The sequence below is a fragment of the Grampus griseus genome (genome assembly GCF_964374135.1).
Source record: "Grampus griseus genome assembly, chromosome: 13".
NCBI lineage: Eukaryota > Metazoa > Chordata > Mammalia > Artiodactyla > Delphinidae > Grampus > Grampus griseus.
The window spans coordinates 35489526-35561614 of NC_139007.1; the positions used below are offsets into that span (position 1 = coordinate 35489526).

Sequence of the window (72089 nt, forward strand, 5' to 3'; positions counted from 1 at the left end):
GGTATTTTGATACTCGTTATAATCTTTTACCTGTTGTGAGGTTTTTGAGGGACTGTGGCAACAGCAGCTTCCCTTGACCAAGTCAGTCCTTCTAACCATCGCTTTGAGTGGAGGCCTCCTTGTTTACTACTGAAGACCTTGGAGGAAAACTCCAGTTGTTTGGTGTATGTTTTTGGTGGCTGTTTTTATTCCCCCTGGAGAGTTACCTAACTTATTTCTGAAACAAACAGACAAAACAGCACAGATGTGAGTAAAATGCCAGGGTTGAGAATGAACATTTAAGTGGATGCTCACAATTGCCCGATTACGTATGACCTTGAATAATATTAAAAGGCTCCGTGTTTGATGGCGGGCGACTAGCGTGATGAGCCTGGGGTAGGAGGTTCCCAGACCTCTCCTACCAGAGAGCTAGGAGTATTTTATACAATACAGTTCATCTTAGGGGAATTCCCTCATGACTGCTCCTGAAGGGACCTATGTGGGAGATTCAGGATGGACATTCAGTGATGGGGACAGAGGTGCTTCTCAGGTTGGTCCTCAGTTACAGTAGTAAACTGGCTGGGGGCCAGTCATCGTATTGGTCCCTTCAGGTCTCAGTCATGAAAAACATTCATTCTGGTGTCATCCTGGTTCTAGATGTTACGGATCAATTTTGGAAACATTTCCAAGAAGGTACCAATTAGTGGTAATGCTTAACCTTGGCAATAAATATAGTTGTGTATGAGCCTGTTGGTGTAAGCTCAGATAATCAAAACCAGAAAATAGCAAGATTCAAATGAGACACGTTCTGCTGAACAGTTTCTGCTCCCTCCCCGACGTGTCCTGCCGAGGGAGGCTTGTTGTACAGTTGCTGCCGTTTCAGCAAGCAAGCCACGCAGAAGGAGAGCGAGCCTCGGGCTGGGCTGCCAGCCCTTCCCAACTCAGCTTGAGTTGACAGTGTTTGTGAGAATCTCCATGGGACATACTGAAATATCAGTGTGCTGTGATGCAAAGCTTACCTTTGACGATATTGAATGTGATAAATAGCTATAGAGAAGTACTTCCTTGCCTTATGTGAGGATCGTAAGCTTATTTAAATTATGTAGACAAATCAAAGTGGCATTGCTTAATTTTTAGCAGGTATAATAAGCAGGTTAACAGTAAAAATGCAAAACATAAGTCACTTTGAAAATTCAAACCAAAGTTCCTTGACCTTATTAGAAATAGGAAATTATGGACTTGAGAATTGGACATTCCCTGTTTACATATAAAAAGTTCAGAGCTGAGTTCATGGTTTTAAAAAAGACACACAGAAAGAAACATGTTATAACTATGGACCTTATGGGTGCAACTTGAAATCATTTTTCAGCATCTCACCAGACTGAACTAAGCACATACCAAACCTATCTTATGATTAAAAGTTGGGGTTTATTTTTTATATAAGAATATTATCACTATTACATAACACACTCAGGACAAAGAACTTTGCTCAGGGAACATACCATATAATATTTTTGTTTCTTTACAGAATAGTCTACAGTCCTGCTTACTCAAAACAAACCAAATAACTTAGACCTGTACGTAAGTATTATGTACTGATGTTAGTAATAACTACCTCTGAGTTTGACATAGATCAAAATTTCTGAATATCAGATATCGGTTCTCCTATTTTTATTTCATGTGAAAAGTACTCTAAAGGAGACTCCCTCAACTCCTTGCATATGTGAATATCACTGACGTAAGCACAGTGTCCATTTACATGGGTGAAATATTATTCTGTTTACAGCAAAAGGCTACCTCATAGTTGATGCACAGCACACCTCTATGCTGCTCCAGCCTTACAATGGCTGAAAATGCTCTGGTACAGACCTTGTTATCTATAGTATAGATAGCAGTTCACAACTGCACGTTTCTGACAAACACTTGTGAATCATGAAGCATCTCATCTAGTTAGCAAAGTCTCCGAGCATTTCCTTCAAGTTATCATGTATGTTGTTTAAAGACTTATAGGGACTCTTCCACTGAAGCAAAACAGAACACACAAGCAATCTTGGAAATAGCTACTTTGCCCAGAGGTCAGTCGGTTGCAGGAAGAGGTTGGGAAGAGAGGTTGGTTGTGTGAGTGTTTTTGTGCTGGGCAAAACTTGTCAAAGAAAGATGCCAATCTCCTTCGTTTGTGTCTGTGCCGCCCTGAGGCCAAGTGTCTTGCAGCATTATTGCCCAGGCACATAATTAACTAGCACTGGGTGCCAAGGAGTGAACATAGAGTGGACGTGCAATGCCATTTCTAGCTACTGAGGGGTAGGGTCTGTGTGAAGCATCAGTTTACAGGAGTTGCTAATGGGTCGGGCAGGAGGTCAGTGAATTAGTTGCCCCTTGACCTCACCCCCCCATGTCAACACAAATGTAATTCCTTAGAAAGATGCACTACCGGTCTCTTAGCCCTGTGAGCTATTCATTGCTACGTGGCAGATTATAGTAGCAACAGTTTTATGCTTGCATTTCTAGTCTTTACTAGAAGCCTTTGGATGTATTTTTACAGCTGAAAGATTTAGAAAGATTTTTACCTGCTTATAACTTGGAAGTTTGGCGTGCAATGTAGGGGAAAAGATCAAGAAACATCATGTTATTAGCATTGGTCCATCTACAAATAAATATAGGGTGTTTTTATTGCCGGTATTTTTTTCATGTTCTGGCCCAGTTTTATTTTGCACCAATGTGGCCCCAAGTTACTGCTAGTTGTATTTAGTTTGTGAATAGAAGCCCATAAGTGTTAATAGACTTTGTAACATTCACTGTAAGATGAATTATACAGGACATGGGAGATCTCATTAAGTCTTAAAAAGTTAATTTAAATTAATTTATCTGTTTTCTCTAAGAAATGTTTATCATAAAATATATATGTGTATTTCCCCTTTGGTTATAAAATTTGGGGAAGTATGTACAAGTGCAGCTGCACGGACTTTAATTTTCCAGCTGTCTTAATGAGGTTTGTTTGTTTTAGGGAAGAACAACTTGTTAAAAGCATCGAATTCTGTCTTACATTGCTGTCAGCAGCCTCTTTCAGATGTGGTGGTTGTGTGATCTGTGTCATAGTTGTTCAGTTAGAGTGAGAGGTTGACCTCTGAATCGTTGTTAAATTGTCTACTTGGAGCAAAGCTGCAAAGTTATGGTAAAGTGCTGTACTGTGAGAAACTATTAGGACATTTAATACATCTGTGGCTTCACGTGTGTGAGAGTTACCAGCTTGAAAATGATGGTGTTGACTACCTCCTGAATTACAGCTACCAACCACTGGCACCCACCACCAGCTGGCTTTAATTAGTGTGTGTTGCTTCTTGGTATTAACAACTTTAACCATAATAGAGACCAAAGTGAACACTGATTTCTATATGTCTTTAATATGGTGTTTTATCTAGTGCTTTAAAATTATCCTGTGTAGTATTTAGATGACCTCATTGTCCATTTTGGCTCACGTTGTTTACAAGTGAAAATAAAAAAACACTTGAACTGTATGTTTTTAAAGGACGAAAAAGGAGTTAGATGGTCGGAATGGCATTTCACTCATGTACAGTCATCCTGATGGACTAAAAGTACTGTTTGCCTTTCTGCAGACCATGGATTTTATATTCTCATCTCATGCCTAATGTCTTATTCTGTCAATTATGGATATTTTGAGGTTTAAAGAAATTACTTGATTAAAAATAAAACATATAACGTTGGCATTTATGATGAGTTTTGGAGATTTTTCGTGATTTGTGTGATGGCTAAATTAAATGAATGGGTAAAAGGCTACTTGGGCAGTATTTATTACCAATATGAGCATAAATTAAATAGTTTTAACATATCCTCAGATAGCAGTGATTATAAATATAAAACTTACTTATTACAGTACAGATGGTGAATAAATTCCGTCTGAATGAAGAAGGAAAGGTGTGTCCTGTCGTCACTAGGAATCGTTCTGCGTCAGCCAGCACGGACTGTGCAAGCTTGTGAATCAGGACACATACTTCTTGGGGTCAGGAAGAGCAGCCCGAAACAAAAGTGTCCAAACCCTTTTGGAGAAACCAGTTTAGAATTTTCCTACAATTTTTTCCCTAAGAATTTTCAAGTATTTGAAAAGAACAATCAAGGCCAGGTGGCACCAGTACCAAATATCTAAACTGTGAAACAAAAGTGTTCAAACCCTTTTGGAGAAACCAGTTTAGAATTTTCCTACAATTTTTTCCCTAAGAATTTTCAAGTATTTGAAAAGAACAATCAAGGCCAGGTGGCACCAGTACCAAATATCTAAACTGTGTATTCTATGCAACCAACTTGATAAAACCGCTGAGTTCTATAAATTGGCCAGTCCCACAATTACACCGATTTTCATTTCTGCTCTATACCTGGATGATTCACTTTTTTTTTCCTTGTGGTCTACTATGAGAAACAACAACAACAACAACATATAACATCATTTACCATGTTAGCCAGTTTTAAAGTGTACAGTTCAGTAGTGTGAAGTATAGTCACTTTCTTGTGCAGCAGTGAGTGGGTGACGTGAAGGGCTCAATCGTGAATGCTCATGAGAAGCTTATTACGTAAACATTTCAACCATGTTTACTTTCATTGATAATTGCTATTTAAAAGAGTAGCTTTTTGTTGTCAAAGTAGTGCTGTACTTTACTGTAGAGAATATGGAGAACCTTGAAAGAAAATTTAAATGGTACATAGTCCCATCACCTATAAATAACCATTAACATTCATTATTAATTTTCTTCTGGTCTTTTTTCAATACATTATGTATAGATTTTAAAAAATAAAATCCAAATATAATTTCTGTCATCTTCAATGTAGAAATCATCATATATTACTCTTTCTAATCCTTTCTCTCTTTCTCATTCTCTCTTTCTCTCTTTCTCACACACACACATACACACACACACAAACACACACACTTTCTGAAGTGGTCTTAGGTATCCTGGAAAGTGATAAATGTTTCTGAGTCTGCATATCAGGCATGTTTCTTAGCCCAGTATTTCCACTTAAAAAGTTTCCTGACTTTAGGACATATGTATATATACTTTGTTTCTAAAATTAATCAAAGTTTCTTGAAGGTGTGAATTGTTTTTCTCAAGGTCAAGGACCTCAATTTCTAGTTAATTTCTGAGCTGCCTAGCATCTGGAGCTATCTGCCTGTTCCAGTTTGTAAAAATTCTTTAAAGTACCAACTCTGACCTTGGGATTTTTGCTTACACTCAAATGACATGGTTCATTTTACTCTTTTGTCAGGAAAACTGGACTGACACCTAAATGTTATGGCAGCAGCAATACTGCAAAATCTGAGTATAGAGAAAGACAATTTCAAACTTAAGACTCAAACGATATTTACATTTGACTTAGTTCAAATACATGTATTATTGACATGTGGTCCTTTCTTACTGTTTTCCACAGTTTCCTCTAGGAGTGTGGCCTCAGATATTTCTGTCAGATATTTCAATTTCTATTTATAATCACTTTTTTAATTTAGATCGTCATGTCACATATTCAAGCCATTATAGTTATCTCCACATCGGCTCTTCAAATTCTCTCATTTCTTCATGAAATTAATTCTGTACGAATAATTTTCATTAGCTAGTCCAGATATTAGTTTGCCAGTCCTGTGTTAAACTGCTTCTGTCACTCATCCAGAGCAATCCATTCAAAACAATAATAATAAAATCTAATTATGACCATAATAAACTTTCTCATGGCAGAAAAGTTTGAAGAATACAAAGGAGGGACTGAAGTGTGAGCAGCTGTTGTAGAAACATTCTGGAGATGTGCCAGAGCTCACTCTATTTCCTTGGGTTTGTATTTTCGTTTTATTTGTTAATACTGCACAGCATTGTTGGGGAGACAGATCAGATTGCCAGGGAAAATTTAACATAGAACAAAGTGGTTGGAAGAGACAGACACTAGAATGTCATTTGGCCCAATATTCTGTCTTTACCTAGGATCACACTGGATCATCCCAGCTGGTTATTCCCAAAACCTGCCAGAGAAGATTCAGCAAGTCCCATCCAAACCCCAGCACAGTGTCTAAATGTTCCAACGCAATCCCTAACCCCACTCAAAACCAAACCAAAACAAATAGGCAATAAAAAAAACCTCTGGGCCAAGGTCAGATTATTTAAGACATTCCATTTGGAGGTGCCATGTTAACCTACAGTGCTGCTTTTTAATTAAAAATTATTTCTTTTTTAAAAAAAATATTTATTTATTTATTTAGACTGCACCGGGTCATAGTTGCGGCATGAGGACTCTTAGTTGCAGGATGCATACAGGATCTACTTCCCCGACCGGGGATCGAACCCGGACCCCCTGCATTGGGAGCGCAGAGTCTTATGCACTGGACCACCAGGGAAGTTCCTAAAAAGTATTTCTTAATGGAACACTGTCCCAACTAGAATTTTCTTTAGGGCTTCTGTAAAAGATAACCTAAATAATATAACACAATTAAAAATCATGTTCTAATATAGTCCATTGTACACTGGGCCTCTGGAGGTGTAAAAATTCTTTATGGTTAAGGTGAACATCTGACTTTTAAGAAACTGTAGAACTGTAGTTTAATCTGTGATTAAAGACCAAGTGTGATACATTTCAGTTATGCATGATACCACCAGAGGGCACTCTTCGCTCACAATTTTACATCACCTCATAGCTACCACATATTTGAATTTCTAAATATGAATGACAAACTTATCTAGGAAAATTTCTCCCTAGAAAAATGTGTAATTATAAGTAATGGCTTTATAGGCTCTTATGCAGAAGACATAAGAGGCTGTCAATGTGAAGTTCATGATGCTGAAGGGATATTGATAGTCTCAAAGTATTTTATCTATTTCTAGGTTTTCTTGTAATAAGAAACTTCAAAAATATAAACACCTATATAGCATTAAATGCTCATATTGCATCACTACCCCATAAATTCTCATCTACCTTTTAAGCTATAATACAAGACTTTTAAAATTTTTGTTTGGCATTTTATTACATAAAACTTTGGTGGCGTTCTTCTCACTTAGACATCTTAATAAGTCTGTCTACGCTCCTGTTATCTAAGAATCTTCTTAAACTACTCACGCTATCACACCCAGGTGTTCTAGATTTGGGATCTGAACATGTGCACCTAGAAGCGAGGACTAATTAGATACAAGTTCCAAGAGAATTCCCGGGTATAATTTAGTGAAGAGATATTTCTTTCACCTTAAGCTTCCATTTAAGTGTCACTGGTTAATATAATAATAGCTTTCACTTTTCTAGTGTTTTATAGTTTACAAGGGCTTTGACATTTGGTCCTCACGGAGCCCTTCTAAGGGAAAGATGGCAGGTATTACTATACCTATATTACAAAGGAATATACAACTGGGCTCAGGGAGATGACATTAACTGCTCAGGTCACACAACCAGGCTTGGAGCTAGAAAAGACACTTCAGAATTCTGATTCTAAGTATTCTTTTCTCCCAAACACCAAAACCAGGCAGTAAGCTTCTTTCTGACTCTGCCCAGGAAGCTACAGGGAGCCAAAGAAAGTGAGTAAGGGAGTTGAAAGGATCACAATCACACACCAACAGTGGTCAAAAGGTACAAACTTGCAGTTACAAAATAAGTAAGCCATGGGGATGTAATGGACGGCATGGTGTCTCTAGTTAATGATACTGTTTTACACATTTGAAAGTTGCTAAGAGAGTAGATCTTAAAAGTTCTCTCACAAGAAAAAAAAAATTTGTAACTGTGTGTGGTGATGGATGTTAACCTGACATATTTTGATGATCATTTCATAATGTATACAAATATCAAACCATTATGTTGTACATTTGAAATCAATGTTATAGGTTAATTATATCTTAATAAAAAAGAGGAAATGTTCCAAAAATAAATATTGGTATTCACAGAAAAAAATCACACACCAAGACTGCCTACGTTTGCTTTGGTCTAACCATTTCCAGCTCTATCGCCTGCTTCTGCTAGTCACTCTTCAAATCCCAAACTAACACTGTTGTCGTTTCTTGTTTCCTAAAGCAGGAAGCAAGACCAAGAAAAGTCTTCGCCTGCAAAGTCCAGACCAGCCTGCAGCTACAGCCAAATCACCTGGGATGCCTAGACTAGTGAAGGTTTCTGACCTTCCTCCAGCTCAATGCTTCTCAAATTACTACCCATTGGAATCATCTGGGAAGCTTATAAGAACCCTGATGCCCAGATAAATTACTTGAGAATCTGTGACTCCGATGCGCAGCCAGAGTTAAGACTCACCGTTCTAGGTGTGTTGAGTTACTAGAGCCAGATTTTAACTGGTTCCCTAAGTGACTTTTATTAAAAGTTTGGGAACTATTGGCCTAGAGCCAAAACAAAACCAAAACCAACAAAAAACCACACACAAAAAAAGTTGCTTTTTTTTTTTTTTTTTTTTTGCGGTACGCGGGCCTCTCACCGCTGTGGCCCCTCCTGTTGCGGAGCACAGGCTCCAGACGCACAGGCTCCAGACGCGCAGGCTCAGCGGCCATGGCTCACGGGCCCAGCCGCTCCGTGGCACGCGGGATCCTCCCGGGCCAGGGCATGAACCCGTGTCCCCTGCATCGGCAGGCGGACTGCCAACCACTGCGCCACCAGGGAAGCCCAAAAGTTGCTTTTTTAACTGAAAACCATCGGACTATGAATGAGTATGCTTGGGTTCAACTTCCCAGACATACCCTCCTCATCTGCTAGTAAGGGGGTTGGACTAGTTAAGGGGACTTCAAAGTGTGGTCTCGTTAATAGCAGCAGCAACATTATCTGGGAACTTATTAGAAGTGCAGCTTTTGGGCTCTACCCCAACTGTACTGAATCAAACTCTGGGGCGGGGCCCAGAGGGCTGGGTGTTTTTTTTACTTTTTTTTTTTTACGATGTTGGGGGGTAGGAGTTAATTAATTTATTTATTTTTGCTGTGTTGGGTCTTCGTTTCTGTACGAGGGCTTTCTGTAGTTGTGGCAAGCGAGGTCCACTCTTCATCGCGGTGCGCGGGCCTCTCACTATCGCGACCTCTCTTGTTGCGGAGCACAGGCTCCGGATGCGCAGGCTCAGCGGCCATGGCTCACGGGCCCAGCTGCTCCGCGGCATGTGGGATCTTCTCGGACCGGGGCGCGAACCCGCGTACCCTGCATCGGCAGGCGGACTCTCAACCACCAGGGAAGCCCCAACGGGCTGGGTTTTTAAGGAGCCTCCAGGTGATTCTGATGCTGCTCAAGTTTGAGAACTTCTGTGCTAGCTGAAATTTACATACTCTATTTGCTCTAAAATTCTACAATTCTGTCCCCTCCAAAGGAAACCTCAATCCACACCATTCTGGAAGGGCTAGAAGGGGTTTGTCAGCAAGCTGACTGCGTTAAGGACAACTTTGGAGAAACCTTTAAATGATAACACAAGGAAACATTGCTTGATGATGAAAGACGTGGGTGTCGCTCATGATAATGCTATCACAACTTCAAACCGACGCGGCATTCGCGAAGGACAGTCCAAGGACGGAAGTGCCCTGGATAGGAAGACAGCAGCTGAGACTTTGCCTAACCGCCCCCAATCATCCTCAAGCAAAAAAAAAAAAAAAAAAAAAAAAAGGCCTGACTCACTTGGACCACGAGGCTCACGTGAAGCAAGGAGACGCCATGTCAGCGCTTAAGTCCGCACACTGGCCAATTACGGGCACCAGAACTGGAAGATCCCTCACCTGGTCGGACCTCCTTTTACAGACAGAACTGAGGCCCCATCAGGAGATGTGAGCTGCCCAGGGTCCTAGCATTCTATCACAATCAAACTGTGACCGGAATACATGTCTCCTGAGTGATTGAGAGCTACCCCTCCCCCTTACTCTGGGGTCTAGATAAACTTCTCTCCGTCCTTCTATTGTCAAAACGTACTCATCACGTGCTCCAGCCATGTCCATCCCACCTGCTCTTCGCTCTCACGTGGTCCCCGTGGGAGATCAACAAGGATATTGGTTCAAAACAACCACAGATGAAGATGTTCTTTTTACCTCCTGGAGAGCCTCATTTAGCCTAATGCTGGCGTTTTACACCCATAGCCACCTCCACTGAGAGGGGCCTGCAGCCTCCTTTCCCTGCCTAATGCTTCCTGGGGTCACATGTGGGAGACAGGATGGGCGCCTCTCCGCTTCAGTCCGACAGGTCCAGAGAGACTGCAGCCTGGACCCCGGGCCTGCAGACATTTCTGCCGTGAGCGGGAGGGATCTTGGTGACGGACCCCTGCCCGGCCTGCCCCTCAGGTCCTGCTGGTACCAACCCTCTGTCTCTTTACAAGGACTGTGGTTGCTAAGATTCCAGAAGCCTTAAGGATTCAACGTGGCAACCAAAGGAAAAAGAGAAAAGGGGATGAGAATGAATATGTACTTCATGCCAACTACATGTTTGGGAAGGTTCTAGCATACACACAAGGACACAGCAGCTTAAAAGGGTGTAACTACTTGCCAAAGATCACATGGTCAGAGCTGGTGTTCAGAACAAGGTAGATCTGACCTCAAAGTCATGTCCAAGGATAAAGACTTGGCCTCCTTTTTCAGGTCGGTGCTTTGAGCTAAGAGGGAGATCAAGGTGGACAACAGAGATAAAAACCCGTTTGGGGCAAAGTGTAACTAGGACCCCACCCTTTCACATGAACTAATAGATTATTTAAATAAAGGTCAATAGAAATTTTAGCTTTTTTTTCTAAAAATGCCTCTCCCTAAAAAGTACAAATTTTTTGTTGCTCAAACAATTTAAAGCATTATATTTTTTAATTTCAGCATGGAAACTCCTTGATAACCTAAGGTGAGAAGCTGAGAACCAGATTTGTACTGGAGGATGCAGGCTTCCTATCTAAGAGGATTGGAAAAAGCAGCAGAGTGAGCAGGTCCGCAGGCTGAGAGATCTGGGATGAAATCCCCCCCGCTTCTACTAGCTGGTTTGTTTTGGCAAAATCATTCTTTTTGAGCTTCCGTTCGATTGTCTTAACCACCACCTAGGATTTTTGTGAAAATACTAAATCGTGTATTCTCTCACTTTTTCTTTTTTTTTTTTGGCTGGGATCTTAGTTCCCCAACCAGGGATTAGAACCCACCCCACCTGCCTTGGAAGTGCAGTCTTAACCACTGGACTACCAGGGAAGTCCCCTAACTCATGTATTTTAAATGCCTATAACAGTCTTTTGTAAATAGTAGGCACTCAAGAGACAGCTATTATTACTCATCACATTATATTGTAATTATTCTTATAGCAAAATGTATCAATACTAATAAGGAGAAGAGTTAAAAGAGGTCAGATGAGAACAATAAAAATAGTGGGAAGCACAATGAAAAAGGTTAGCCAGGCCTCCATGTAACAGAAACCCTTTAAAGAGAAATGAGTTCGTTCTGTTTTCCGGGCATCACGGCCCCCATGGGAGGCTATGGCCTGAGGCTCGGCCCCTGGTCTGAGCTCTCTGCAGGGGACTCCAGGTTTCACCTCAGTCCGTGTCTGCACAAATAGCCTAATTATACGTAACCACCAGCGAATGGGAGCAGCTCTCAAGTTTTCATCATTTGCAGATAAATATCAAGAGGTAAATGGCGCTAATCATTTTCCTCTGAAGGCTCCCTTCCTCTGTGAGCTGGGATTTGGTTGTGGGACCTCATTTACTCAGCTGTGAGGTAGTTTAGCTTCGTTCAAACCACGTTTGCTTCTGCTGGTCTGTCATGCAAGAAGTCAGAGGGTGAAATCCCCAGCCACAAGGCTTCGTCCCCAGGAGCGGGCCCGGGGCTGGTCCCGCGATGTGGAGTCCTGCCTGTACCGGGCAGCTGGGCCAGGCAAATGCCAGGAAGCCGTGAATTCTCTCAGGACAGGTAATGAAGGAGGCTGGGAGAGCTTGACGGTCAGTGGGGATATGTCTGCCCCTAGTATACAGCCAGGAATTTTTCTTTTTTAATGTAGGACCTTGTTGTTCATCTGTTTTATATATAGTAGTGTGTATCTGCTAATCCCAAACTCCTAATTTATCCCTCCCCCGTCCCCTTTCCCTTTTGCTAACCATAAGTGTGTTTTCTGTCTGTGAGTCTGTTTCTGTTTTGTAAGTAAGTTCATTTGTATCATATTTGAGACTCCACATACAAGGCATATCATACCTTTGTCTTTCTCTGTCTGACTCACTTCACTTAGTGTGGTAATCTCTAGGTCCATCCGTGTTGCTGCGGGGAAATATTGATGTAGTGTGTTCATTCGTATTCATCACACGTACACCTTAGCAGAACATTTTTTACATATTGGTGACGTGGCTCATTGAGAAAGAATTAATTACTTTGCTCGTCATGTAAGATGCCTCTTCTAGTTGGTTCTAGTCTTGGGGCTGATCAGGGCAAGTTTATTAGGTGCCAAGGACCTACCATCAAGGGCCAAGAGATGGGCTGCCCAGTTCCCTTTCCAACACCGAGCACGGGTGATGGGAGGAGAGAAGCGTTTCTCCGTGAATAGAATAGATCCAGGGGAGTGGTTCTGGCTCCTCTATGTGACCCCTTGTGTTGTCGAATCTCATAAAACTAGAAGAGAATGTTCAGATGCAGTGTATTAAAAAGTTGAAATCTATCCTCACAGTGTAACTCTGGAGGCTTCTCAATCGCTCCATCCAGGCAACACTGCCCACTGCCTCGTGGGCCTTTCTTTTCACGGCCAAAGGCAGCAAGATGGCAGGCTTTTGAAACTAAGTGGAACTAACTCAAGAGCATGCCCTCTGCAGGTCTGCTCAGATTACCTAAACCAGAGAAATTCCCATAACCTCTGAAGGTTCTTGAACCTTTGGGCATGGCGTCAGGGCAAATCAGCTACATGTAAGAGACATGAAATTAAAAATACGCACATATTCCAAGTAAGAAATTTATTTGATCAAATGACAATATATGAAGATATTTTAAACTGTAAGGCTCCATTCAGTTGAAATGTAAATTTATTATAAAGTAAAATGGTATCAGTGTAAATGGCACCTAAAAGCAGAAAGAATGCGATCCCTATGAATAATGTGTCTGTAAAAACCATTCACAAAATCCTTGTGTACTTTAAAACTAGATTGCAAGAATATCGGTAAAATCTGTGAATAGTACTTTAAGTGGGTTTCTTAAATTTCCCTTACAATATGTTGTTACATGCAAGGTACTTGGGGTCCTGTGATGATCAGAGCATGGCTACCATGAGTGAGAAGATGTGTCCCGAGTGCATGGCAACCTCGAGTTCCCTGCACAGTGTCCTATCCCTTCACATCCTTGGGAATTTGAATTGAGTGGGTGGGAATTTCTAATCACTCTAGTTGGGGATAATTAGAAAAAGAGGTTGGAAAACCAGGGTTGGAAAGAGGGAAGGGAGGGGAAACGGCGTCAACGGTTTCTGCAGAGCAGCTTTAGAAATGACCAAGAAGGGCTTCCCTGGTGGCGCAGTGGTTGAGTCCGCCTGCTGATGCAGGGGACGCGGGTTCATGCCCCGGTCCGGGAAGATCCCACATGCCGCGGACCGGCTGGGCCCGTGTGCCATGGCCGCTGAGCCTGCGCGTCCGGAGCCTGTGCTCCGCAACGGGAGAGGCCACAGCAGTGAGAGGCCCGCGTACCGCAAAAAAAAAAAAAAAAAAAGAAAAAGAAATGACCAAGAAAATGGATTTTAAAAATAATAATAACAGTGAATCCTTGGAGCTGTACCTCAGGGTCTGCACCAAGCCCCAAGGGTTGGGACTGACCAGCCTTCCCAAGTGCTCGGCCAGGAGCCACCATGCACTAGCATGAAATCTTCACTGGCGGGCAAGGCCATCACCTGGGTACACTGGAGACAGGGCAGAGTATGTAGGTTACACAACTTTCCCTAAATATTTTCTCCAGCATCCAAGTGACTCTGCCTTTGGGGCCATGACAGGACCTGGGAGGCAGGAATCAGCAGCTCCAAGTTACAGAATCAGAAAAGCTTCAGGCATATGGAAGGAGAACCAGACACGAAGAAGGTGGCTTCTCCCAGTGGGCACAGCATTAAAGTTAAATGGACCATAGGGAGAAACGGAAAAGACCCCAGGAAGCTAAGGATGGTAAGTGAAAAATAATTATGTAGCACCCATTATTACTAATTTAAGATCTAGAAACATCATAGGGTTTGTGCTATTAATTTATAAATATAATATTTATGAGGGCTTGCAAAATATCATAACTGACATACATTCTGGTATAAACGTTACAGTCCAGCTTCATACAACGGACTTGATGTTACACTTAAACGTAGTAGATTTGGGGTAATATACAGAATAATTTTTGCAGACCATTTTCTGGACCTTGGTCACACAGCTAAGTGAAGGCCAAAGAACACAGGAAGCATCTCATTGGCAGCAAACATGTTTTTTATCTATGCGTTATACAAAGATACACTTGTTCATTTGTATACATAAATTTATAAAAATTATCCATAGGAGATCTTTTATGTTTTCTTATCTGCTTCTTTGCTGTCAAGTCTAGTGGGAAGACTACTCAATGTCTTCAGCTCCTTTTCTCTGAGACTAACTGTTGTCCTTAGAGGGATGTATTTAAAAATAGTTTCGTGTTTCCCATTCAAGCTAAATGGCTCTTTGAAGATTCCTAATCTTTTTTTTTTTTTTTTTTTGCGGTACACGGGCCTCTCACTGCTGTGGCCTCTCCCGTTGCGGAGCACAGGCTCCGGACGCGCAGGCTCAGCGGCCATGGCTCACGGGCCCAGCCGCTCCGCGGCATGTGGGATCTTCCCGGACCGGGGCACGAACCCATCTCCCCTGCATCGGCAGGCGGACTCTCAACCACTGTGCTACCAGGTAAGCCCAAGATTCCTAATCTTGAAATTATAATCTTCCTTATCAATGGCACTGATGTACACATGTTTTAATAAAACCAGTAAATGATTTCATATCACCTAATTTTAGCAGTGTGCTTTAAAACATGTTTGTTCCCAGCACTATAGAAAATAACCTCCAAACACATCCAGGCTGATCATTAGAGATAACACCCTCTGTTGTCTGTGGTTGACAAAGTGAGACAAACCTGAAGATGGGTCAGGGTAAGAAAATCTCAAGGTTCTGTGGATTCACATAACATTAAAAACATGGCTTTAGCAGCATCTAAAATTACTTTCTACTCAGAGAAGGATGTAATATCTAATTACTCTATAGAGTGATTTTGTAAATTAGGTCTTATGCATGTGTAAACTCAATGGCCTACATAGCTTCCCTCCAATAGTTAAAGGAAAGCAGTATTAACACCATCACCTTATATACTTGATTCGGGCATTGAAAGAAAGAGTTCAACCTATTATATCTTTATAGTCTTAAAGCCAAGGCAAAGTCATTCACCTTTGTTTCATTTCCCCAAATAAATTTCTAATTTAGCAAACAGAAGAGACCACTAGAGTGGGAAAGTGAAATCAGCCTTTCTACTGTGAGGCTAATAGGCCAACATTTGATGACTATGTTAGGAGCTGGATACCCAGTCTGTGGAAGTTTTCTCAGTGAGTGACCAAGCATGTAAATTTGACTCAAGTGAAATTACTAAAATAACTGGCTTTCAAAAATGAGTTTAGGAAAATGAGGTGACCCTGGAGTAGCTTATTTTTATATCTCCTCTCACAGAAATCACCTCTTGGCAAAAGATGCTTTTGGCTCAGCTCACCTGAAACTAATTTCACTTGGAACTTTTCTTAGCTGTTTAACGTAATGGGACTGACTCAGAGTTGGTTCCAGTGGGTGACACAAAATAAAGGTAGTGGGGCATGATGGAGCACAGCCCATCAGGGGGCTTCGCCCAACTAGGTGGCCCGGTGGAGGGCCACAGTCACACTGACCCGCTGGATGATTTAAGCAGACTTCGAATTTCCCAAATACCACCCTGTCTGGAATGCAGGCCCTCACAGCACTATCTAGGCCGGGCGATCATGGCAGAGCTTGTGGTGGACCGTCTGCCCGCACACAGCTGTGTCCTTGTTTGCATCTCCGGTACCTGGTCCCTGGCACACACAGTAAGGAGACATCTGTGGACCTGGAGGAACCATCTGCATGTCGGAATAGCAGATGAAGAGTGCAGCGGCTCCGTCAGCCTCGTCATTCTGCGACACTTGTTTGGCCACTTGACTCTCCGGTCCTCCCACCCCAAGGAAGTGCTTCCCACAGCAGAGTGTGGGGCAAGCTGGGCTGGTTTAGCCAAAGGCCGACCCCAGGCTCAGAACCTCTTCCACTGTTAACATTTCCAGCTTTAGGGCTCAGCCCAACTTCCAAACAGCATAATATAAGGGTAACGTGAGCAAAGTCTGACGAGCTTTGTTCATTATCAAGCTATCCACACAAGGCCCACAAAAGGAAGGCAGTCTAGTAGAATGACGTGTCTGGCCTGAGAGAAAAATATACGTGAATCGCATCACACCTTGCTTTAAAATTTTCCGGCCAAAAAATCAACTGAGCGAAGCCTGAGATTCCCTGCTTTTTAATGTTACCTCAGCCTCAATTTCGAACTTACATTGTTTGTTACAACCATCAAACGGACAGCCCCATTGCCACGGCAGAGAAAAAACTGTCTCTGACGAAAAGGAACAGCTCGGAAAGATAAGTGAAGGCATTTGCAATGACAAAGCGCTAAGATTTTTTTAAGTTAAATGATAACATATCTAGAAAACACTGTGAAAATATATCTCTCAAAAATAGCACTCAGTTTAGTCAGAAGGCTCAGTGGAACAGAAAGCTGACCAGTAAAAAGAGAAGATAACCTTCCCATGTTTTGAATCTCCCTCCCTTTCCTGCCCTCAGACTCTCCCAGGCTGGGAGTATCAATATTAAAGCAGAACAATTGAAAAGCTGTGAAAAAGTGCTGGTATTTTTCAGGATCTCTTCCAGACAGTTTCCCTCTTGGTAACGTGAATCCTCTCTTGGGATCAAGGCCAGCGACGAACTTGAAGCGTATTCGAGGACACAGGCTCAAAGACCTCGTCATCGTTTTCCGCCCCTTCCTCTATTGGGTTCATCTTCGCAGAGGCTCGCTGGTGTAGGGGTGACACATCTGTCAGAGACACAGAAAGAAGAACCACTTAACGGACAGCCTTCCCTGATGCTGGCCTGATAGATCAATGGCAAACTCCAACTGGAAGATAAAACTCTCTGGGCACCTATAGCTGGCACCAGGAATGCAGTTTCCGTAAATACTGTATTTTTTTTAACTTAATTTTTATTTTATATTGGAATACAGTTGATTTACAATGTTGTATTAGTTTCAGGTGTACAGCAAAGTGACTCAGTTATACATATATGTATATCCACTCTTTTTCAGATTCTTTTCCCAGAGAGGTTATTACAGAATATTGAGTAGCGTTCCCTGTGCTCTACAGGAGGACCTTGTTGATTATCTGTTTTATATATAGCAGTGTGTATGTTAATCCCAAACTCCTAATTTATCCCCCCCCACACACACCTTTCCCCTCTGGTAACCATAAGTTTGTTTTCAAAGTCTGTGAGTCTGTTTCTGTTTTGTAAATAAGTTCGTTTGTATTAGTTTTTTAGATTCCACATATGTGATATCACATGATATTTGTGCTTTTCTGGCTTACTTCACTTAGTATGATAATCTCTAGGTCCCTCCATGTTCCTGCAAATGGCGTTATTTCATTTTTGTGGCTAATATTCTATTGTATATATGTATCACATCTTCTTTATTCACTCCTCTGTTGATGGACATTTAGGTGGCTTCCATGTCTTGGCTACTGTAAATAGTGCTGCAGTGAACATTGGGGTGCATGTACATTTTTGAACTATGGTTTTCTCTGGATATACGCCTGGGAGTGGGATTGCAGAATCATACGGTAGCTCTATTTTTAGTTTAAGGAACCTCCATACTGTTTTCCATACTGGCTGCAACAATTTACATTCCCACCAACAGTGTAGGAGGGTTCCCTTTTCTCCACACCCTCTCCAGTATTTATTATTTGTAGGCTTTTTGATGATGGCCATTCTAACTGGTGTGAGATGATACCTCCTAGTTTTGATTTGCATTTCCGTAATAATTAGCAACATTGAGCATCTTGTCATATGGCTTTTGGCCATCTGTATATCTTCTTTGGAGAAGTGTCTATGTAAATCTTCTGCCCATTTTTTTTCTTTTTTTTTTTTGCGGTACGTGGGCCTGTCACTGTTGTGGCCTCTCCCGTTGCGGAGCACAGGCTCCGGACGCTCACGGACCCAGCTGCTCCGCGGCATGTGGGATCTTCCCAGACCGTGGCATGAACCCGTGTCCCCTGCATCGCCAGGTGGACTCTCAACCACTACGCCACCAGGGAAGCCCTGCCCATTTTTTGATTGGATTTTTTTTTTCTTTTTATTGAGCTGCATGAGCTGTTTGTATATTTTGGGGATTAATCCCTTGTTGGTTGTGCCATTTGCAAATATTTTCTTTCATTCTGTAGGTTGGCTTCTGGGTTTTTTTATGGTTTCATTTTCTGTGCAAAAGCTTTTAAATTTAATTAGGTCCCATTTGTTTATTTTTGTTATTATTTCTATTACTCTAGGTGACTGATCCAAAAATATATTGCTGTGATTTATGTCAAAGTGTGTCCAACCTGTGTTCTCCTCTAGGAGTTTTATAGTATCTGGTCTTACATTTAGGTCTTTAATCCATTTTGAGTTTATGTTTGTGCATGGTGTTAGAGAAGGTTCGAATTCCATTCTTTTACATGTAGCTGTCCAGTTTTCCCAGCACCAATTATTGAAGAGACTGTCTTTTCTCCATTGTATAGTCTTGCCTCCTTTGTCATAGGTTAATTGACCATAGGTGCATGGTTTATTGCTGGGATTTCTATCCTGTTCCATTGATCTATATTTCTGTTTTTGTGCCACTACCATACTGTTCTGTTTACCATAGCCTTGTAATAGTATAGTCTGAAGTCAGGGAGCCTGATTCCTCCAGCTCCGTTTTTCTTTCTCAAGATTACTTTGGCTATTTGAGGTCTTTTGTGTTTCCATACAAATTTTAAAATATTTTGTTCTAGTTCTGTGAAAAATGCCATTGGTACTTTGATAGAGATTGCATTGAATCTGTAGATTGCCTTGGGGAGAATAGTCATTTAACCATATTGATTCTTCCAGTCCAAGAACACGGTGTATCTTTCCATCTGTTTGTGTCATCTTTGATTTCTTTCATCAGTGTCTTATAGTTTTCAAAGTACAGGTCTTTTGCCTCCTTAGGTAAGTTTATTCCTAGGTATTTCATTCTTTTTGATGCAATGGTATATGGGAGTTTTCTTTCTTTTTTAAAAAAATAAATTTATTTATTTTATTTATTATTTTTGGCTGTGTTGGGTCTTCGTTTCTGCACGCAGGATTTCTGTAGTTGCGGTGAGTGGGGGCTACTCTTCGTTGTAGTGTGCGGGCTTCTCATTGCAGTGGCTTCTCTTGTTGCAGAGCACGGGCTCTAGGTGCGTGGGCTTCAGTAGATGTGGCTCGTGGGCTTCAGTAGTTATGACTCACAGGCTATAGAACACAGGCTCAGTAGTTGTGGCACACGGGCTTAGTTGCTCCGCGGCATGTGGGATCTTCCCGGACCAAGGCTCGAACCTGTGTCCCCTGCATTGGCAGGCAGATTCTTAACCACTGTGCCACCAGGGAAGCCCCATGGGAGTTTTCTTAATTTCTCTTTCTGATCTTTCTTTGTTAGTGTATAGACATGCAACAGATTTCTGTGTATTAATTTTGTTGTTTTTAAAACATTTTATTATTGTTTTTTTGGCTGCATTGGGTCTTCATTGCTGCATGTGGGCTTTCTTTAGTTGCGGCGAGGAGGGGCTACTCTTCATTGTGGTGCATGGGCTTCTCATTGCGGTGGCTTCTCTTGTCGTGGAGCACGGGCTCTAGGTGCGTGGGCTTCAGTAGTTGCAGCACGCAGGCTCAGTAGTTGTGGCGCATGGGCTTAGTTGCTCCATGGCATGTGGGATCTTCCCGGATCAGGGATTGAACCTGAGTCCCCTGCATTGGCAGGTGGATTCTTAAGCACTGTGCCACCGGGGAAGTCCCTCTGTATATTCATTTTGTATCCTGCAACTTTACCGAATTCATTGATGAGCTCTAGTAGTTTTCTGGTAGCATCTTTAGGATTTTCTATGTATAGTATCATGTCATCTGCAAACAGTGACAGTTTTACTTCTTTTTTTCCAATTTGGATCCCTTTTATTTCTTTTTCTTCTCTGATTGCTGTGCATGCCAAATCATTTTGGATAAGACCAAATATCAAGGGCCTTTTGGCATGGACCAAATGTCTCCATGGACATGCTGGACAGGACCAAATACGACCAAATATCAAGGACCTTGGTGTGGACCAAATGTCTTATGGACCAAATGCAAGGCATGAAAGTCAAGAAGCCATTCTTAGTCCATGAGAACAGATGTGGAGGGGATGCCACTGCAGATGCCTGGATGGTATGAGCTTCTCAAACATATGAAGCTCCCAATGGGTTGCCCCAAGGTCTGCTTAGAACTCAGAATGCACACTCCTACAGTAACATCATACGTGGTGATTCGAGTCCCTTGAAGGCTGGTTTAAGTCCTAATTTCCCTGAAGAATGGTTCTACTCCAAAATCATAGAACCTAACACCATCCTGGAACACCACCTAAAAGAACATTCTTTTTTTTTTTTTTTACGGTACGCGGGCCTCTCACTGCTGTGGCCTCTCCCGTTGCGGGTGGCCATGGCTCATGGGCCCAGCCGCTCTGCGGCATGTGGGATCTTCCCAGACCGGGGCACGAACCCGTGTCCCCTGCATCGGCAGGCGAACTCTCAACCACTGCGCCATCAGAGAAGCCCTAAAAGAACATTTCTTGCCACCACCTGTCCAGTCACTCCCTGGACTGACAGGGGGAGAGGGAGAGAGAGAAGGTGTTGAGAAGGAGAATCCAGGCATGGGAGGGAAGAGCCGGGTGGATGAAATAAATCCCAAATTGCAGCGGATAAGAAACCAAACAATAACTCACACGTTCTGTCCATCCCTCATTCATTCATGCATTCACCAAATGCTAATTGAGCATCTACTGTAATGGACACCATGCTTGATGCAGAAAAAACCATTATCTAACAGTAAGAGTAAAAGATATTATAAACGGGTACATGGGCTTCTCAAGGTGCCTAATATTACAGCAAACTCTCTTCCATACTGTTCCCACGTTCCGTGTCAGGCTCCACTTTGTCAGGGTCTCCCTTGGCCCTACCCATGCCTGTGCCGGATTCTTGCTCTGCCCTCCAGCAGGGCGGGGTCAGTTAGCAATCAATCAACCAGCAAACGCTGAACTCAGGCTGGGGGTGAGGCTGATGATGGAGGAACAATGGGTGAAATCTGCCTCTTCAAATACTTGCTGTACAGCAAAGGACAGTAGCAGGATTCTATGAAGACACAAAGCAGAAAGGCTACAAGAAATTTATCAAGATCAGCTGTTAATCCCTGGCCAGAGTCAGCTGCAGACCAGAGGGTGCAGCAACCCTGAGAGCGTTCAGTGAGGAGGAGGGGTGGGGGCCGGCCGTGTGCTCCACGCACGGATTGGAGTGTGGGAGGCAGGGAACAGTGGTCAGGACCAGAGGCTCAAGGAAACACTTCCAGGGTTCAGATCCTTGATGTGCCGCTTCCTGGCTGTGCGACCTGTCCTCCATTACTAAACCTCTCTAGGCCTGTTTCCCTGTCTGTGGAAAGGAGATGTTCACAGGACCTGCCGCATGGGGTTGTTGGGAGGATTAAACAAAATAATGGAATGTGCTTGGCACGGTGCTGGGCACGTAGGAAACGTCACTGTCATTTTTTTCAAGATATATATATTTTTCATTTCACCTTTATTCATTTGGATGAAAAGTATACTGCATTGCTTACTTTACTGATAGAATTTTGAGATCAGGATAAAGATACCTGGGAAATGGACTTTTGGGGGCCTGATATGTACACATCTTGGGGGGAGGCTCTGTGTGTTCCTTCCATGGACAGCTTCGGAATCAACGTGGCCATTGTTAGGAGAGGACATTAATATCGTATTTAGCAAGAAATGATTCGTTTACATATAACTTATTTTAACTTAAGAAGTCTCTTTGGCATATATGACATTTATCACTGTTTTCCAGTTAAAGATTCACATAACATCATTACATAAACATTAAAAAAACTTTTTGTTAATTTTATCGAAGTATAGTTGAGGTACAGTATTATGTAAGTTACAGGTGTACAATATAGTGATTCACAATGTTTAAAGGGTATATTCCACTTAGTTATTATAAAATATTAGCTATATTCCTGTGCTGTACAATATATACTTGTAGCTTATTTATACAGTTTGTGCCTCTTGCCCTGACCCCCATCCCTATCTTGTTCCTCTCCCTTCCCTCTCCCCATTGGTAACCACTAGTTCTCTATAAGTCTGTTTTTTTTTTTTGTTATATTCACTAGTTTGTCGTATTTTTTAGATTCCACACATAAGTGATCTCACACAGTATTTGTCTTTATCTGACTTATTTCACACAGCATAATACCTTGCAAGTCCACCCATGTTGTTGCAAATGGCAACATTTCATTCTTTTTTATGGTTGAGGTTTTTTTGGGGGGTGGGAGGAAGCAATAAGTTACGTACAATAACTGTCATTTAATTATTAACTCTACAGTCATTGCCACACATCTGGGGAGATGCCCTGATCCACAGCCACATCTTCCAACATGAAAAGATCATAATTACGCAGGGCTGGACTTCGGCAGAGCTAGTGTGTTTGTTGTATATACATGGAAATTGTTCACTTTCCAACATTTACAGTCAATTAAAATACTGAGTTTCCAGAGAGACACAACTACTGACGTAAACGGTAGAAAATCACCCTCGATTAAAATAGTCCAAGAACACAATTCTGCCTCTGAGCACAGCAAGGGAGAATCTCTCAGACACGTTCTTTTTATCCCTTTTTACACAGGTGACAGCAGACACACCAAACATAACCTCAGATTCGCACGTCTACTCAAATGGCAACGTGACCTATCTGTGAGACCTTGGGCAGGTTACTTCACCTCTCTGTGCCTCAATTTCTCTATCTGTAAAATAGAAATCATAATAATACCATCTACTTCACATGGTGGTTAAGAGGATTACATGACTCAACACTTGTTAAGTTCTTACATCTGTGCCTAGGATGTTAAATCCCTTTGTAAATGTAAGTCAGTAAAACGAGTTAATAATAAGGCCTTAGGAGAGCAATGGCCTAAATCATTAGGAAACTTGTTAAAATTCATCGTCACTCATAGGAACAGCACATAAAGGAAATGGGACTTGTGCTCAAATAGGGGTTTGTGTTTCTCAATCTAAGAGTGCAGCAAAATTGTTTTTTGTTTTTTTTTTAAGAAAAAACAATAGCCATGGCTTCCATCATATTTCTAGCCTCAAGTTATGATTGGGTGTCATGAAATATTAACTTAGGCTGAGTATTTGCAGACAGACAAAGCCCTCAGAACAAGCAAGATGGCATGTCTAAGAGCATTATGCCCAATCCGTTACGTAGAGCATTCAGACCTAAGTGTACGACACACATAACACAAACATGCCCAATGCATTTGGGCTGGGGAAGTGGGGGAAATTGGTTTGTAGTTTTTAAGCCCATCTATCAAACCAGGGGTGATGTTCTGTGGTAATGTGAGGGTGCTGTCTACATCGGGGCCAAAATGTTATCTGCCCCCTTAACTACTTCACCAATCACTGCCTTTTTCCATTGAGAGAGGACCCAATCCCACTGGAAATGACCTAGAGAAAGTTTGTGAGAACTTTCAGCTTCTCTGTTGTTGACTGAAAAAAAAATGCACACCCTTAACGTTGAGGATTATGTTTTATTTGGTGGACAAAACTGAGGACTTAAGGCCGGGACACAGCCTCTCAGATAGATCGCTCTGGGAGATGGCTCCAAAGAGGGAAGGGAGAAGCCAGGATATGTAGGAGTTTTGGCAACAAAGACCAGGGAGTCAGAGCATCAAAAGATTACTGTTAATTAAAGGAAACAAGACATCGCAAGTTAAGGAAGTTAGCGTTTTTCTGGGTATGGAAAGAGGCAGGAGTCTGGGCTCACTGAAATCATTCCTTTGCTATGTACCTCAGCTCTCTGGGGCCAGGATCCTGTGCTTTCGCATCCTGAGTCCCCTCAGGGTGCACGGTCAGGGGGTGGTGGCAGCGGCAGACTGCTAGATGGCGGGCATCCTGTTTCTCTCCTGAGCTCCAGGGCTCACCGTCAGGGTGGCTGTAACATCTTTTGTCTACTGATATAGCAGGCAACATTTTTTTTCCACTGATATTGTGAAAGAATTTATTCTGTCCCCACTCTATTTACCTGGGAAGGGAAGAGCTGTAGTGCTTATGACGTAGTCAAGCAAGAGTCATCCACAGTCCTGGGGTGACATCCAGGGGCCTCCTTCCCTTCTGGTCCAAGCTCTAGCAAACTCACTGCTCCCCAAATCCAGCCCATCCTTTTCCTTTTCTCTCCTTGCTTTTCTCTCCCTCCGACTGGTTTCTCCATTCTCCCCTCTACCCACCAAATTCCTATCCACTCCTCAAAGTGCGGTTCAAGCCCCACCTCCTTCCTTTGTAATCTTCCCTAATTCCTTCTGTGGGGAGATTCTGTTCTCCACCGGACGACAAATACTTGCATCTCTCCCTTACTGGAGAACAAGCATTTTGAGGGCAGTCATCACTGCCTCTTCTCTCCTGCAGCCTCTCTGAAGCACCCACACGTAGCCAGGTCCTTGATAATTACTGAGTCCATGAGAAAAATCTCTCCTCCGAAACTCTGCACGGGGCCTTCAGAAGCCGATCCTGAGGACTTGGGAACATCACGTGGCCGTCAAACTGGATCTCTGATGGGTCAGGTCCCTGCCCTGGCAGTGGGGTGCCACCCGTGGCCCTCAAGCGCATGCAGGTCTCGGGTTACGGTGAAACCTCACTATGAAAGGTGACTGTTAGCGCTGTATTCTTTATCACGTCCCCTGAGGGACATCGCTTTCGTACCACTGATGATTCGACAGGGCTTATAGCACAGGCAGGAGGACCGTCCCCTCAAGTCAGCATCAGTGAAGTCTGTCAGTATCGTCACCTGCTACAAAGTTTCCATCCAATCAGCAAAGAGAATCCCCAAGTGACTACAAGGCTGAGAGGCTGGGTTAAATGTTGGGGAAATAAAAACGAATCAAACATAGTCTCTGCCCCTGTAGCATTTTACGTCTCAGGAACTACATTGTACTTTTGGGAGCAATTCATTCTCACCATATCCATGTCATTATTTCTAATTTATACTCAGAGGCTAAATAAAGCAAGGACAACCAGGACACCTGTAAAGGAAATAGAGCTGGGGAGATGCTGTAGATGAACGCCTTTCCCACCAGGGCGGGACCCACTCGGAAACACATTTGGCCAGGGTAAACCAGGAGGCCCCGATGGCCCGGCGAGACTCAGCCCTTGTGCTCTTTCCACACAGAGAAGAGAGATGCCCTTTCAGCCTTTGTGCCTGCGTTAGGGCCCACCAGCCCCCCAACACCCCAGTTCCCACCACAGCGCCTGTTGCTCTTTCTCCATCGGCAGATGTACTGGAAGGTGATGGGGACACTGTCTGACTTGTAGCCGCCGGAAGCCGCCAGAGCCAGCCAGCTGCCTGACCCCTCGACAGGAATCAGAGTCGCAGAGAGAGTCCACTCTCTGTCTCAACCTCAGGGAGCCTGGCTTCTGCACCACTAAGGGCCAAGTATGAGGTTCACCTGGCCCAACCCGGGAACTGGCCACCGTCACGGCCAGGAGAAAGGCAGACTTCCCAGAGAAGGAGCTCACTCACCCTGGTGAACACCCGGTGTTCTCCGCCCTCCACAGGACACCTGCTGGTTCAAGTGGAAAGACTCAGAGGTCATCACTGTGCTGCCAGAAATCATTTCTTTGTCCGCTAATAAATCCAAACCCAATTTGGAGTATGAACAACAACGAAAAAAGAATTCTGCTTTAAGGGGACTGTCTTACATTTCACAAGTTGAACATTAGTAAATTCTTTCTACAAGTTTGCCCAGTTCTTCATTAATCTTAGGCATTGATGCATCCTCAGAACTTGGCCCAGAAGGCCCAATACCATCCCTAAGTAGGAGAACATAAGGAGAGAACAGAGGAAGAAATTGAGCTTATCTTTAGCCAAATGCTTTTTCAAGTCACTTTTGCCCCTCGAGGACGTTACTGTGAGGTTCATGACCTCTGTATAATGCTTTACTTTTCATTTATCCCAAATTCTAGAGGGACAAATCATTCCGTATCCACAAATTTTCCAGAAAACTGATTTTTATCCTTTTTCTATTAAAACCGCTTTCAGAGTTGGGAGACAGAAGTGGTTAACTATATCCTTTGGTGTTTATTATAATCAAGAAGAGATAATTAGCATTACTTGGGGCTGTCAGCTATCAACACCTTCCAATTGGCTCGGGCTGCCAATTAACACAGTTTATTCTAAAAGGATGTAAAACAAATGTCTTAGACTGAACTTCAATCCAGACTTATCAGGTGTGAAATTGTTAAACGGTTCCATCGAGTTACTTTTGCTTGGGGGATGTTTCATATTATACCACGTGACAAAAACAAAAAAACCCAAAAACCATCCTGCCAAGAAGACGTACACATCCCTTCCACAGACAGCAAGGCCTGGAAAAGGCACAGCCAGCGGAGCAGAATTTACTCTGAGCTGTGTACCACGTTCGGTGTGTTCAGGTGGGAAAGAGAACGGGAACACCAGGCAGCCCTCCTAAGGGTAAGAGGAAAACTCAAAACTCAGAAACACGGGCTCTGAGCAAATGCAGAAGACAGACTTAGAGGTAAGAGCCCTGAACCAAACAGCAGACACCTCCACACACGCCAGACCACAGGGGATGACAACACTGGGGACACCCACGGGGGGCTTTGGATCTGGGAAAAGAGTCTCTTCTCAGCAGACCTGTTCAGGCAGTGGCTCGTGCTGGATCCTAGTTGAGAAGAAAAGGAGCTGGTGATTAAGACCCACTGTGCGTCCTTGAGGGTCATTGCCTGCAGGTGCAAACCAGCCAGGGGCCTCCACGGAGGATGGGCTCAGGCTGCCCTGCCAGGCCTTTTCCTGTCTTCCTAAAGTCCCGAGTTACAGAACCCCAGGAAGCCTTTTTCTACACAGACCATGGCGACCTTACATAAGAATCCATCGAAACTCTGCTATCCGAGTGGTAAAAAGTTAGGTAAGAGAAATTCCCTTTGATAGAGCCCTATCCTTATTAAGCTTATTTCTGTTTCAGGTGCTTATGATTACATGAGGGCCCGAGGGCCTCTCCTCACAGGAAAAAGTAAACAGACATATTTGTTGTTCTTAAATCCAGAGTGAAGGTCACATGTGTTCCAGAGAATGAATAAGCGACCTCAAGTTTGATCTTCAAGTAAGTACAGGACCATGATATGAAGTTGGTCGAATGACTTCTCGCTGTGCTTCAGAAATACACTTTTTAACAAGGAGTGACACCTTTGTAAACTATCCGATATAATGTGGTAAGATTTTTCCCCCTTTTTTCTGTTAACTTTGATGACATTTACTTCATTCCTTTCAAAGTGTTCCTACTTTTATTATGTTGAACCATCTGGCCAACTGCTTTAGCAAGTAATTAAAAACCTTACAGGGGATTAGAATTTTAATTAGATTATACATTTTTTGATGAATGGGGATGGGGAAAAAATTTTTTTTTTTTTTAGGCTGGGAAATGTCATTTGTTTTTGTTTTTTTTAACATCTTTATTGGAGTATAATTGCTTTACAATGGTGTGTTAGTTTCTGCTTTATAACAAAGTGAATCAGGTATACATATACATATGTTCCCATATGTCTTCCCTCTTGTGTCTCCCTCCCTCCCAAGGGGAAAAATTTAATGGCTTCTTTGCTAGAAAGGATTATCATCCCCTTTCCTGCCTTTACCTACTTACATCATAAAACTTTTTTAAATTAAAAAGAGGTTCTTTTCATTGAGGTCATAAGATTGTTTTAAATTGTAGAAACTGAATTTGGACTGAAGCTTTCTGAAGAAGGGTAGGTTTGGCCTTTGTACCTAATTTCCCTTGGAGGGACTCAAGCAAGGAAGTATACAGATTATCGCAATTACGGGAGGAAGAGGAGGTTAGTGGCTCCTATGGGAGGTTCTCAGATCAGTTCCCGACTCCTGAGATGGGCGGTCGGGGCCCTGAGCTGCATGGCAACAGGTGTGAGTAGCCACGGAACAGCGAGAGTCCTGCAGCCCTTTTCTGCCCCACAGAGAAAGCTTTAGGGCTGCAGAGCTGGTGGATAAACTCCGGGGAACAGGGAAGGCGGTTCCGGGATGGCAGCTGTGCAACAGACCCAGAGAATCACCAGTCCGGGGTGAGGTACGAGGGTGGGAAGCTCTGTGAGGAAGGTCTGAGAAAAAGGGGACACGGAATTGATGGCCTGAGAGAGCGGGGATGTGAGACCAAAAAGGCAAGGATAAGGAAAAAGAGAGGCCACTGGAGATGCCCGTAAAAACAGAAAGCAGTATGAAAGGCATGGCTCAAAGGTGAAATAACTAGTCAGAGTTTAAGGAGAAATGAAATGGATTCACCCGAAAGAAAAAGCAGCTTTAAGATACGGGGCATCTGGTGACTAAGACAGCCCTAAGAGCAAAGCGACAAAAAACTTCAGGGGAGAAAAAGGAGAGGCAAAGCATGAAGTAAACTGTAGTGTTATGTTTGTGTTTGACAAAAGGAGAATCCATTTGAACGTATTAGAAACGGTCTGCTTTGAAGAGATCAGGAATCATGACACTGGAACCTAAAGAAAGGGGTAGTCATAGCCCACTATTGGGTTCTGAATAAACCATAATGTCAACACTATTTACTTGTTTTAAACTTTACAAAACAACCCACAGACAAAGCAAGGAAGACCTAACTGCAAAGAGAACAGACGTATTTAATACCTCTGAACCATAATTTAAAAATGGATAAGAGGGTAATTTGCATAGTGTGTGTATTTTACCACATTAAAAACAATTTGAAAACAGAAGAGGGAACAGAAATGTATATGTTATCAACCTTGATTGTTTGAAAGTTAAAGAAGAGACAACAGTTTGAAGGTAGCAGGGGGAAAGAGTAAGTAAGGGTAGGGATGCTAAGGGTAGAGGTGCTAATGTCCTCACCTTTAAACAATGTTTCAAAGAGAAAAAAGAAATGGAGGTTTAAGTGTATGATTTAATGTTACAAAGGTAAACAATAAAGGAATAAAAACTAGTAATATCATACTGAGCAGAAGGGGGAAGGGAAGTTAAAAGCGAGCTAAGTTAGGTTAGAAGATAAAGGTTAAGAGGATAAATCAAATAACAGCACATTATTCATCATTTTGGACAAAAATTGTTCCAATGTGATTGCTCTTAGGGAGCAGTTAGGTTGGAGGGGGTCAGTTCTTTTCACTGAGATATTTTTTTTACTACTTGATATCTATGTGTGTATATTAACTTGATAATTAAGAAAAATTTTTGTTTAAAAGACTAAAAATAGATAACCAGTAAAATCCTTTTACAGTCATTTTACAGATGAGAAAATGCTGGATGAGGATAGAGGCCATTTAAAGGGTTGGTGAGAGTGTGGGCCTTGGAGACGGTCCCCCAGCCAGGAGGGGCTGTGCTCCAAGGACCCAGAGGAGATGAACGTCATACTCCTCAACCTGAAACGGGGGAAACGTAACACTTGCCTCACTGGGGGGTTGTGACGATTAAATGAGAACATGTATGACAGTGGTCAGCACGTGTCAGTGGCTGCAGTAGGGGTTGAATATCCCCAAACAAGTTTACACTCACGTATGGTTATTCGTAAGGGCCAAAGCAAGGCAAGACCTTGTAACCCAGGGGTCCGCAAACCCTGGGCCCCAGACCAATATCAGTTCGCAGCCTGTTAGGAACCGGGCCGCACATCGGGAGGTGAGTGGCAGGTGAGCGAGCAAAGCTTTATCTGCCGCTCCCCATCGCTCCCCATCATTCGCATTACCACCTGAATCATCCCCGCACCCCGCCTGCATGCCCACCCCCAGAAAAATTGTGTTCCAGGAAACCGGTCCCTGGTGCCAAAAAGGTTGGGGACCGCTGTTGTAACCAATTCACCACTTCTTTGTTTCAGGGTTGGCACAGTGGCCCTAACCAGGTTATTTAACCTCCCCAAGCTGCACTCTACTCAACTACACAGTAGGAGCACTGCTTTTCACTAGCCCTCTTGGTGGGTCTGAGAACGGTTCAGGGGCTCTTCCTCTGGGTACCTGCTGCCTAATCACATCCGTGTCTCTCTCTTTCCCTATAATTTTATGTAAAGCTTGTTGTTTATAAGCCTACAGTTGTTCACAGGGGGAACAAAATACAAATTGGGTTGAACAGACTATTTCATGAAACAAGAAGGTTGTATTGGCTTTTTGTATCTTTCCAGGTTAAAAAAAAAATAGATAAGAGAGGTGAGGGAACCCATTACGTCAGATATGCTGCCTAGTCTTTGCAGCCAAGATGCAAACTCACTCAGCTTAGAGCAGACCTGTGCATCTAGGTCATATGAAATTAGTAGACTGTCCACAGCACCATCTTGACATTAATAACAAAAAATACTTGTAAAGGTTTTTTGTCGGTAATAAATATCTCTATTCCATAGTCTATTTAAGAAATCATAAATTTTAATTATAATTTCTGAAAAAATACACAGTTTAAACTAGCAAAATCTTTCAAAGATGAGTTCTGACAGGATCACCTACACTGACTCAGGATTTTCAAAAAACAAACAAACCAAACAATAGGTTCATTTAACCCCAATTAACTAAAATAAAGTTCTCAACTTTCAAGGAAACACAGTGTGTCCACCTGTTGCCATGACAATGCCTGTGCTCAGCACCACTTATCATGATGGAACTGCCAAGTACAGTCCATCTCTATGTGTGTGTGTTTTATACATCACACGTAGGGAGCCAAACCTTGTAAGGAAGGAAAGACAAGGAGATGACAAGGCACCCTGATGAGCACGTTGGTCCAGGAGCAGAAAGAAGAAAGCTTATATCCATCTGAGGGCATTAAATCCTTCTCACACGTCCTGGACATCCTATCTCACAATCACACTTCTAAACATGGAACTCAAGTAAATGAAGCAATAGGAAAGCGAAAAAGAGTTCAATTAATTGGATTATGTGCTAGTGAATAAACAGGAAAGTTTTTCTCAGACTATTTCATTATTTTACTTTCTTGCCTTTAAATGATCGTTTGAAGTGGAATCCAGACCCTGGTAAAGAGTAGAGATCCTGGGGCTTCCCTGGTGGTGCAGTGGTTGAGAGTCCGCCTGCCGATGCAGGGGACGCGGGTTCGTGGCCCGGTCTGGGAGGATTCCACATGCCGCGGAGCGGCTGGGCCCGTGAGCCATGGCCGCTGAGCCTGCGCGTCCGGAGCCTGTGCTCCGCGGTGGGAGAGGCCACAACAGTGAGAGGCCCGCATATCGTTAAAAAAAAAAAAAAAAAAAAGTAGAGTCTTCACCAGAATCTATGTGAGCCTCAAGAAATACAAGAAACATCTTAATCACAACCAGGGGAATGCAATCAGCCCAATTCCAGAAGGCAGGGAATTCTACAGCCTCACTACTCAAGGCATAGTTCAGGGACCAGCCACATCAGCATCACGTGGGCGCCTGTTAATAAGCACATGGACTTCCAGGCCCCACCCCCATCTGCTGCACCAAAGCCTTTCATGAGATCCCCAAGTTACGCATATGCATAGATATGTTTAAGCATCTCTGCTCTATAGGACAAACAAAAGAAAACAAAAAGCTGAAACACAGACAGAAAGAGATGGAAAGGGGAGCCTAGAGATTCCGAGACTTTTCAGCCCACGGCTCTTAAAGCTCCTGTTTTGAGGTAGCACTTGCCACTTTCACTCATGTCCCCTGGACCAGAGAAGTCACTTGGCCGGAACCACCATGAATAGGTACATCCTGATATTGATTTAAAAAATAATTATGAGAAATATTGAAATGGATTTTAATATTTAAATCTACTTCTACGTTTGAGTTAATGACTAGAATGAATAATGTCAAAGTTTTTTGGTTAGGAAAATATATAAAATAAATTTAATTTTTACAGAGCAGCATTGCTCATCATTCTGTAAGTATATATATGAGGCAATGTGAAAGCTAATCCAAAGCTAACTGACTGGAGAATATTATTGGATAATTTTAAATGTCCCTGCATAGAACCTCCATACAACGATTAAGGCCAAAATTTTCTTTGAAATGGAAATTAACTGGCCTAAGAAAACCTATCTGTTTCACTGCTTGGTCCTAATGAAGGATTCGGGGGATGGTAGGTTTCTTGAAGGAAGTGGGATGGAGGGGAAAGAAATGACCTTTTGCAAACACTACCTTCTCCCTAAGTGTAGTGGACTCGTCTGCAAAGAGGTGAGTAATAGCGGCCGCTGTGCCCAGCTGGCAGAGTCATCAGGTTCAAATGCAAGAATGGGTGTGAAAATGACCTGTAAATGATAAAGCACCGGTCAAACATTTCATGCATTTTTTTTCCTTTTCTTTTTAAACCACAGAGGCGATATGGTCTAAAATCATGGACTGAGGAATCACACAGGATGTGTCTGTCTGCCAGCACCTCCCCCTGAGGATCTGGAACAGTGAGTACACATCTCATATTCCCAATTTCCTCTCGGTTAAGTGAAATGATACTCATCACGGTAGATTGTGTTATTGTCAACATGCCTGCTTTCCCTCCCTTCCTGTGTAGCCCCTGAAGGAGGATTAAAGAGCCACCCATTCATGGTGGTTCCGGCCAAGTGACTTCTCTGGTCCAGGGGACATGAGTGAAAGTGGCAAGTGCTACCTCAAAACGGGAGTAGCACCTGTCCTCCCTAGGCCACGAGTGGCAGCTCACCCAAACAGTGGCTGCTCCTTTGGTGTTCCAGAGTGTGGAGGATACACGCTGGAGCAGCATCCAGTGTGCAGGTGAAGGAGGAAGAAAGCATTGCAGCCAGAGATGCGGGAACCGTCTGTTGGCACTGCAGCATCTAGTGAAAGCTAAGATACCTCTCCTCTGTGTAGACTGCAGTGAAGATTAAATGTGATCATGTATAGAGAATACCCGAAAAAAATAACACCTGCTATTGTCAATAAATGTTTGTTCCTTCTCTCCACTAGCATTCATGAAGCTGATACTGTTGCTGAGAGCAGCTGCCCCAGCTGCCCCCATGTGCCCATCAAAATTCCAGACTAGTAAGAGCTTAGGCACTTGTTGTAGGGACCTAACATTGACTGAGGCCTACTGCATGCTCAAAGTGTGCTAAATTTCGTTATGTCAGCCTAACAGTCCTGAGAGATTGGTTTTGTATTCTCTGTTTTACAAGGAAGGTAATTTGTAATTTGGAAAAGTCGACGGCATATTGATGGATCTGGCAAGAGAAAAACGAAAACAGCCTTCAGTATTTCCAGGATAAAATCTAAGAGAAACAAGAACTAACCAGTTTTTAATGAGTCACGTGATAGGGTGAATTAGATAATTCATAATTAATATCAGTGCTGTGCTCAAATAATAATGTCTTTCATTAAACTGAAGGAGTGACGCCCAGAATGAAGACTGGTCAAAAGGAAGCACGTACGGGGCTTCCCTGGTGGCGCAGTGGTTGGGGGTCTGCCTGCCGATGCAGGGGACGCGGGTTCGTGCCCCGGTCCGGGAAGATCCCACATGCCGCGGAGCGGCTGGGCCCGTGAGCCATGGCCACTGAGCCTGCGCGTCCGGAGCCTGTGCTCCGCAACGGGAGAGGCCACAACAGTGAGAGGCCTGCGTACCGCAAAAAAAAAAAAAAAAAAAGGAAGCAGGTATGAACATGAATTTGCTGTGCGGTTCTCACACACACACACACACACACACACACACACACTCAAAAGTATGCACACATATGTGGCTCTATGCATTTGCATCAATATGTAAGATCTTGTATAATAAACCTGAGGCTAAAATAATTAAATAAACAACATAAGCAAGTTGTACACATTTTCAGTACAGCAAAGTACAACTGGACAAGGGAACTGAGAAGTAAAGTTGCCCCCCCTGCCCCCAAGGGCTGCCCACTTCTTCACAGACACGGAAGCTTCAATTATCCATGTGGGGAATGGACTTTTGGATTAAACTCACGATTCACTATAGGGGAGAGGGAAGGAAACAGACTAGGAGTTGTGACCAGATCCAGGCCTGTGCTGAGATATGACAGCTCATGTCAGATTAGAAAGGTCATACGGCTTACTCCAAGGGACACAGCTAAGAATTATTAGAGCAAGAACCCAGGTCTGTATGCACGTGTGTGATCCATCCACAGAACACCTGGAAATAAAGGTTTCTGAAGGCAAGTACAGTGCAAACATTAATCTTGAAAACATGTTCCAATTCTGTTTAAACAACATACTCTAGAGAAGCTTTTTTTCTTTTTCTAAAATGTTAAAATGTCCAAAAGATTTAGATTATACAAGAAAATATTACAGAAAAACAAAACTGATTTTAAGAAAACGAATGGCCATAGTATAAACTGCCCATTCTCAGGGCTTCCTAAGCAAGACTGTACTAAAAAAAAAAAAAAAAAAAAAAAAAAAAAAAAAACTACAAAAAAAGATATTCTACAGGAAAAATAATTCACATACAATATCTCACTGTAATTCCCTTTCTGCTGGCCTTTCTTAGAAATCACTGTACATGTAATTAGGATGGGTCCATTTGAAAATGCTTACCGACCATCAAACTGTTTCAACAAGGCAAATAACACATCTGACATGCTAGTAGATTCAGAGTTTGGTCAACCTCAGCTGTACTTTCTAAAAGCTACTTTGTAATAAAATATAGCCATTTCCACGTTCTCATTTGCGTTGTTCCTGAAATCTCTTTTAGGCCCACAATGCGTTTCTATGCCTAGACTTTGCTTGGAAGCTTACGTTGACATGGCCTTGTCGATTCTAGCCTCTCCTGACTATGCGATACTTAAAATCCTTAATCCGATTTAGCTAAAGCGTCCAAAGTTACGAGATCATTGACATAAACGCTTAGGGTTGTGGAATGCGTATCTGGAATTTCTTAAAAGTTACCTTGGATTAACATACAATTGTAAAGATGAATAATTTTTAGCTTATGCAGTGAGAGCATCTGTCTGCCTGTCTGCTCTTTCCCGTGAATTTGTTCCACAGTCTTAGACTACCTTTCTTGGAATAATTCTTAAAATAATTTTAAGCATTAATGTTAAGCATTGAATCTTCAACATCTGTGCCATTCGTATTATTTAAAATGTTTTAAAACGATCTAAACTATAGTGGAATCTTGGAAAACTTGCCTCTTGGTATGAATGAGGAGACTCACAGGGGTGTTGAGTGGCTTTCTTCATCTTCAGGAAAATTCCATTACCCACTCACCTGTTAACTTCTGGTGGTGACACTGAGATAACAGCTGGCAGTACAACCTCCAGCTGTTGCTTCCTACCATTTTAAACACGATGCTGGGCCCACGCTTCCACTAAAATCATGAAAACAACAAGGCTTGGATACCCAGCAAACCATATGGACTCGTTCATACTATTCTACTGAACCAGTGTTTGAGAAAAGCATATGGCAAAACAAGTGGACAGGTTCTGAAATGGAAATAAGCATTCTAGAGTTGGATTTTAACTGATGTGCAATCCAAAAAAAAAAAACCTAGAAAAGTTTTGATTACTTTTATTGTTACCTATAGGTTGCCAAACACTTGCTACTTGAAAAGTTACTTTTCTGATCAAAGTTGCCATTTGTTCTTTTCTAGCAATATCCATCAGAATCCCAGTGTGGGGATAACTTACGAAGAGAGGAAACACTGGAGGTGCCCCGAAGAAACTGGTGTAAGCCGTCTTCATCTTCACTGGAGCTGACTATACTGTTCCTCATTTCCAGCATGGACAGCTGTGTGCAAAGGCTGAGCTGGTGGTCCAACTTCTGGACCGTCTATAAAGCAAAGTTGTAAGATTTCTGAGTGCCATGAGACTTAGATCATCTATTCCCTGTAAGTAACATTTACTTTTCCTTGAAATAGAAGACTATCTGGTACACAGTCAGTGCCCAATAAATGGTAGCTCTAATTTTTATTATAAGCTATTACTACAAATACATTAGGAAAAATGTAATATACTCAATAGCCTATTTATGAATCTGAAAAATAATAAGCACCAACCTAATTTGATAACCGCCTTCACCAAGATAACTCGAAGAGCGCACACACCCATACTCATAGTCCCTGGAGAACAGTACTTATCACGGAAACAAGGTTTGCAAGTTCTCTTCTGTAATCATTTTAATTTCCTTCTAAGCAAATGTGGGGAAGTGGAGATCAAACTGCAAATCGTTGGAGATCTAGACAGCTCTGAAATTCCTAACCGAATGGACGCAGGCTTCCATCCCATACCTCTCGTCACTTATGGGCGTTCTGGGAGGGTACCTGACCAGTAGAATGTGCAAGACTGGAAAACACAGGGTTAAAAAGCCAACCTCCTGCTTGCTGGGGCTGATCAGCATTTATCAGTCTGCAACTTCCCCCTGCCCCGCCTTCCATGGCCTATACCACTGCCTAGTTCTTCCATTCATTTATCATCTTCCTTAGATTGCTTGAAAGACTCTTTATGAAGAGGTTAGCACCTCATCACCACAAATGGAGGTCCCTGACATTCACAGACACCTCACCAGGTCGTGGAAAATATAATAATTGCATAATATCTCCTCACGCTTGAGAAATGATTCCCTGAAGGGTCTCTAAATTATAAGCATCCCCACTTCACTTAACATATGACTAATTAATGAAGATTCAGGAAAATATATATTGCATAAAAGGAGACATACCTAACTATGCATATGTATTTAACAAAACAGACTCAGAAAAACACTTACTTTATCATTTAAGGTGGGATCATTCAATGAGTAGAGCTTATTTGTAATGTCTTTTCCTATAAGATACCTAAATATTTCATATAGGAAAGGCTCTGATTCCAGAAAGTAAGTTAATCTTTCTCTTGACCAGCATAAAAATCTACAGTTATCATCTGCAATAATGGTGACCTGCCAAAGAAACAGAGAGAAAAATGTGTATGAATTATGATGTTAGTAACCTGGGGGGAGGGAAGAGTAGAATAATTTAGTGGATATTATCATAGCAATGCTGTGTCATATTAGTTAAAATAAGATCCATACACACTCGCTTCTATAACTAAGTATAACATTACATTTAAAACCAAGCAATCTGTAGACTAAATGAAAGCAAAGTCTTCAAGTTTTGTTGTTCTGTTTTGTGAGGTCTGGTGATAGAAGAATGGCCACCGTGTCAATAGCACTGCTACGGAGTGTGCTAGACTGATGTCTCAGTTGGATGTACAATTTATGGCGAAATATTTCTTTATATCCAGATAATTATACTAGAGAATGAGAAAGCAGACTCACGTGAATTGGTTTTAGGGCCCAGATGGTTACTGATAAATATGGCTAGTAAGGGTCCTTCTCTGGGTCCTTCTGTCATAGGTATTTCTTGAGTGTGACCTACCAAGGGTAGCCCACTGGGGACACACACAGAGATCCCCCAGTTAGCTCAGAACTGGGAAACCATACCTTTTCCTTAAGTGTTATTATATAGGAAAATGGGAAAGCATTGTAATTGCACTACACAGAATTTAAGTATTCCTTAAATACATCCTCTCTCCAGAGCAAGGGGCCACGCCCTCACTCCAAGTTCAGGGTCAGGACACCCTTCCTCCCATGCAGGTCCTTCTGTCAGCTTCACGTGGCACTCCTATCACTGAACTCAAGCTCATCCGTGGTCCACTCTCTCTCCTGAGCACCCTGAGGGCAGGGACTGTGCATCTTCATACTGAATGCCTGGCTTCCAACACTGAGTGGTGCTCAGTGCAGGTTTACTGATGAAGAAATTAACATATGAACACAAATACTGTTGAAGGCAAAAACCATTTTTACATCTTCAACATTAAACCCAATGCTTGTCCAAGTGGGAGGTTAATAAAGGTTTCTAAATTGACATGAAGTCATATCTGGGCTCAGAGCAAAGATTTCCAGAGGAGCTCTTTACCCTTTGTTAGTAAAAAAATTAAACATATTTCAGATGACAAGGAGGTATTTATGTCTACTAGGAGAGAAAACAGAAAACCCAGCTTCTCTCCTTATGTCAGTGGTTGAAATCTGACCTTTAGTAAATGAGAGGGTTTGGCTACAAAACGTGGGTCAGTGTTCCTAGAAAAATAAAGCTGCACTTATTTATTCTATTAAATAATATTAAATACATTAAACAATAAATCCCCCAAACCAAACACATTGGGATTTAAGAAATGCATCAGCAGCTCTATGGCTCCGTAAAACACTAAATTTCATTTATTCTTTCAACGTACATTGTTAGGCTCGTACTTTATGCCAGACACGGTTCAAGGCACCGAGGTTACCATTGTGAACAAAAAAGCCAAGATCCTTGCCCTGTGATGCTTACATTCCAGTGGAGGAAGCCGATGATGAATAAAGAAATGTGACAATCTCAGGTGGCAGTAAGTGTTTTGACAAATACAGAACAGGGGAAAATGGTAGAGAATGAGTAGGAAATGACAGGTACACATAATGCCACTCACTTTAAGTATGTATTGTACTTTAACATTTAAAGTGCTTTTACATCTATCATGTAAGCAGGTCCTTAAAATTGCCTTTGAGGTAAGACGGATAAGATTCTTCCTCATTTTCCAGATGCCAAATGAGAAGCACCAGGGGGCTTCTTTGCTGGCGCAGAGGCTAAGGATCTGCCTGCTGATGCAGGGGACACGGGTTCGATCTCTGGTCCGGGAAGATCTCACATGCCGCGGAGCAGCTAAGCCCGTGCGCCACAACTACTGAGCCTGCGCTCTAGAGCCCACAAGCCGCAACTACCAAGCCTGCGGGCCACAACTACTGAAGTCCGGGCGCCTAGAGCCTGTGCTCCGCAACAAGAGAAAGAAGCCACTGCAATGAGAAGCCCGCGCACTGCAACAAAGAGTAGCCCATGCTCGCCGCAACCAGAGAAAGCCCGCGTGTAGCAACGAAGACCCAACGCGGCCATAAATAAGTAAATAAATAAATTTATAAAGTTATAAAAAAACAAATGAGAAGCACCACAAAACTTAGGCAGGTACACATGTTAATGAATGGTGGAGTGAGCACTGCTGACTTCCAGCCCAGGCATGTTTTTCCACCAGGCCAAACCCTACCCAACGTGTCCTAGATTCATCAAGACAGTCACAGAGAAAGGCATTTGGTGAAGTGACCACAAGGCTGACTCACCATCAAGAATCCTGCATACAAAGAACAGCTGAACACGATGTCCTGAAGCCTACATTCTAGTGGAGGAAGCTGATAATAAGTAAAGACATGTGACCAAGGGGAAAAAAAAGATTTAAAGAAGTATAAGGTCAAGTATAAGGTCGAGAGCCATATAACCAGTCCCGAGGAGTTCCCAGAGATAGTAGGAGATGGGCACGCAAACAGAAGGCAACCAAGTAACATTCTAGAGGAGTAATTAGAGAAAGTGAGCACCGGGCACACACAGTGGCCCAGTCCGGCACCCAAGCGTTGAAGAAAGGGTTAGGAATGTTGAGGTCCCTTCATTTTGCGCAGATGTCATCCATGCCTTTGGAAGATACAGTTCATGAACAGTGGGGGAAGAAGTTAAAAGAGGAGTTGGAAATCATCCAAGAAAAGAAGTCGTCGTTGCACTTAGGTGATGTATATGCATTTAACTTTTCTTCAACCATTTTAATAACCTCAAGTTGCCCTGAGGCAATAATACTTTCAAAATGATGCTATAATTTTCTTAGCCACCATTTCCTATATTTTTTAAAATGTCTTTTAAAAATTGAAGTATAGTAGGGCTTCCCTGGTGGCGCAGTGGTTGAGAGTCCGCCTGCCGATGCAGGGGACACGGGTTCGTGCCCCAGTCCGGGAAGATCCCACATGCCGCGGAGCGGCTGGGCGCGTGAGCCATGGCCACTGAGCCGCGTCCGGAGCCTGTGCTCCACAACGGGAGAGGCCACAACAGTGAGAGGCCCGCGTACCGCAAAAAAAGAAAAAAAAAAAATTGAAATATAGTTGATTTACAGTGTTTCAGGTATACAGCAAAGGGATTCATTTATACATATATATATATATATATATATATATATATATCCTTTTTCAGATTCTTTTCCATAATGGGTTATTACAACATACTGAATACAGTTCCTTGTGCTATATAGTAGGTCCTTGTTGTTTATCTACTTTATATACAGTAGGAAGCCACTTATTTTATTGAAGTATAGTTGATTTACAATGTTAACTTCTGCTGTACAGCAAAGTGATTCAGTTATACATATATATTCTTTTTTAATATTCTTTTCCTTTATTGTTTATCATAGGATACTGAATATAGTTCTCTGTGCTCTACAGTAGAACCTTGCTGCTTATCCATTCTATATATAATAGCTTACATCTACTCACCCCAGCCTCCCACTCCATCCCTCCCCCAACCCCCTCCTGCTTGGCAACCACAAGTCTGTTCTCTATGTCTGTGAGTCTGTTTCTGTTTCATAGATAGGTTCATTTGTGTCATATTTTAGATTCTGCATATAAGTGATATATGGTATTTGTCTTTCTCTTTCTGACTTCCTTCACTTAGTGTGATAATCTCTAGTTTCATTCATGTTGCTGGAAATGGCATTATTTCATTATTTTTTATGACTGAGTAGTATTCCATTGTATATATGTACCACATCTTCTTTATCCATTCATCTGTTGATGGACATTTAGGTTGTTTCCATGTCTTGGCTATTGTGAATAGTGCTGCAATGAACATTGGGGTGCATGTATCTTTTTGAATTATAGTTTTGTCTGGATATATGCCCAGGAGTGGGACTGCTGGATCATATGGTAATTCTATTTTTAGTTTTCTAAGGAACCTCCATACTGTTTCCCACAGTGGCTGCACCAACTTACATTCCCACCAACAGTGTAGGAGGGTTCCCTTTTCTCCACACCCTCTCCAGCATTTGTTATTTATAGACTTTTTAATGGTGGCCATTCTGACTTGTGTAAGGTGGTACCTCATTATAGTTTTGATTTGCATTTCCCTAATAATTAACGATGTTGAACATCTTTTCATGTGCCTATTGGCCATCTGTATTTCTTCTTTGGAGAAATGTCTATTTAGGTCTTCTGCCCATTTTTCGATTGGGTTTTTTGTTGTTGTTGAGTTGTATGAGCTGTTTGTATATTTTGGAAATTAAGCCCTTGTCGGTCGCATCGTTTGCAAATATTTTCTCCCATTCCGTAGGTTGTCTTTTCAGTCTGTTTATGGTTTCCTTTGCTGTGCCAAAGCTTGTAAGTTTGATTAGGTGCCATTTGTTGGTTTTTATTTTTATTTCTATTGCCTTGGGAGACTGACCTAAGAAAACATTGATACAATTTATGTCAGAGAATGTTTTGCCTATGATTTCTTCTAAGAGTCTTATGGTGGCATGTCTCATGTTTAAGTCTATAAGCCATTTTGAGTTTATTTTTGTGTATGGTCAGAGGGTGTGTTCTGACTTCATTGATTTACATGCGACTAGGCAACCATTTCTTATTGATGGTGGAAAACGATTTTAAACCTGTTAAAATTATTATTCAATTTAAATGTAGTAACAATATTCAAATAGTAAGCTATACCTACAGTATGTATGAGTCTTACAAGTCCCTAAGAGCAGGCATTTAGCTGGAAGCAGGTAGTTAGCATATCGACTGAGGTCATTTCAGTGGATAGCTAATGCTTCATTACTGTCAAATAGACTTACTTAATGATTTCCTGTTACAACAGTCAAGTGAAACATATCTTTAATGAAGAATTTTTATGATGCAATCTAGGAATTTTTAAAGCTTCCATGAAATACATTTGCTTCTTAGGTTATTAGGGTACCTCAGCAGTGCCATGCTTGAGTTCTTGTGAAGAATTTCACAGAAGAAATAAAAGCAAACACGGTAATGGAAGACACAAAAGAATTTCTCTCAGGTAGGGAATTAGACTAAGCGTTTGTAACCGGGTTTGCTGTGATTACCTCAAGGTGCTGGATTAGTCCCAAACCAATCCTACGCCCTTACATAATGAAAAGACCTTATCAAGAAAAAGAGCGTCGGAGGGAATTGCTGAATGTCCTGGAATGGGAATGGCAGTCTGACACTGTGACTGACTGACTGTCCTCAGGGGAGAATTTATTATTTTATTTGTGTACTGCACAAAGTTTCACACACCAGGAACATAAAAATGTCCTGGAGGTGGTCTATTCAGCTAATTCTTACTGAGTTTTCATCTGCACTAAAACACAGCAGAGTCAAGACTGGCAGATTAAATTGCTTTGCAACTTAACCCAAAGATTTACTTAACACTAAGATAAGGTTTTATTTAAAAGCCAGTTATAACTCAGTGTTCATTTATTTCACCAGAGCTTGGACATCTGCCTCCAAGACATTCTTCTTCCTTTAAAGTCAATAAAGGTTTGATTTTCAAGCTTCACAGCACAGGATGTGCTATTGACTATGGGAAGGCAACAGCGGGAGGTAAAATCCAAAAGAAAAATGGAAGTGGCAAAGCTCGCTGGATATGAAACTGTACAAAGAAGAAACCAAACACAAAAAACTACCTTTTGTGATAATGATACTCAAGATTCTCCAACAGTTCTAAGCAGCAGCTTGGGTCTGTAAGTACTAACACAGCACCTAGGGGGCAGCTGGAAGTTTAGAGTCGTCGTCTCAGCTCTGTCACTCTGCCGGTCATCATAATTACCGCACATTCCTGAACAACATTCACTGTGTAATCTCAAGGGACAGTCATCGAGTCCACTTGCTTCCTTTCCTCCTTTCACCCTATGGTAGAATTCAGTAGCACCCCTACCAAAGAATGAATTTAAAGAAAGAAAAATGCAAAGGAAGCAGCTCCTTGCCAGAACACTTGTAACTGTTCAGAGTTAGAGAAAAATGAGATTAGCAGGTAAAAAGGCATGTGGACGGAGACGTCTAGCCATTGACTCTCAGGTGTAAATGCCACTGGCACAGATAGCGAAAAGTTGGTCCTGGGAGCACCTGCCAGTTTTCACTGCGAACTCGCTTCAGGAAGAGGCAATATACTCCTACACAGATGTGCAACAGCTATTTTTACTGTTGAGTATCTGCCAGTAGGAACATTTGGTAAATAATCAAAACAGAATCTTTCCCGAGGGCTTACTCTGATGGGAATCTGCTCCAGCTGTACAGGAGACAGTCTCGATGATGCCAGCGTAGGTTTTACCCATTGACCCATCAGGAAATGCACACCAGACTCTATGCCGAGAAAAGCTGACTAGTCTTCGGAAAGACTGAATAAATAGCCTTCACTCAGCTAAGGCACCTCGAGTTTGGTCATGTTTTTAGAAACATGAGGAACATTTCTCAACTACCGAATCCCAATCCCTAGTCCCCAAGAAGAAAAAGAACTGTGACCAGTGGCAGAAATGCCTTTCTTGTTGTTAATTGAATTATAACTATAACATAATTTGAAGTCCGGTGGAAAAGACAGTACATGTTATATCCCAGGGGCTATGTGCTTCTGGAAACAGAGGAGGTTCAGTTCCCACCTTTTCCCCAAAGGCCAGTCTCTTCAGGATTATATGAAACTGAGCTATTGTGTAAAACCACTTGCTACTATAAAGAGAGAAATGGGTGCAGCAGATAAATGTTGGGCTTTGGAAGAAGAAATTGTAAGGTGGTCAGAGGAAAGAGGGAGAGAGAAAAGAAGTGGCCCTGTGCCAGTCTGTAGATGGTGGTGATTAAAGATACTATAAGAATAAACCTCAGTGCAGAGCTGACCCTTGAAAACGCAAGGGAAAGTGTAAATGAGGGGAGACAGGGCACAGCAGCTGCTTACTCCTCTGTCTTAAGCTCAGTGAGCTTGCAGCCAGCACCGCAGCCAGGTGGCAAATTTATATGAGACCTTCTAGTAAATGCACATAACTTTAACCAGGTATGTGGTTACTCAGGCCAGTTACTCAGGCAGGGTAGGAGCAGGGCAGGCCTGACACCATTGTAAATACACTTAAGTAGTGTCTGTGAATGTGCCCTTTTATCTCCATGTGGCATCCCAAATTGTGTGGCATTTCAGAATAAGACTCAAAGATAAGATTCTGTCATCAAGAAACACTGATTTTCTCCTCCCTCAGGTGATAGCATCCCCTTCTATTCCATTTCCTACCTAAATACATTTACCCTCCGGCTCATAAGAAAACCTGTTCTCAGGATATTTCCTTACTTCTGTTTATCTAGAGACTGAGACTAAAGGAAACTCTCACCCATTTTCTTGGTTACTCTCCTAACAATAATGAGGGGAATAAAAAAGGAGAGCTGGACACTCGCAGAAAGAATCAGAACGAAGTGTCACATAATGGAGCACTTTTTTTAAGATACAAAAAAGAATCAGGCTAAGTAGTCATGTTCAAATTATTGTAATTGTGAAGAACTTCATTCTTTGCCCTTAAACATATTCATTAAATTTAAAAGAGTAAAGTGGTTACAGTTTTTTTTTCATAAGGATTAACAAAGTAGGTTCTCTAGGGCAAAGTCAGTTTTCTGTTTTTCCCCAATAAAAGTAACCAATTACATGTTTTAAGAACACTGATTATCTATAATTGACATTTTCCTTTTTTCTCATAACAAGAGCATTAGATGTTCTCTATGGAGAAATCATAAAAATTCAAATAAGCAAAAAGGAAGAACACAAAAAAGCAATCAAACTCACAACCCAGAAATAACAGTGTTAACACAATGGCTAAATCAGGATAGATCTTTCTAGACCTCTTCCTGTGTACACATACACACTACTTTAAGGTTTACAGAAATGGGGTCACACTATATGTTCCGTATGGTAATCTCTTCTTTCAGTAAATCACGGCCACTTTCCCATCCATATCCTTTGGATTTTGAATGAGACATGAACTAGTTTCAATCTTCTTAAAAATCATGCCAAAACATACCTGGAATTTTTCACCTTTGTGCATCTGGGTTGATCTAAATTCAGGAGAATCTATAAAGGCACAGGGGTAAATATTATGCAGAAAGTGTCCTCGATAGGAGACCTTCATTCTGATAACAGAAATTAGTGTTAATAAATGCATAATAATCCACACATAATGTGACAAGCCTTAAAAATCTCCATAATCTTATGGGTTTGTATTTTGTAAAATTTTAAAGACTCCCCCCCAGGTGACTGACATAATTAAAAAGCCCTTCCTGAGGCATTAATTTCAAAGTAAATTTCACCAACAACAAGGGAAAAAAAGTGTCCGTATTGAAGAAGACATGTGCCTTCCAATGGTTATCATTGCTGTTATAGCTGGAGTGACCATATAATTAATTACTCAAACTGGGACACTTTTGAGAGGGAACAGACACTGGCTGTCTCCCAAGGAGACTGATATTCCTAGAAGTTGTATTTCTGTGATGTTCAAAAAATTAAGCAAGTCACCTCTGAGACACGCATAAGCTCCTTAAATTTTAACGCCCAATTTAAACCTATTACAATTCTGCCTCATTAAATTTAAATAAAACTTCCAAAAAAGTTGAAAACTTCACAAATGAAAACCCTGACATCAACAAGATTCACAGCAATAAATTCTACATAATTTTACCATGTTGCTCTGTAATATTCTAAAATGCAGTTGTCTGATGAAAATTCACCACCAACCAGCTCTGTGATCACTTCCTTCATTGGTCAGCAACATTTCCTTTCATTCATTTTTCCTACCCAGAAGCCAGAAGAGGATTCCAGGCAAACGAAGCATTTCGATTTCCACAGAGCACTTACCTTCCCTTCAGGAGAATACTCAGACGGTCGTCAACTGAGGTTATATCCTCTGCAGCATAGGTCTCGCCCTTTTTCAATGTTTGGATCATGCAAAACTGTCCAGTTAATCTTTTGAACAAATCTGGAGACACACGGAGTGGTTCAAACAATCGATGGTAGATGCTTTTGAGTTCCTTTTCGATTTTTACCTGAAAGGCAGCAGTGAGCAGATGCCACACTAACACAGCAACACCAAAACATTGGCTTCTGTGGTCTAAATAGGGATTTTGAGAATAAACAAATCTGCAATGGATGCCATCACCCTTCTGAGTGTTGGTCAATGGAATCTGACACAGAAGAGTAAGTGGTGATGTAAATTTAGACGCCGAAAGGGCACTTTTGCAGTTAAACGGAACCCTGTGAGCATATGGTGAAGATCTGCACCATTGAGTACATCTCTTTCTATGCGCTACCAAGCAACCGTGGAGGTTTCGAATGCTGTCACAACATTCACCTTGCCAATCTTAGCATTTCCTATAAACAACATAAAACCTTTTCATTTTTAGAATACTTTTGTTTCACAGAAGGAAATTACACTAACTTTGAAATATTACAGCAAGAAAATAAGTACGTAAATTAGGAATCAACTTGGAAACAAATTTATGAGGATACATACATTAAACACTTTTTCTATATATAATTATTATCTAATGAGTTAATATAGGAAAGCAAACATCCACAGCTGCAACTGCTGCTTCTCATTTATTCTGTAGCAAAGTGAAGAGTAAAAAAGTTTCCAGGTAGTAGTCTCATCCTGAGCTACCATAATCTCGGTAGAATAGAGAACCCACTGGCCAGTAAGGCTGGATGCTAGAGGGAGGGAAAGCAAAATGGCTCAATCACCTCTGCTGTCAGACTATTCAAGCCCCGGGTCAAGCCCCATCTTTGCACCCAGCATTAGTCTGGGAAATCTGTACAGCATGTGAATGAACTCTGGGGTTCAAATGATCGTCCGTCTCAATGAAATCTACGGTGGCCACACCATGAAGCTTACAGACGCAAATGACCAGGGCTGCTCAGATGTCACTGCAGCCTTTGCAGTGCTCTCACTTGTCCTGCTGTTTCATTTGAACGAAGTACTAGCATTTATATTTTTCAAAAAGGTGGGTTTATTGTCAGAGAAGAAACAAAAGCACAGATGCTAAGTGATTTACTTACTTGGTGCTACCATCACATCAGCAACTTCTGAATCTTATGCTCAGAACTTGGGGTTCTAGTAAGTTCTGATATTCAGAAGCTGAAATCCTTATCATTATTATCATCTACCTTCTCCACTCCACAGCTCTCATAATGAGTGTTTAAAATAATTCACAAATCTGTCTCACTTCTGGCATGCACACTAGCCAATGTGGCACAGCAATGAACATGCGAACTGAAAAACTGACTCATATTCATAATCTGCTCATCCTGCAAGTCTTAGCTCAAGTCCCAATTCCTTCATGAAGCCCTCTTAATTCTTCTCTTTGAAAGCATCCACTTATCAAGTGTTTTCTTGAGCATCAATTAAGTGCTAACCATGCTTGGCAGGAACCGGGAATACAACAGTAATTGTGGTAGATGATATTATTGTTTCCAACTATTTGCTGCTTCCACCCCCGTCAGAGGATCATATATCCTCTTATCCTATCCTACCCCCACATCATCAGGCTTGGTCATGTCATTTGCTTTGGCCAGTGAAATGGGAGCAGAAGTTTAAAGAAACATTGGGTGTTTCTTTTGTTCCCTTATATTTTTCTCTCTGCCATGAGAATGCATGTCCAAATAGAACCTGCTGCTTCAGCAGAGACCCTGAAATGAAGAAGACACATGGAATAGAATCACAGCTGCCAAAGTCCATATATTAGGTTGGTAAGGAAAAAAACCTGTTGCTGTTATAAGGCACTGAGACTGTCAGATTGTTTGTTACACAGCATAATGTAGTGAAAACTGACTAATACAGTACGCAAAACAGACTGGGTTACAATGTTTGAGGAGATGACAGTCTAGTGGAATGCCTATTACATATATCACCTGTATCATCAAAATTATAATTTCCTATGAATTATCTTGTTTTCTAATAGTTTTCTATGTGCATGTCTGGCCTTGAACATACGACTAGAGCAAGCATGTTATCTTCTACTTTACTGAATATTTGTATGTGCTTTGGACAGTCAACAAACAGCTGTGGAGTGATTTCTAGGAGCCATGCTATTTTCCTATTCTGTTTACATCTGTTTGTTCTTGGTATGACCAAGGAAATACAACAAGGAGTGGAAAAGAAAAAGTTAAAGACTAGTGTTTTCATAACAACTCACCAAAAATGGTGATTTCCTTAAATGAGTATTTTGGACATAAGAAAAAAAACAGCTATTACATTTTAAAAAATAGCATGAAAAAATAGCATAAGCTATTTGTAAATCATTAGCAAGTTCACGGAAGTTGTCTCTGAGCACTTAATTTTATAACAAGGCAAAGATTTTCCAGAGTGACATTTGAATATCAATAGGCAAAATAAATAATGAAGTTAGATGACTAAAAAGAGAGAATACTGTCATGTTCTCTCATGTCTAAATTGCCCTAATGATTAAAGACGTTTTAAAAACTCGTTGGTAGAACAAATTTCGTGGTGCTCAAATATTTCACTTTCAGAAAGAAAGTGAAAGTCTTAGAAAGACTTTCATAGAAAGTCTCATCTTCAGAAAAATGATATTAAAGGGCCTAAAGATGTTAGATGCTCATTCTAAGGTCTGAACAAAGTACTTGAAAAGCAACAGCTTTAAAGTCTCTTCTTTATTAATTAATTGTTAGTAATTACCGGTCTTTTCTTGTACAAAAGATATGAAAGATGCAAAATGTTGATCCCCAGGAACACCGAGTTCCAGATCATGATATCCAAGGCACATCGGTAGAGAGTGGCCCAGACGATGTAAAGGGTACATCCTGTTGAATAATGAAGTGGGCATGTTAGGTGTCTAGAGTAGCTTCAGCATGTAGCTTAATACATTTGTCATCCTCCATGTATAAAATAAACCAAACACATCTTAGAAATACCTAAGACAAATATCACATTAAGTTACATTTTGGTTTTTGTTTGATTACCAAAACAAACAAAACCAAAACACACTTTGTTGCAGAGAACTTGTAAAGTATAAAAACCATTTTTTAAAGGAGGAAAAACAACTTCATAATTCTGCTACTTAAAGACAACCACTATTGCTATTTAATACTTCCTCACAGTCTTTTTGTATTTTTACCTGATGGCAAACCTAAGGAATTCACAATTTAAAACCTATTCTTTTACTTATTGCAGTGATTTTCCCATTTCATTAAAACTCTTCGTATACATAGTTTTTAATGACTGTAATTAATTAAACCATAATTTATTTAACTATCTCCCTCCTGGTAGACAGGTGAAATGTTTTGGCTGTAATTTTTGACAAGTAGCAAAAACAGCTTTATACATAAAAATGTATCTGTTCTTGTGACTGCTTGCTTAGTTACGGTGGATCACCTGACAGTGAGCCAAGGGAATAACTTTATAGGTTTTGACGACACTAAAGAACTGTTTTCTAAGAGGTTTGTGCAAATTTGCAGTTTCTTTTGATCAGTTTTATGATGGGAAAATCAATATATAGTTTAAATTGAAAATAAAATTATCAATATCAATTATCAACACAAATATATCAACAGCACATATGCACATAAAAACTAAATCTCCCATTTAAAAAAGTTATTCTTTTGCAATTTTAAAATTTCATCAGAATGATTTGGGGCACCTGAATAATAGCCCAAAATATAAAAATTTTAAGGTTCTTTAGGTAATATTGCGTAGCAAGTATTGAAGACATGTAAAATCTTATTACTTAAAGGAGACAGGGTAACATAATGGAAGGACTGACTGGGAAGCTGGAGGACCTGAATTATAGTCCTGGTTTGACCACTTTTTCCTAGTCTTAATTTTGGATGAGTCATTTAACTTCTCCAAGGCCTCAGTTTCTTTGTTTATCAAGTGTTGGACTAGGTGATCTCCCTTGGTCTGTTCCACCTCCAAAACTCTGTCTTAAAAGTCATAATTAGCTTTTGCTTTTTACAGGGTGTGGTTTTATTTTTTCACTCGGTACTCTGCTCCTCCTGCTGTAATCCCTACCTGACTCAGAGGTAACAGCCACAGAAGTCCTACAAGCTACCTTCTAGCTACCCTTCTACCACCTTCTTTGACCCTTCCTTGTCATTTGTCATATATTTCAGGCACAATGAGCTACTCTTCATTCTCCCTCAACATGCTGAATCTCCCTCTCCTCTGTGCCTTTTCCCTGGATACCATACACACTCACACTCAGAGAAATCCTTCTCATCCTCCCAAAACCAGCTCCAAAGTTGTCTCTTCAGTGGACCCTGGTCTGCCTTTCTGCTGAGCCCATCATGCTGTCCATTTCTCCCTGGCACTGGGTGCACACCTGCATCACAGCATCTGATCTGTCCTATGTGACCGCCCATCTGTTTCTCTCCAGCCCCCAAAAGAGTGTCTTTCTCAAGGATGGGGACTGCATTTGTCAATTTCTGTCTGACATATTACAGGTGCTCAAAAATGCACCTGAATAAATGAATCACCAGGGACATAATCACACAGAGAGTAATCTGTCAAGGATCACTGGCTAAAATAGTAAATTCGATTGTTTTAGTATTTTGATGTGGATTAATTTAACGTGCTTCATCAGGGTTAACAGAGCACACCACCCCCCAAATTTTACTTGAACTATTTTGTCTGGGTAACTGTTTTTGTTCCCTGTGTTGCTTTACTTGCTGCAGCAAGTAAATGCCTATTCAAATAATGATAGTTAAAACTATAGAGTACTTACGATGTGCCAGGCACTACTGTAAGTCAGATATCACACTCACCGAATTCTTACAACCCCAGGAGGTGGTATTTTTACCCTTATTTGACACGTGGGGAAACTGAGGTATAGAAAGTTTATTGACCCAGTTACGCAGTTAACAAGTATGTAAATCCTCTGAAACCCCCAATACAAAGTCCATCTGATGCAAGTTATAGAAAAGTTACATAAAATCTCAGTTAGGTTTCTTACCTATAGTTAACATCCCCCTAAGAAGTATCATATGAAGGTGAAGAGTAGTTGGAATAACCAACCCAATTGCAAAAAAAATATTTGCTACATGAAAAACTAGATGATGTATCTCTTTCCAGTTTTCACAAGTGGTCTCATTGGAAGGCACAGGTAGGATAGTTTCTAACTCAGGTGTAAAACCTATTGCAGTTGATTCTGCCAATGGGCTGGACTTGGTATAATTCATCTTGAAAATTCCTATAAAAACAAATAAACAAAAGGACAATCAAAAAATGACAGCTGTATCTTATCACCCCTATGGGTGTTATACTAAAATTATTTCTGAGAACTAAATGTTGGTAAATAGACTTCTCTGGTGGTTATGAATTAGACAGACCTAGGTTCAAATCCCAGCTCTGTCACATATTAAATGTATCTATTTCCTTATCTGTTAAATGATGATAATACTTCATTGACTTTATGAGGAAATGAAATATATAAAATACTTAGCATAGTGCACAACTATTCTCTTATATATACATATATATATATATCACTCCATATATCTATATGTTTTTATCTAAACATACTTGGAGGGGGAGAGAGAAATGAGGGAATTAACTAGTCTAAAAGACAATCACCAATGTTCATAAACCATAGCTATTACAGTTATTTAGTATAGCTTTCTATCATACTCGCACTAGTGACACTGAATCCAAACACAGGAAAAATAACGAGAAAAAAACGATTTTTTTAATACCTTCAAAAAATTAACACCTTACTATTCACTATTTGAAGGCTTAGGATATTTGGAAGGCTTTAATTTCATACTCTTGTTAAATCACTAGAGCATACATATATACATTCTAAAGTATCATATATGACATAATAAATATATTACTATAATCATTTATATGTACAGAGAGAGTGTTAACATTTACTCCTTTAACTGTCTAAAGATTTACTTTCCCATAAAAATTCTAGTTGGTTGCATCTCACAAGTTGAAAAATAGTAAACTTCCAGGTTCCTTATATGGAAGATGGGTCATGAGTATACATTTGACTATTTAATATTAGAATCTGTAGCAAATACATTTCAAAGAATATACATTTTACACATGCTTACATAAACCTTAACACAAAAGGGCACTATTTCCTTACTATATGACCTGTCCTCTCTGGTACTTAAAAAACTCTTTCTATTGTTAATTATACAAATTGGTCCCTGGCAAAAACTATGTAGATTTACAGAATATGTGAATTGTTCTGTTTCGGGCAAAGAATTCCCAATGGGGACCCAAAATATGTTTAAATTTAATTTAGAAATATGATTTTCTTTCCAAATAAGGTCACACAATAAGCCATATTTTTCCATTTTTTTTCTTTTCATCCATCACACTAAAATGAAGGTTTTAGGTGGTAGAATCAATTGGTATCAGGTTGGGCATTTTGAAAGGATGTTAATAAATAAATGTGAAAGAATTCCACATCTCTTAAGATGATAGAAACCTAAACATGCCTAAATTTACAAACTGTGAATGAAATGATCAAGTCAATTAAAGATCCCTTCCCATAATTCTAGAACAGTTCATACATATGAGAAATAGTTGACTTAGATATTGATTTGCTGCAAAAAGGAAAGAAATCATGGAACTTCAGCTACTTTCCAAATTTTATTTTATTGAAGTACAGGTGATGTACAATATTATACAAGTTACAGGTGTATGATATGGTGATTCACAATTTTTAAAGGTTACACTCCATTTATAGTTATTATAAAATATTGGCTGTATTCCCTGTGTTGTACAATATATACTTGTAGCTTATTTCATACATAATAGGTTGTACCTCTTAGTCCTCTACCTTCCAAATGTTTGGCTCAATAAAAATACAAACCTATTAGGATGGGGGGAGGAATCATTATTTTAATAACTCAATTTATACAAAGTTTGCTTTCAAGAACCAAATCAGAATTAATCTCGTAAGTTTTTCAGAGGGAAAATGATATTAAATGTCCTCTATCACTCATGATGTCAGTATCAGCTTATGCATTAGTATTACATAAGCTAAAAATAACTGCCATTTCTACTGCACTTCAGAATGTGTTTTCATTCCCATTGTCCCATTTGTTCCCCTAACTAACCTGTGTTCTCTACGAGACAGGGACAAAGTCATATTCACCTAAGTATATCCAAGGCCTTTTCTCTGTAGAGAATGCCAGAGGTGAAAGCCATATGGAAGGTACACAAAAATGACAGACATTTTTAGAAATTACTTTTCTGTCTCCCCAAACCTCAGTAGGAAAGATAGGGGAGTGCCAAGCCTGCCTGAGGCTGGGAGGGTCAGGTTCTATACTACAAGCGCCAGGGAGCCACATAAGCCAGGGAAAGTCACTTCTGCTCCTTGGGTTGGCTTCTTCCTGGGAATTGAGACAACTGGACTAGATGGTCTTTGAAACCCCTTCAAGTTTTAATAGTCTGTGGCTCTAATAGATATTTATATAGTCAGTTAAGTAATACATAGTCCCCCTCACATCCACCTGATGACACCTGTACTGCCAACTAATTCACTGTAATTCAATTTCAGGCTTTTAAAATTTCTCCAACTGGCACTAAAAGTACCAATTTCTGGTCAAGAGAAATGATAGGAAAACTATGATCTACTAACCCAAGAACCAAGGACACGGTGAAAAGAATTTTTAAAAGGTGAGATAATCCTACAACATATTTTGATGCACCACACCTTGTTAAAAATATATGTATAGTCCATATATTTATTTAATTTTCTATATTCAATATATATTGTAGAGTAATTAACATTATATATTATACATAATTTATTTTATTTGTATGTTTATATGTCTATTATTTATCTAGGTATACTTATTTATATGTCTATTTTGAAATGCCAGTAACCTACTGTCAATAAATATGGATCGGATCTTGCCAATAAATACGGAAACCTCTTGCTTGCCAAAGGTTTCACCTTCCTTTGACCACTACTTAATAGATTTATGTGGCTTGCACTGAACTATCCTTATACAGAGAATGAATGAGTCTAACGAGGAAGGTTAGACTGGTAAATTGGTAAACGTTCAGGTTAATTTTGACTAAATCAAGAGAAATTTTCTTTTTCCTCGGAGGCTGATTTCTTAAATTACCTGTTCTAGTTAAGGCCTGTTTATCTATTGCTTTTCAGGTAGGTGTGTGCAGGGCTATATAGCTAAATGGTGAAACTAACATTAATCCTTCACCAAACTACGCAAACGAAGAAGATAACAGCAGTGAGCAAAAGTCGTGCTCATAGACTAGCGCAATTCATTCCGTGATTCTAACTGAACCTTCGTTTATCTTCGGAATGACAAGGGCACTATGTTGCTAAGAGTCTTTTCGTACTTATTCTTGCTCCAAAGCCAGCAGTTTCTGAGACTTATCTGGCCAACAACACGTTTCCCAAAGCCTCGGAAACGAGGACGCGGGTAGATCTCGGTTTCCCCAGCCATCTGCTCTCCCCAGGCGCCCAGCTCACCTCGCTCCTTAAAGAGGGAAGGTCTGTGTCAACTGGTCTTGATCCGAGGCTCTCGGGCCACGACGGGTGTGCAGTGAGCGCCCTGACCCACCTCGCATTCGCAGCGCCAGGCCAGAGCGCGCGACCCGGTGAGCCCGGCTGCGCGTTGCCTCCGCGTGGGACCCGGAGGCCCTACAGGGGGCGAGGAGGAGCCGTAGTGGGTTCGCGGGCCCGGAGCCCTGTGAACCTCTCGGGGAGGGGAGAAGCCGAGCTCACCTAGAGCTTGCGAGCAGCAGAGCGCGGGAACCAGCACCCGATGGGGCCCAAGCGCCCGAGGACGCTGGCGCTGCCAGACCCGAGTGGCGGCAGTTGACATCCGAGGGTCTGTGTGACCGCGACGCCCAGACCCAGGGTGAAGGGCGGCTTCCAAGGACAGGGAACCCCGCGAGGGCGCAGCCAGCGAGGAGAGGGCGGGGTTCCCGGCGGCCGGGGAACCGAGAACAGGCAGCCGCCGCCCGGGAGGGCAAAGTTGCTCCCAGTTGAGAAGGGATCTAACTTTCGCTTCCCGATTTAGCCGCGGGAGCTCGAGGCTGCAAATAGCCGGGCGCGTTGTGGGAGCCCGCGGCCGCTGCGCCTCCCGCTCCTTACCTGGCTCGTCCCTGGCGCGGAGCCCGGGCGGTGCTGGCCAAAGTTTGGGGTGGCAGCGGCGGGGCGCAGGGGACACGGACGCGAAGGCTCGACGGGAGCCCGACGCGAAAGCCTCGGCCGATCGGCGAGTCGGGAGGCTGCTCGGCCGGTGCCGGGTCCCCGCGTCCGCAGCGGCTTTGACTAAAATAGGCATCACGGCAGCTGCGGCCGGGGCTGGGGCCGCACAGCGCACGCGCCCAGCGTCCCGGCGCCCCCCGGCGGGCGGAGTCCCGGGCCTCGGCCAGGACTCCCCGCCCCGCTGCTCCAAGTCCGCCGCCGCGTCTGCACAAGCGTGGTCCCGTTTGAAGCACCCGCTTCTTTCTTTCCTGGTTTCCTCTCTACTTCTCGGTTCTGTCCTAGTTTGGGCACGAGTGGGAGACGGGCAACAACTTGGGGCCAGCGGCGTTGGCTGCTCAGCCTCATGGGGATAACTCGAGCAGTCGGGTCCCAGGAGGGAGAGAAATCAGAAGGAGAAATGAAAACTAGAATCATTTCCCCACAAAGTCGAACGACTCACTCGCATAACTCCTTTCTGGGACAGTCGCCCGCATCTCAGCACAAGCCGGAAGGACCGGGAGAGAGCGCAACTCGGCGTCTGAGCCTGGCGGCGGAGGCTGGCGGTTTGGTCCACACCGACGCGAGACTGCGCCCTCGGGGACCCGGCGAGGGGCCAGAGCAAGCCCGCCCTGCTGCTGCGGGGGCCATGCGGGAGAGACCTTCGACACGAGCCGCGGTTTTGTTTCCATGGAAGAAGGTACTTATCCGAAATTTGCATTCCCGTGGCCGTCCCTGGCCCTCCACTCTAGGCGAAGCCCCACCCGGAGGTTGCCACGTGAATTTGGCAGATTTGGGACCCTGACTTGAAAAACGAGATATGAAAGTACGCCCCAGTCAGTCTTTACTGTTTATAGAGCACAACTCTTTTGGGTGAGAAATGTAGGGCAATTTAATGAAGAGTTGGTATGGGGAAGGAGTTGGAGGACAAAAGAGGAAGGTTAGGTGGGCATTCACCGTTTCCACCGAAGTGTCCCATTGACGGATAAAATTTGTGCCAGTTATTAGAGTGTGAGGTCGTTCATGCGTGTCAAACATGAGCCAAAGACCACAGGTACTTTATAAAGTGAGGTCGTTCATGCGTGTCAAACATGAGCCAAAGACCACAGGTACTTTATAAAGTGAGGACTTTATAAAGTGTGCACACTCGCCAGGCCTCTCCTGTTGCAGAAGCAGTGCAGCATCTTCTTCAGGAATATGGGCCATAGTGCTGCACAGACCAGGTTTGAATCCTGCCTCTGCCACCAGCCAGCTGTGTGACCTTGGGGAAGTTACTTAGCTTTTCTGTGCCTCAGTTTCCTCTTTTGTACCTTGGGGGTGATGATGGTGATGATGATTGCACCTGTTTCTCATAGGATTGTTTTGCGGACTAAATGGTTTAATATACCTAGAAGGCTTAGAGTGGTACCAAGTAAGTTCTATGTGTGTATGAATATATATTCTACTTGTAGAGCTCCTTCTCTAACATGTTTGAAATTTGCTATATCTATCCAAGATTTATTTTCAAGGCCACTTCTTCAGAGTCTGTTTCTTTTTAGATGCTCTGCCAGCCATTTTGGTAGCTGCCACTACATACATTTTAAGGTGTAGGTTTAATAGTAAATGTGTACAAAGATTTTGCAGGGATCTTTATTGGAGAACGGCTTGTAGTAATGAACACTGGAAATAATTTGTAATCATAGGGGACTAAGTAAATTATAGGACATCCAAATAATCTTGTTCTAAGCAGCCATTAAAAATAATTTATAGAAAGATATTAGAGACATAATAATGTCTGCTAATTATACAGAACAGAGGTCAGCAAACTCTGGCCCAGAGGCCCAGCCTACTACTGATTTTTGCACAGCTCATGAGCTAAAGCGGTTTTTACATTTTTTAAATGGTTGAAATCATCAAAAGAAGATTATGTTTCATGACGTGAAAATTATGTGAAATGCAAATTCAGTCTCCATGAAGGCAGCATTGCGGAGTTGTAATAGAAACTATATGACCCTGCAGGGCCTAAAATATTTACTATCTGGTTCTTTACTGAAAAAATTTACTGCCCTTTGATATAGAGTGTACTTTGTGCCAGGCACTGCTATAAGTGGTTAAATATATTAAGCCATTGAATCCTCATGATAGAAGTAGTTACTATTATTATCTCCATTTTGTAGATGGGAAACTGAGGTAACAGCGAGGTCGAGTAGCCTGCTCAGGGTCACACAGCTAGCGAGAATCTGAGCCAGGATGTGAACCAGACAGTCTAGCTCTACAGCTTACGCTCCCGTCCACTACCTGTACAGTTTCTGCCACCTTCTGTCACTGCCTACACTGCCTCCCGTTAAAAGATGTTAAGTAGAAAAAGGCAGGTTACAAGAATGTGGAGAACATTACAAACCATCAGTGATGTTAAGCAGTATAATGCTTACATTCCTTACTTCAGAGTGCTGAAGTTGTAAGTGATTTTTCTTTCTTTTTTTTTTTTGCGCGGTATGCGGGCCTCTCACTGTTGTGGCCTCTCCCGCCGGGGAGCACAGGCTCCGGACGCGCAGGCTCAGTGGCCATGGCTCATGGGCCCAGCCGCTCCGCGGCATGTGGGATCTTCCCGGACCGGGGCACGAACCCGCGTCCCCTGCATCGGCAGGCGGACTCTCAACCACGGCGCCACCAGGGAAGCCCGATTTTTCTTTTTTTCCTCCTTCTTCCCCTCCCTCTCTCTCTCCCTCCTTTCTTCTCTCCCATTTCTCCTCTCTCCCTCTTCATCTTCCAACTTCTACGCCTCCTCCTGCATCTTTTTCTGTGAAATTTTCTATGATGATTATACGTTACTTTTATAAAAATTTAAACACATGTTTACTAAAATAATAGAGCCCAGGTTCTGGCTTTTGCAGACTGGGATACCAGACTCCAGTTACGGAGTCAGCTGTTACTGGACATACTCCTTACCTAATAGGATCAGATATGCCTGTAAGGCGTTTAGATCATATCAAGATTGCATACTTTTATGAAAAGAACACTAGATTCGATATCATAAGACTTGAGTGCTGGCCTTGGATAGTCTGTTTGCTCGGAGTTTGTTTTCCACAGAAAGAGGAGACTGAACTGAATCTGTGCCCCCTCACTATAACCCGTCTAAGGATTAAAAGCATAATTTTATGTTTGAATTTCTTATCATTGATATATGAATATCAGCTCTATAAAATTCAAAATAAGAATTCTAGACACAGAAACTTGGATTTGGGAGTGGCCTAGGCTCCCTGGTCTCCTCCTGCTGGGCATGGAAAGATCAGATTGAAAGACTCAGCGCTATTTGAAAATGAATATGATGCAAGGAGGTAACTTGCATAGAAGTGTAGAATGAAAAGGGTACGAGGCATAAATAACAGAACACAGGGCAGCCTGTCTCCTCTGCAGAAACTCTAGCTAGTACAGCTTAGATTGACATAAACAATTATTTCTACCTTTATTTCGCTATGGGCGTCGTAGTCTGCTTTTATCATTTGGACAAAACCTTGATAAGATTTCAAAGTTCATATAGAACAAGTTTGTGAAAATAAAACATGACCTGAGGGAGTCACTGTTTTTAAATGTATGTCGCATTACTGGGGCTTCCCTGGTGGCACAGTAGTTGAGAGTCCGCCTGCCGATGCAGGGGACACGGGTTTGTGCCCTGGTCCGGGAAGATCCCACATGCCACAGAGCGGCTGGGCACGTGAGCCATGGCCGCTGAGCCGTGTCCGGAGCCTGTGCTCCGCAACGGGAGAGGCCACAACAGTGAGAGGCCTGCGTACCGCCAAAAAAAAAAAAGTATGTCGCATTACCTTCCTTATCTCTGTCTGCCCATGGTTTACATCAGTGTAGACTTTCTTTCAAATGTTACTCCGAACTGCACAGAGGCCATAGCTGCTTCTGGTATGGTCTCATGGCAGGCAGTTGTGATCAACTCTTATACAATGATTTGATTAGATTCTTTCTGTACCTAAGCTTATCTCGTTAAATGTTACATTAACTTTTTCATTGACCAGTTTGACAACGAGCCTCATTGACTGTTTTTAAATTTCTTTTCCTTTTTTAAAAGAATTAATAGGCTTGGTTTTGGTTTTGTTAGAGCAGTTTTACGTTCACAGATGACTGAGCAGATAGTAGAGAAAGCTCCTATAGAGCCTCTTTCTCCCCTGCTTACAGTTTCCCCAATTATCAACGTCTTGCATTAGTGTGATACAATTGAAGAACCCATATTGTTACGTTATTATTAACAAGGGTCTACATTAGGGTTCATCTTTGTGTTGTACAGTCCTATGGGTTTTGCCAAATATATTTGTCATGTGTCCACCTGTGACATAATAAATATAATTCTTGGTCTCTTCTTCCGTTCCTGACCCAGAGTTCCTAAAACCCTTGTAGCAATTTCTTGAGTGACTGGGGTACGAGGAGCATCTTTTGTTCTAATATTTAGTCTTTGATCCCCAATTCCTGACACAGGGCTCTTAAAATCTTCATAATTTCCTGAGTGATGGGGGCGATAACGGAGTCTTACACCGAGCTTCCTAAATCCCTTAGAAATTCCTGGGTGATAGGAGTGTGTTTTGTTCTAAGAAGATAACCCTGTGTGGGCTCCTGGATAGCTTCAGGATGGGGTCTGGTCACCAGAAAGACCAAGCCACGACTAGAAGCTTGGAGCTTTCATCCCCAACCCTCCATTCTCTGGGGAGGGGAAAGAGGCTGGAGATTGAGTTAATAATCAACCATGCCGATGAGATGAGGCCTCTCAAAAAATCCGTAAGCTAAGGGGTTTGGAAAGCCTCCAGGTTGGCGAATATATCCACGTGCTCGGAGGGTGGCACATCCCAACTCCACAGGGACGGAAGCTTCTGCACCTAGGAAGCTTCTGGACCTTGCCCTAGGTACCTCTTCATCTGGCTGTTCATATGTATCCTTTATTATAACCTTTATAATACACTGGTAAACGTGTTTCCCTGAGTTCTGTGAGTTGTTATAGCAGGTTATCAAAGCGGAGGACAGAGTTGTGGGAACCCTGATTTATAGGCAAGGTGGACTGAAGGGTGAACTTGGGAGCCCATTACTTATGATTGGCATTAGAAGTGGGGGGGGCAGTCTTCTGTCACTGAGACCTTAACCTGCGAGGTCTACACTAACTCTGGGTAGTTAGTATCAGAATTGAGTTGTGGGACACCCATTTGGTGTCTGGGGAGTTGGAGAATTGGTTGGTGTGGGAAAACCCCACACACATTTGGTGTATGAAGAGTAGAGGAAACAGTTTTGTTTTTGTTTTAAGTAATGGCATGTACCCACCATTACAGTATCATAGCTAATAGTTTCACTGCCCCCAAATCCCCTGTGCTCTGATTCATCCCTCTCCTCCCTCACTTCCCTAACCTCTGGTAACCACTGAATTTTTTTTCTTACTGTCTCCATAGTTTTGCCTTTTCCAGAATGTCATATAGTTAGCATCATATAGAATACTGACCTTTCAGACTGGCTTCTTTCACTAAGCAATTTGCATTTAAGGTTTCTCTGTGTCTTTTTGTGTCTTGATAGCTCATTTTTTAATCACTGAATAGTGTTCCATAGTATGAATGTATTGTACCACAGTGTGTTTATCCATTCACCATTTCCCGAACATCTTGGTTTCTTCTAGTTTTGACAATTATTAATAAAGCTGCTATAAACCTTTGTGGGCAGGTTTTTGTGTGGACATGTTTTCAACTCATTTGGGTAAATAAATACCCGGGAGTGCAATTGCTAGATTGTATGGTAAAGCTGTGTTATCTTTGTAAGAGACTGCCGAACTGTCTTCCGAAGTGGCTGGACCATTTTCCGTTCCCACCAGCAATGAGTGAGAATCCCTGCTCCTCTGCATTCTTGCTAGCATTTGGTATAATCAGGTTTTTTTTTTTTTTATCTTAGCCTTTCTAATAGCTGTATTATTTGTTTTTTAGACTGACTTGGTTAATTTGTTCAAAAGAACGGGTTATGCATTGAACAGGTGTTTTATATCTTGGCTAAATTAAAAACAGGAAATAAAGCAAAGGGGTATAATCTTTCATATTATTGTTGTTGCATCCCAAAGGCCCACAGTCTAAAAAATGGTTAAAACAATGTCTAAATATTTCTAATACTAAATTCAGGGAGGAGCTCCCTAAAAAGTTGGATTATATTTGATTCACTGAACAATGAGCTTTTACCCAAAAGGTTCATCCCTTAAAAGAAACAAAACCTAACTAACAAAACCTGACAAAAAAAGTGACCCAGTACTTTAAGAAGACAGTGAATTATAAAGGTAGTCGAAAGAGTCGGGGATTTGGAATCATCAGCTGGATTTGAACCGTGGTTTTACCTTTAATAAACTGGGTGAATTCAAATCATTGATTAAACTTTTCAGAGCCTCGAGTGCTTGTCTGTAAAACTGTGAAAATAATTCTTAGTTGAACGGATTATTTTGACCTTTAGAAACTATGTTTTAAAAAATGTCTGGCATCGGGCTTCCCTGGTGGCGCAGTGGTTGAGAGTCCGCCTGCCGATGCAGGGGACACGGGTTCGTGCCCCAGTCCGGGAAGATCCCACATGCCGCGGAGCGGCTGGGCCCGTGAGCCATGGCCGCTGAGCCTGCGCGTCCGGAGCCTATGCTCCACAACGGGAAAGGCCACAACAGTGAGAGGCCCGTGTACTGCAAAAAAAAAAAAAAAAATGTCTGGCATCCGGCTTTCGGTAGCTTAATTGTACATCTTTTTACCCTCCTTATAGTGCTCTGCACATGGTACACAATCAGTAAAAATTATTAGAATTCCCATCATCAAAATTCCCTAATCTGATGAAATAGTTGAAGTATTCTATGAACACATGAAGTAAAGATGTAGTTTCATCTTCTATGTATTTGCCTGTTTTAAATAGCTAGAACATAGCATACATAAGACAGAGATTTCAAACAAAATTTGTAGATTGCAAGACTTTGGCTCATGCTAAAATATCCAGTGGTTTGGGATTTCCCTGGAGTAGCCAGAAATGAGATATTGGCTTCAAAAACAAATTCATAAAATATGCAATAGTATAGATTCTAGAAACTGGGCACTTGACAGAACTAAGTTACAGTAATTCACTGTCTGGGAATTGACAGAAATGTGCACACAGTGACTATAGTCAGAAACTAGAACCCTGATACTCCCTCTGTTTATTCTTCCTTACGTAACTTTGCTTCTAAAACAGAAGAGTTGCATTTGTGAATTATTTGTTTTAAATATTAAAGTAACAAAGGCCACATATGAAGCATTTAATAGGATTTCCTAATCTTTCAGAAAGTAACTTCCAAAAGAAGGAATTTATTATAAGTAACTAAGTATAACAGAATCATGATTTTTTTAAAAAAGTGTGAAAAGAGGATCAGAGAAGTAGCTCCAATTCACAATCATTTCCCAAAGAAGCGTCAAGGCTGGGCCCCGGTTGGATTCTTAAAACAAAAATGGATCCCAGGCCCAGGCAGATCCCCCAGGAAGAGCAGGTTCAAAAGTTTGGCACCAACCACTGTAAAGACTTCTCTTGTGTTTTGTTCTTTCCCTTTTGGGAATTTCTAGAAATTCACAGACCCTTGAAGCCTGTCTTATGAATCCCACGTTAAGCACCTCTACTTCTAGAGAAGAGAAATGCTACAAGCCTGAGGATGACGCTTTTAAAGGTACTGGGTTTTTTTAGTGTATAAGTAACTCCTTTATATGAATAATTAATTTAGTGATTAGAAAGGAGAAGTTGTTAATGATAGAAAAATAACTTTTGGCAATTCTTAATAACATGTGGTCTGAATGTATAGACAAGATTTTTATTGAAAGTGAAGCCAGGGGAATGACTTTTAATCTGTATCTGATGAAAGCAAAACTTTCCATCATAGAGTTTCTACTGGGAAGTATCATTCTGTTATGTAATTAATCCTCAAAAAAGGCTGGTTTTGGAGGCCAACAATAGCCAGCCCAGTAATTGACATTGGCTAGAAACAAAAACCCGAAGCAATGCATTATAAAGATGGAAAAATAAAATAAAGTTGGGAATAATGGTGCTGCCATCTGGCATTAATTGATGTGCAAAAGCACTCAGAGTTCCCAGGAGAAAAGAATTATTTACATGCAAATTTTCATTATTACGACTACTTAAATTATTGTAATAAATTCATGAAAATAAGACACCTTGCTAGCTTAATGCATATATAAAACCTAATAAAATATTTATGGGCTCCATACCAGCAGCTTTATCATTTGGCATAAAAAGTGATAAACAAGATGACATATTTCTTTAGTCCAAGATCAAACATATTTGGTAAAATTTAGGACCACATAAAATGATGACAATGATGTTTGGTTTGGAAACTGCAGAGACCCTCACACACTTTCATAGGAGAAAAAAAGGTCATGATTTGAAAAGATATAGATTTTACAGTCATTGAGTCGCTTTAGCATTTGGGAGGAATAGAACTACCTTGGTTAGCGCATTTTCCCACAGAACACCATTTTGGTTTATATACCATATACAAAACTATTCGTATGCAGTTTTACTGTGTACTACAACTTAGGGATTTCTTAATATTTTTTACATCAACTACACCACGTTAAATTATCCAAAGAAAAGTGTAATGAATATAAACTCAGAAAATGGCATCTAAAAGCAACAGAGCATTCCAGCGTGAGTCAGGAAATCTTGCAGATGATGTCATATGACTATTTAATGAATAAATAAAATTTCTAATACCTAGAAAATTGATGTTGAGTAGGAAAAAATCTAGTAGAAAATATTACTATTAATGGCCATTATAAGATGCCATATGATGAAATCATTAAAATGCCTTGGCATTTATTACTTACATAATTAATGGGTTAACATGTTGGCATGTGATTCCCACGTGTTTTAAAGGGATATTACAGAAGTGGATTCCCCAAAGCAGTTTGTCTCTATCTCTATTACAGCTTTATTACTTGCTACCTTTCAAATAGTTATGTAAAAGCCTTACTTCTCCTTCTAGGTTGTAAGTTTATGGTGGGTAGGAAGTGTGTCTGATTTAACTTTCGTGTCTCCATGGTACCTAACACGTGATGCACATATATTTGGGACTCAGTAAATATTAGTTGATGGAATACTTGCATTTGCTTTTAAGTATTGTCCTCTGATAGAAGAAATATTAAATATTTTAAAAATGGTGTTTTACAACTTAAATTATTATGAATGGTGGATATAAAAGAAGAAATATATACCACCAACATATTAATAGAAATTGGGTTAGCATAGTGAAATTACTGTCTTCTTTTTTCTGTTCCAACTTGTTTATGATATGGTCATATTATCTTTCTAATAGAAGGAATAAATAATAACAAAATGATAATATTCTACTAGACTAAAAGTCACTTTATTAGAATTATGGTGACCTCTCCACTATAATAGTGACCTTCCTCTCCCCTCCCCACCCTCATACTCCCCACCACCACCTTCCTCTCCCCCCACTTACCATCTAGGTGATTTATGATGGAACAGGAACAAGGTGGAAAAGATAGGTTTGGAAGGAGAGAGAAGAGGTGATGTTAACCCTGAGATGCTCATTCATTCATTTAGAAATACTGAGTGGTCTGAATGGTGGCAAATGCCTGGGGTCAGGAAGCAGCAGTGGGGGAGGAGTGCAGAGACCTCAATGCCACAGGCAACTGCAGGACACGGGGGGCCACCATCCCAGATGCCCAGAGACCAAGTGGCCAAACAACATTCAGTCACTCCAAGGAGGACTCACAGGACAGAGAGAGGCTGAAACACCTCTCCTGCTCTGCCGTGAGGCCTTGTAAATTTGTCCTGCACCTCCCAGAGCAAGGAGAGAAACACAGAAAGACTAATGGGTTCATTTTACATGACTGTTTAAAACGGGAAGAAATTACTTTTAAGTGGTAGGATCAAGTGTATTATTCTGCCATCCCTGGGAAGAGGGGGTGAGAGCAACTGACAGGTTAAAGGAAAGGTGTGTTTCGCGTGTGTCTGATCAGTGTCTCCTCAATTTGCACCTGCTATACATTTTATTCATTTCTTTTTCAAAAAAAATAACGAGCACTAGCTATATACAAATCACTAGACCAGGAGTGATTTTTTCACAGAAAAATATAATTATAATAAAAGTATGGAGACTGGCATTAGGTGAGGTCACTGGAGCTCCCAAACTATAAAGTTTTGAGAAAGGTGAAATACAAGGACCAGTTATATTGGTTAATTTATCACTTTATTTTATTTTTTAAGGGTTTTTGTTTGTTTGTTTTAATTTAGTTTGGCTGCGCCGGGTCTTAGTTGCGGCATGCGGGACCTCGTATTTTGTGGGATCTTTTTAGTTGCGGCATGCAGATTTCTTAGGTGTGGCGTGCGAGCATGTGAACTCTTAGTTGTGACATGCATGCGGGATCCAGTTCCCCAACGAGGGATCTAACCCGGGCCCCCTGCATTGGGAATGCGGAGTCCTACCCACTGGACCACCAGGGAAGTCCCTAATTTATCATTTTAAATGGAATTACTTAGAGGGAACACAGTAATCTGTTGCATGTTACCAGCACAAAATTCTCTAAGCTAAGTCAGCTTGCAGGTTTTCAACCCAAAGAATGATCTTGGAACCTGAAAACTAATCACTGTGCATTCTGAACAAGTGCTGTTTAACTCCCTTCAACAATATCGGGAAGAAAAACGGCTTTGAAAGTCATTTAAAATAATAACAGCTCTGTATCATGCAGAAAAAAAAATGACGTAAAGAAAAAATGACATTATTACATGTCTTACATTTTATTTCATGATAAAACTGCCGATGGCATTGCATCACTGAAGTCAAATTGGGAGGGGGATTCAGTGTTGAAACTCAGATATGGATTCAAGAACAGGTGCAATTACTTTCCTTCTACTCAACAAATATTTACAAAGCAGCTGTCATATGCCAGGCACTGGTTCCCAAATGGTAAGCAAGATGTAGACTAGTAGGGGAGTTTAAAAACAGAATTCTTTTTCTCAGAAAAATAGACATTGTGCTTGTGCATTGGCTAAACTTTTATCTCAGATGAACCAAGTTATATCCCACTTCAGATATATTCCCTGTTCTTCAGAAACCGCCAGTTACCTCACATCAAAAAATACCTTCTCTATCTTGGAAACCTTACCAGTTACTATGTGAAAAAGCTTCAGTTTACAAAGTTTCATTGTACATAACATTTTATCCCATCTTAGAAAAGAGAGAGGGAGAGACCTTCAAGATGGTGGAGGAGTAAGACATGGAGATCACCTTCCTCCCCACAAATACACCAGAAATACATCTACACGTGGAACAGCTCCTACAAAACACCTACTGAATGCTGGCAGAGGACCTCAGACCTCCCAAAAGACAAGAAACTCCCCACGTACCTGGGTAGGGCAAAAGAGAAAAGAAAAAACAGAGACAAAAGAATAGGGATGGGACCTGTACCAGTAGGAGGGAGATGTGAAGGAGGAAAAGTTTCCACACACTAGGAAGCCCCTTCACTAGCGGAGACGGGGGGATGCAGGGGGGAAGCTTCAGAGCCACTGAGAATAGCGCAGCAACAGCAGTGTAGAGGGCAAAGCGGAGAGATTCCTCCACAGAGGATCAGTGCCGACCAGCACTCACCAGGCCAAGAGGCTTGTCTGCTCACCCGCCAGGACAGGTGGGGGCTGGGAGCTGATGCTCAGGCTTCGGAGGGCGGATCCCAGGGAGAGGACTGGGGGTGACTGCGTGAACACAGCCTGAAGGGGGCTAGTGCGCCACAGCTAGCCAGAGGGAGCCCAGAAAAAGTCTGGACCTGCCTAAGAGTCAAGAGACCATTGTTTCGGGGTGCGCGAGGAGAGGGGATTCAGAGCACCGCCTTAATGAGCTCCAGAGATGGGTGCGAGCCGCGGCTATCAGCGCGGAGCCCAGAGACGGGCATGAGACGCTAAGGCTGCTGCTGCAGCCAGCAAGAAACCTGTGTGCAAGCACAGGTCACTATCCACACCTGCCCTCCCGGGAGCCTGTGCAGCCCGCCACTGCCAGGGTCCTGTGATCCAGGGACAACTTACCCGGGAGAAAACACGCCTTAGGCTGTTGCAATCTCACACTGGTCTCTGCTGCCGCAGGCTTGCCCTGCATTCCGTACCCTTCCCTCCCCCCAGCCTGAGTGAGCCAGAGCCCTCTAATCAACTGCTCCTTTAACCCCGTCCTGTCTGAGCGAAGAACAGACGCCCTCAGGTGACCTAGACGCAGAGGCGGGGCCAAGTCCAAAGCCGAACCCCAGGAGCTGTGCGAACAAAGAGGAGAAAGGAAAATCTCTCCCAGCAGCCTCAGGAGCAGCGGAGTAAATCTCCATAATCAACCTGATGTACTCTGCATCTGTGGAATACATGAATAGACAATGAATCATCCCAAAATCAAGGCAGTGGACTTTGGGAGCAACTGTAGACTTGGGGTCTGCTTTCTGCATCTAATTTGTTTCTGGTTTTATGTTTATCTTAGCTTACTATTTAGAGTTTATTATCATTGGTAGATTTATTTACTGATTTGGTTGCTCTCTTCCTTTTTTTTTGTATACAGATATATATATATTTCCTTTTTCTCTTTTTGTGAGTGTGTATGTGTATGATTCTTTATGTGATTTAGTCTGTATAGCTTTGCTTTTACCATTTGTCCTAGGGTTCTGTCTCTCCTTTATTTGTTTGTTTGTTTGTTTGTTTTTTGTATAGTTTTTAGTGCTTGCTATCATTGGTGGATTTGTTTCTTGGTTTGGTTGCTCTCTTCTTTCTTTCTTTTTTACTTTTTTATTTTTAATAATTTTTTTATTTTAATAACTTTCCTTCCTTCCTTCCTTCCTTCCTCTGTTCCTTCCTCCCTTTTCTTCTGAGGCATGTGGCTGACAGGGTCTTGGTGTTCTCGCCGGGTGTCAGGCCTGTGCCTCTGAGGTGGGAGAGCCGAGTTCAAGACATTCGTCCACCAGAGACCTCCTGGCTCCACGTAATATCAAAAGGCGAAAGCTCTCCCAGAGATCTCCATCTCAACGCTAAGACCCAGCTCCACTTAACAACCAGCAAGCTACAGTGCTGGACACACTATGCCAAACAACTAGCAAGACAGGAACAAAACCCCACTCATTAGCGGAGAGACTGCCTAAAATCATAATAAGGTCACAGACACCCCAAAACACACCATCGGATGCTGTCCCACCCACCAGAAAGACAAATCGTACCAAGTATCTTTTCCAGCCACAACACTATGAGACTAGATATCAATTACAGGAAAAAAACTGTAAAAAATACAAACACATGGAGGCTAAACAATACACTACTAAATAACCAAGAGATCACTGAAGAAATCAAAGAGGAAATCAAAAAATACCTAGAAACAAATGACAATGAAAATACGACGACCCAAAACCTATGGGAGGCAGCAAAAGCAGTTCTAAGAGGGAAGTTTATAGCAATACAATCCTACCTCAAGAAACAAGAAGAATCTCAAATAAACAACCTAAACTTACAGCTAAAGCAATTAGAGAAAAAGAACAAAAAACTCCCAAAGTTAGCAGAAGGAAAGAAATCATAAAGACCAGATCAGAAATAAATGAAAAAGAAATGAAGGAAACAACAGCAAAGATCAATAAAACTAAAAGCTGGTTCTTTGAGAAGATAAACAAAATTGATAAATCATTAGCCAGACTCATCAAGAAAAAAAGGGAGAAGACTCAAATCAATAGAATTAGAAATGAAAGAGAAGTAACAACTGACACTGGAGAAATACAAGGGATCATGAGAGATTACTACAAGCAACTCTATGCCAATAAAATGGACAACCTAGAAGAAATGGCCAAATTCTTAGAAAAGCACAACCTTCCAAAACTGAACCAGGAATAAATAGAAAATATAAACAGACCAATCACAAGCACTGAAATTGAGACTGTGATTAAAAATCTTTCAACAAACAGAAGCCCAGGACCAGATGGCTTCACAGGCAAATTCTGTCAAACATTTAGAGAAGAGATAACACCTATCCTTCTCAAACTCTTCCAAAATATAGCAGAGGGAGGAACACTCCCAAACTCATTCTGCAAGGCCACCATCACCCTGATACCAAAACCAGACAAAGATGTCACAAAGAAAAAAAACTGCAGGCCAATATCTCTGATGAACATAGATGCAAAAATCCTTAAGAAAATACTAGCAAACAGAATCCAACAGCACATTAAAAGGATCATACACCATGATCAAGTGGGGTTTATCCCAGCAATGTAAGGATTTTTCAATATATGCAAATCAATCAATGTGATACACCATATAAACAAATTGAAGGAGAAACCATATGATCATCTCAATAGATGCAGAAAAAGCTTTTGACAAAATTCAACACCAATTTATGATAAAAACCCTCCAGAAAGTAGGCACAGAGGGAACTTACCTCAACATAATAAAGGCCATATATGACAAACCCACAGCCAACATCATTCTCCATGGTGAAAAACTGAAACCATTTTCTCTAAGATCAGGAGCAACACAAGGTTGTCCAGTCTCACCACTATTATTCAACATAGTTTAGGAAGTTTTAGCCACAGCAGTCAGAGAAGAAAAAGAAATAAAAGGAATCCAAATCAGAAAAGAAGAAGTAAAGCTGTCACTGTTTGCAGATGACATGATACTATACATAGAGAGTCCTAAAGATGCTAGCAGAAACGAATTTGGTAAAGTAGCAGGATACAAAATTAATGCACAGAAATCTCTTGCACTCCTATACACTAATGATGAAAAATCTGAAAGTGAAATTAAGGAAACACTCCCATTTACCACTGCAACAAAAAGAATAAAATACCTAGGAATAAACCTACCTAAGGAGACAAAAGACCTGTATGCAGAAAACTATAAGACACTGATGAAAGAAATTAAAGATGATACAAATAGATGGAGAGATATACCATGTTCTTGGATTGGAAGAATCAACATTTTGAAAATGACTATACTACCCAAAGCAATCTATAGATTCAATGCCATCCCTATCAAACCACCAATGGCATTTTTCACAGAACTAGAAGAAAAAATTTCACAATTTGTATGGAAACACAAAAGATCCCGAATAGCCAAAGCAATTTTGAGAAAGAAAAATGGAGCTAGAGGAATCAGGCTCCTGGACTTCAGACTATACTACAAAGCTACAGTAATCAAGACAGTATGGTACTGGCACAAAAACAGAAATATAGATCAATGGAACAGGATAGAAAGCCCAGAGATAAACCCACGCACATATGGTCACCTTATTTTTGATAAAGGAGGCAAGAATATACAATGGAGAAAAGACAGTCTCTTCAATAGTTGGTGCTGGGAAAACTGAACAGCTACATGTAAAAGAATGAAATTAGAACACTCCCTAACAACATACACAAAAATAAACTCAAAATGGTTTAAAGACCTAAATGTAAGGCCAGACACTATAAAACTCTTATAAGAAAACATAGACAGAACACTCTATGACATAAATCACAGCATGATCCTTTTTGACCCACCTCCTAGAGAAATGGAAATAACAACAAAAATAAACAAATGGGACCTAATGAAACTTAAAACTTTTGCACAGCAAAGGAAAACATAAACAAAATGAAATGACAACCCTCAGAATGGGAGAAAATATTTGCAAATGAAGCAACTGACAAAGGATTAATCTCCAAAACTTACAAGCAGCTCATGCAGTTCAATATCAAAAAAACAACCCAATCCAAAATGGGCAGAAAAGCTAAATAGATATTTCTCCAAAGAAGATATACAGATTGCCAACAAACACATGAAAGGATGCTCAACATCACTTATCATTAGAGAAATGCAAATCAAAACTACAATGATGTATCACTTCACACCAGTCAGAATGGCCATCATCAAAAAATCTACAAACAATAAATGCTGGAGAGGGTGTGGAGAAAAGGGAACCCTCTTGCACTGTTGGTGGGAATGTAAATTGATACACTGTGTTCTCCATAGTGTTCTCCACTATGGAGAACAGTATGGAGGTTCCTTAAAAAACTAAAAATGGGACTACCATATGACCCAGCAATCCCACTACTGGATATATACCCTGAGAAAACCATAATTCAAAAAGAGTCTTGTACCACAATGTTCATTGCAGCTCTATTTTACAATAGCCAGGACATGGAAGCAACCTAAGTGTCCATCGACAGATGAATGGATAAAGAAGATGTGGTACCTATATACAATGGAATATTACTCAGCCATAAAAAGAAATGAAATTGAGTTATTTGTAGTGAGGTTGATGGACCTAGAGTCTGTCATACAGAGTGAAGTAAGTTAGGAAGAGAAAAACAAATACCGTATGCTAACACATATATATGGAGTCTAAAATAAAAAAAAAAAATGTTCTGAAGAACCTCAGGCCAGGACAGGAATAAAGACACAGACGTATAGAATGGACTTGAAGATATGGGGAGGGGTAAGGGTAAGCTGGGACAAAGTGAGAGAGTGGCATGGACATATATATGCTACAAAACGTAAAATAGATAGCTAGTGGGAAGCAGCTGCATAGCACAGGGAGATCAGCTCAGTGCTTTGTGACCACCTAGAGGGGTGGGATAGGGAGGGTGGGAGGGAGACGTAAGATGGAGGCGATATGGGGATATATGTATACATATAGCTGATTCACTTTGTTGTAAAGCAATTATACTCCAATAAAGACGTTAAAAAAAAAAAGAAAAGAGAGAAATAGCACTACAAGGAGCACTGAATTAGTTCACCTAGAATGTAAGTGGGGGAGGTGGCCTGAGATAAGATTTCTGGAGATATGAAAATATCTCAAATGAAA

The 72089-nt window shown here is 41.5% G+C and overlaps 1 protein-coding gene across 3 annotated transcripts; it reads right to left on the bottom strand.

Annotated features, from left to right (window-relative positions):
• Positions 1–13632: 13632 nt before the first annotated feature.
• On the bottom strand, positions 13633–55331 carry POPDC1 (popeye domain cAMP effector 1). Of its 3 annotated transcripts, XM_082668619.1 has the most exons (9): positions 55172–55305; positions 54545–54715; positions 51038–51274; positions 48766–48890; positions 45933–46120; positions 45103–45211; positions 36962–37129; positions 35884–36025; positions 13633–17033 (listed from the first exon to the last, which is right to left on the bottom strand). In XM_082668619.1, exons 3-9 carry the CDS (start codon positions 51261–51263, stop codon positions 16909–16911), a joined length of 1083 nt encoding a protein of 360 aa, XP_082524745.1. In that variant the 5' UTR covers positions 51264–51274; positions 54545–54715; positions 55172–55305; the 3' UTR covers positions 13633–16908. The 3 variants fall into 3 exon arrangements, with proteins under 3 accessions (XP_082524745.1, XP_082524746.1, XP_082524744.1); XM_082668620.1 differs by lacking the exon at positions 54545–54715 and having other exon boundaries at positions 55172–55331; XM_082668618.1 differs by lacking the exons at positions 54545–54715; positions 55172–55305 and adding an exon at positions 54800–54913.
• Between the last annotated feature and the right edge of the window lie 16758 nt (positions 55332–72089).

Coding starts and splice junctions, on each gene's coding strand:
- POPDC1 (XM_082668618.1), bottom strand. CDS start 54,899: ATGTCAACTGCCGCCACTCGGGTCTGGCAGCGCCAGCGTCCTCGGGCG. Junction 46,121..48,765: donor TTTTGTACAAGAAAAGACCG/GTAATTACTAAC, acceptor GCTGCCTTTCAG/GTAAAAATCGAAAAGGAACT. Junction 17,034..35,883: donor CTCCAGTGTTTCCTCTCTTC/GTAAGTTATCCC, acceptor TGTCTCTGACAG/ATGTGTCACCCCTACACCAG.